Below are 72,089 nucleotides of genomic sequence, written 5' to 3'. Positions count from 1 at the left end.
AACATGGGAGCTCTTCAGAGTTCTTTTCATTGTTCTTTAACATCTTAAATTCATGCCTTGGGGGCTGGGGATATGGCCTAGTGGCAAGAGTGCTTGCCTCGTATACATGAGGCCCTGGGTTCGATTCCCCAGCACCACATATACAGAAAATGGCCAGAAGTGGCGCTGTGGCTCAAGTGGCAGAGTGCTAGCCTTGAGCAAAAGGAAGCCAGGGACAGTGCTCAGGCCCTGAGTCCAAGGCCCAGGACTGGCCAAAAAAACAAAAAAAAAAAACAAATAAATTCATGCCTTGGCTTTTTTTTTTTAATTTGAGGCTATTGTGAATAATATTGTTTCTTAAATTCTTTTTCAATGAGTTCCTTCTTGGTATATAGAAAAACTACTGATATTTGTATGGTAATTTGATATATTCCTAATTTGATAAAAATGTTTATCAGATTTGAGTCTTTTGGTAGAATGTGTTCTGTTTTTATCTTTATTCAATTTAAAACATTTTCTAGTTAATCTTATGATTAATTGACTTCTGGATTAGTGAATTGAGTTTCTTTGTGTTATTGAATGTAATTTTGTGTAAAATAGGTGATAGTCTTTTACATTAGTATACAAATTCATCATTTGTGATGCTTGCTTTCTTTCTTCCTTCTTCCCTCCCTCCCTTCTTTCTTTTTTTCCTTCCTTCCTTCCTTCCTTCCTTCCCTTCCTTCCTTCCTTTCTTTCTCTAAAGAAAGGAATTTAAATTTAAATTATAGTCTTTTCATCCTAGAAGACTCTGGCAATTATTGTAAAGTAAGTATTTTAGGAATCAATTATTTCAGTATTTGTTTATCTAGTAATGATTTTACTTTCCCATGCTTCTGAATAGTTAATTCTGTTTCTTGGCTCTAGGGAGACATGTAGCTTTCACATTTGCCTGCATTTCAGTACCATAATGATATTTTTTCTTATTGATTTATTTACTTTTCATGCTGGTACTGTAGCATGAGCTCAAGTTCTCTAGTCTCACTTGGTTTCCTTGTTCACTACTGGCATTTTACCACTTGAGCCATACTACCAGTCCTTCATCACAACAGTAAAACAATAGAGATATATAAAGGAGAAATGTATTTATCTTATAGTTCTGGAAGCTCATAGGCAGGCAGCTTGCATCAAATTAGTTATGGTAAGGACCTTAGAACAGAGCAGATGGCCAGGAGAGACCACATCAACAACAGGAAGCTAAACAGCTGAGGGAAGCCAGGTTTGTTGTTTTTGTAATAACCCTCTATCAAGAACTAAGTCGGAGGTCACACATAAACTACCTTAATTCCTTCTGAGGTAAACGCCTCAATGACCTAAAGACCTACCATTGGACCCCACCTCTTTGAGGTCAACAACACTAACATCACCACTCTGAGTATCAAGCTCCCAACAAAAGAGCCCTAGCAACCACAGAATCCCACCCCTGGCTTTTAAAATTTACATCTATTCTAAAGTACAATCAAACCCTCCCTTTAAGTCTCAAGGTGTTTTTGTCCCAGAATCATTCAAAAGTACAAAACCAAAGTTTCTTCCAAAACTCAAATCAAATATTTTCAACTGTGAGTTGAAAACAAGGAAGTTCCACACGTCTAAAATGCAGTGAGATAGGGCAAGCATGCAGTAAACATTCTTTCAAAAACAGGACAAGGGGAAAGAGTAATTTTCCCAACACCAGACTGAAATACAGCAAGGTGAACATTAAGCACAAAAATTCCGAGGCCACTTTCTCAGGCACAGTGCAGTAGAGCAAATGGATCTCCAAACACTTAAATAATTACTCTCTTTCAACTTTCCTGGTTGTAGGCCATAGTGTTATTCTGTCAGAAATACTTGTTAGGTTGCCTGCAGTTTTCCCTGCAGCTGAGGTGGACTTTGCTCATTGTGTTTTCCCTACCTTCCTCAGATCCCTGCACAACTCCATTCTCTGAGCCCCCACTAGGCATCACCTCATTGAGGCTTCTTGCTGGCATAGGGAAATTAATCCTAAACCATGGGGGAATTTTTGAACTAGGTACACAAAGAAATACTGCCTTGTAAGGTCTCTGAGTTAGTGATGGGAGAGGTGACCTCAAAGATTCCTGAGATGCTTACAAGAGCTTTTTACCCTATTATCACTCTACAAAACAACTGGCTCACTTATCGATGCTAATTTCTTTGGCAAATAATTTCTCCACACATTCGTTTCATTGCTCCTTCCCTGGCCAGTCTGGGAATTTTTGAAAATCTTGCTACTCTGCTTGCTTTGGCCTCTGTATTTCACTGTAAATCTAGAAGTGATTAATCATAACCATGTTGCAACTTAAGTGCTTTGTTGTATTGAAAATGCTTTGTAGTCAAATAAACTAAGCTCATCATGTTTAAGTTTGGCCATCCAGAGAGTATGCAGCTATGTTCTCTGGAGCAGTGTAGCAAGGATGAGCTTTCTCCAATTTCCAATAGGATCCTCATTTCCATCTGGGATTACATCCCTAGTCTTCTTGTCTTCTGAGCTCTCAACAAAATCACCCATTATGCTCTGTTCTCCCTGGCCTACTTCTCTAAATTCTTCCAACCTCTGCCCATCACCAAACTGCAGCCATATTTTCAAGCATATTTATAATAAGTAAAAATCCCATTCCTTGGTTCCAGTTTTCTGTTATTAATCCACTTGCCTGTTGCCAATAACATAAGCCACAGACTGCCTAACTTTAACAAAATGTTTATTTTGTCTCATGGATTTAAAAGTTCAAGGTTGTGGGGATACATCTGGAAATGATGGTCTTTTTGCTGGCAGAGTCCTAAGGAGGTTTAGAGTATTGTGTGGAAAGGAGTCAGGGAGTGTATACATGTTTCTTTTGAATCTTCCTTCATTTAGAGCCACCAATTCCAGTCACAGGGCCTCTACTCTTCTCTCTACTTGAAAGCCCTATTTTAGATATCCTAGTCATATTAACTTTTCACTTTCAGTTCCTCACAATTGAGATTAAGTTTCAATATGTGAATCTTGTGGAGAACATACTCAGACCATACATAGCAGGTCGCAGTCTAGATTTGAAGTCAGTATAAACTTACCTTTCAACCTTTTAGATTTGAAGTGAAGTGGGGATGCTGGGTCTAACAGGTGTCATCATGACCACATTGTGGATAGGGAATTGGGTTTAACTGGAGCCATCTTGTGTTCATGGTGGAAGAAGGTGAAGTCCCACCTCCCTGGAGAGGGGCGTGCTTGAATTTCTAGAGGCAAGGGTAGGGACTTGGAAGATAGTTAACTGAACCTGCCAGTCTTGTGCCTTGAACTTGGGAGACTCTCGTTTCCTGTAACCCTGTCCCCTGCCCCTGAAACTAGTCTGAGACCAGATCAGGTACCATCATGCCATGCCTTGTGTTCCTGTGGCTCCTGTTTCTCTTCTAGTCATCATGGTGTCCCCCTTCAGCCTTCCATTGGAATTGATCTGGTTTTGCTGTTTTTTCCCCCTGCTTTTTCTGTCCTCTCTTGCTCTTATGGCTCAGTTTTATGGCAACATTAAGTGTTTTCAAGGGGCTGCAAGTCTTTGTGACAGAAGTCTGCCTGCAGCCACTGGCTTTCCGATAAAGACTCCCAATCTGATCTCTCAGAATGTGGCTTCTCTGTTTCTCATGAATGAATTACCTTAATTATCAGAAGAAATTAGAGAAATTATAGTCTCTCGTAGACCTCCTTTTATGATGGAGGAATTCTTGATTCCTTATCTTTCAGGGCCATGCATGGATTTTTTTGGCAAAAATTTAATTTTATTTTTGGATATTTGAAATGAGATGGACTCTTCGAGTCTCTGAAATTAATACAGTTAAAGTCAGTTTAGAGATCACAACAGAAATTGTTCCCGACTCACATAGACCATAAGAAGAAATTAATGGGAGCTCTGGGCGTAACATGAATCCAATCCATATAAGAGTGAAAGATAAAGAGAGACACAAAGGGAGTTGGGAATATAGGGATTTATTCAAAGAATCAAAGAAAGAGTTGAGCAGCTAGAATTCAAAAAGTAAAGGAACCAAGGTACCTTTGGAAATATTAGAAATAAGATATCTTGGTCGGTGTCTTTTGATATCCCCTGAATATTAACCACCATGGCATTTGATGATTCAGTTGCAGCCATATATTGTCCTTTTACATCAGTCCTAGTTACTACATTTTCCAGGAAACATCGACTAACCTGAGTAATGAGCCCAACTGTTATTGGCAGATCCACCAGACCACATGAGGTAAGTTAATGTTGCTGTAGCAGGAAGAGAAGAGATGCCCAACAGACAACCCAGGCCAGCTGTCCTCTGAACTCATGTCAACTCATTTTCAGACCACAGGTGAACTGACTGCAAGTTTATTTTTGTCTGCCTAGAATTCATTTCCTCATTATTCTTTGGGGAACACCCCTGAATTTGTATTTGTTGTGAGTGGAGTTCAGGAGTGCATATGTGACCTTGACCAGGCCAATTTGAAATAAGGAGTTTCAATTCTGTAACTTTTATTGGAACTACTAGAAATAGGCATTTTCTTCATTTATGGAAGATAGTTCATTGGAAGAAGTTTTGGCTGACAGCTTTTCTTACAGCACTTAAGTCACTCACCTACTTTCTCATGTCCATTGTGTTTCATGCTAAGTTAGATATACATTTTATTACTTTGTACATGATAAATTGTTTTCTTCTTGTTGCTTTTAAGGTCTTAGTAAACATTAACTATGTACTAATATGTACTTTTGCATTTGACTTTCTGGGATTTTGTTAAGCTTATTGGATATATACATATTTGACCTTATTTTCTTTTCAAATTTAGGAAGCTTTCGGCCAGTTTCTTAAGTATTTTCTTCTCTTTTCATCTGTCCTTTTTTGTGGAACTTCCATTACATGTATATTAACATAGCAGATATTGTTCTACAGGTCTCTCAGGTGATACCCATTTTTCTCCAATCCTGATTAATGTTCTTCAGACTGTATAATTTCCGTTGGTCTGTCATTGAGTGTTCTAAGTCTTTTGCCAGTTTGAATATTCTGGTGAGCTCCTATAGTGAATTTTATTTTAGCTATTGTACAATAACTCTTACATTCCGGATTTTCTGTTTGTTTCCATGTAAAAACAAATTTCTGTGTCTTTATTGAGAATTTCAACTTGTTGATTCTCAAGTTTTTCGAACATATCTATAAGTAGGTATTTTAAAATATTTGTTAAATATGCCATCTGGAAACTATGTTTTTTAGATAATATATGTGTCTTTGAGGATTCTGATTACCCATCTACCTAGAGGTGGATGTTTTTAGGGTTTTGTTTCTTCTTTTGTTTAATAATGTGCCTGGATTTTCTGTAAAGTTTCTCTCCCTATGGAGTGTTAGCACTGTTGTCTTTTTCTTTAAACCTAACTTTCTGGACACTGCCCTCATTTGCATACCTTGGTAGTGGGCCATCATTAAACAGATCATGTTCCAACTCTTTGAGCCAGTAAGACTTGTGTCATCTGTGTGTAGGCAGAGGAACACATGCAATAGATCTTCACATCTGGCCTAGATTTTACTTTCCACAGAGACTTTCCCATCTCCTACAGTGTACCCATAAATGTTTTCTCAGGAGAAGTGAGTAACTTGGAACTGCTGCTCCTCCACTATACATGTAAACAACCTTAGTCAAGAATATTCATTTATGAAAGATAGTTCATTGAATATTTATAGAATATTGCCCCCAACCTTTGGTAGGACTGCAACTTTAAGAAAGTAGTCAAGCCATTGGCCCTTTTCCTCTGGCTAGCCTTTGGGAAGTTACTTCCACCAGCAATGCCACCTTCCATGAGCAGCAACCACTCCCCAAATCAAATGAGTCTATTTGGAGATAGTTCAAAAGCTGCAGTCCCCACCCAGCAGAACCTCTGTATATAATAAGGTCAAATCGTATAGTGGGAACCACTTCAGGCCAGATACCACACATTCCCCATATTCTTACTTGAAGTCCATCAATATTTCAAACATGAATACTTCTCAGACTGTCATATGTTCTGAGTATTTGCCTTTATCAAATTGCCTCTGCCTTTCTCCTTGGATACCTGTTGTTAACTTTGGATCTTAAGTCCAGCAAATGGTCTATTTTTTCCTCTGTACATTTTCAGATGCCAAATTTTTACAATTTTATCATCATTAATGGCTTGTCATCATTTGTTTCATTTTGGAGTTTTCTGGCATAACTTGTCATCTTGGCTTCTTATAAAGTTGTTTATGGGGTCTTAATTCTTTCAATTTAATTGTTCCTCCTAACTTTGTCTAAAAATTCAGAAATATTTAGAACTATTTCGTTATGGCTCCATTACCATCATCTCGAATGCTGTATTTTATGTTCTTAACTGAAGTCTCTTACTTTTTTCCCTAAAAGTATTCATTGTTTCTTTATTAATTTTATACCTTGGCATTTGGTACTTTGTATTGGAATTAAAAGAGCAAAATAATTTTCTTAATATACAAAAGCACGGTTGACTTTTGTATGTTGCCTTCACACCTGGAATTCTTACTATTTCTTTGTAGTTTAATGTTTTAAAATTTATTTTGTGTTTTCTAGGAAGATCTCTATACTATATAAGTTGATGCTGTCATTCTTTATGCTTTTCTAATTTGACTTTCATGAATATTCTTCCATATGTGAAAATAGAACTAATTCTTAATTATTAATATTTATGAGTTACTGGTTTATATCCTAACATACTGGTTTATGTCCTAACATACAAATAGTTATTTTTTGACATTCAGAATTTATGATGTTTTGTTGTTACAACTAGTATGACATTTTTTTTACATTTTTTGAGTCTTTTTATAGATTGATTTAACAAAAATAAAATTATGATGGCTAGTGATACATCTATTTAAAACACTGTAATTATCACCACTATTGTTAATAGAATATAATTGACTTTCACATCAAACATCTGTGTGTCACTCCATCTTATTAACTCTAATTCTACAATATTTCCAAATCTAGTCACTTCTCATGACTGTCATTGATTTGATTTGCCATCGTCTGAGGTGGAGCTTAGATTACTGCTATGATGATATAACTAATCACTTCCATGTGAAGTCTATTCTTAGCATATTGTACTTAGGCTCTTGATAAATTCAACCCAACACTAAATAGGGCTATAAGAATTTCAAGGCAGATAATATCAGTATTCTGCTCAAAGTCCTCCCCTGATGTTAGTACACAGTAAAAGTTTAAAAAAAAATTAGTACTGTGGCTTGAACTTAGGTATTCATGAATCTTAGGCCTTAGCCCTCAACATTCTTATAGTGACCCACAAAGCTTCCCATGGTCTGTTGTCTTACTTTTGGTATTATTATCTATTACTTTCTACATTCTCTGGCAGGTTATTTTTTAAGTCTACCTTCTCTTATATACTGTTCTCTTTATGTTGTGTGACAAAATATTTTCTTGTAAATTGTACTGTTTTAGTTCTTATTCATCTTTCAAAATATGAAAACCTGTTTTTAGACTTGTGCATAAATTATTATCTCATTTCTATTTCTATGATTATAATTATTTTAGTTGAGCTTCATGGAAAGGGACCAGAGCCTTACCCTTTCCCCCATATGAAAGAATAAGAAGCAAAAGACACGAGAGGAAGAAGAGAAGTACAGTGTAATGCAAACTTTTGAGTATGAATATGGGAAAAAGTGTCAGGGAAAACATACTAAGATTTTTATTGGTGTGTCAGAGGACTCAAGTTATGGGATACTGCTTCAGATTCATTTGCTGATTCTACTAAGATTGCAGGTGTATCACTCTGGCATCGACCTCAGTACTCGCTGCTCAGCCACTTTCACTTCTCTCTCATTGCTGCCAAGGACTTCTATCTAAATAGATGCTCATATCTAAAGAGCCCTGTCATGATCTTTATATATTGCTGCGCTAGAACAAGCAGGATTACTGATGTCATGTTACCTATTAGCCTCATATTCTTTTCTTCTCTATATCCCTAAAGTAGAAGACATGGAACATACTGTATTCTTCTTGCAGTCATTTATCCATAGAGCCAATGCAGACTCCATCGACACAAGGGTTTATTACGGGAAGTGACCATCCTCTTTGCAGGATTGTTAAAAGTCATCATTGCCAAAAACCTAATGTTCTTCTTTCTTTATGTAACAAACAGTACATTTGTTGATACCATAATGGTGGCCTACAGCAACATAGCTTTTGCTTTCCTTAACATGCTGATAATTTCAACCATTTCTTTGAAGGTACGCATCTTCCTCTGTTGCTTGGTTTTACTGCCAGAAGGCACAAATGTTTGGATGGCATCATAGAACTTGAAATAAATACAAACTTTTACAAAAATTTCACAAAAACACAACACCACAGAGCAACACTATGTACATCAGATGTTAGTTGATGTGAAGTGGATAAGGAGAGATGCTGAAAGTATGGGCAAAGGGTGGGACAGCAAACAGACTGATGCTACAGTCACCGAACCAATCAGTGCCCAGGATACAGAACACAGTGCTATGGTTGGTCACCTTCCATTCCATCAGGGAACTTTTTTCTAGATTGATTTGAGGACAGTATATTATGTCATGTCAGAATCAAATATAATTTTTTAAATTGAATTTTTCTAGATTGATTTGAAGACAGTATATTATGCCATGTCAAAATCACTTATTCACACTCTATTGGCCATGATTGTCATCTTAAATTCAGCTGTCAACAATTCATGTTGTCTACATATTTTCACTGGCAAGCAATGTAAAGTCTGGGCTCCACCTCAGGCATGTAGCAGACACCTCAATGTTTTCTCAATCACATTTCCTCACCACAAGCCTATTTGTCATCCATGGGCTACATGCATTTAGTATGGCTGAGGCTACAGCATGCATTCTGGATCTTGAATGTGAAAGAACTGTCATTCACATCCTCTAGGGACACTCTTTATATAGCATTTAATCATTCACTAGCATAACATGGATTTTACATATCTTGATGGCTGGATCCAAGAGAGCTAAAAGAGAAGCTGCTATTCATCTTAATTCCTAGGGCCTGAAGTCCTAGAATACCACTTCTGTCCCATTTCATTATGTTATGTGACATTCAAGCTAACTCTAGTCTAAGTTTAAAAGTTAGTGCAGATTCAAGGAAGGAGAAATGAACTCTACTTCATGTGAAGGGGAGTGTGTGTGTGTGTGTGTGTGTGTGTGTGTGTGTGTGTGTGTGTGTGTGTGAAATAATGGAAGGTATGTCTACTTTTCCCTTAAAATTCTGGGTGGTTTTGTCCTAGTGGTTTTTAAGAACTTTTGCTATGTCATAGTTATCTGTTCATCTCTATCAGTTACCTTAATTTGTCATGACTCTTAATTTGCATATAAACTATAACAAATAGTAGCTTATCTTAACTTAGTGAAATATATTAAATATGCAGTTTTTAAAGTTGCATTAATATTTATTTTGTTGTTAAGCTTTCTGTTACTGTTATAAAAAATGCCTGAGATAAATTTCTTAAAAGGAGGAGAGAACTATTTTGGCTCAGGGTGTCAGAGATTTTGGTAGTAAGCAGTTGGCTGCGTTGCTTTTGGGTTTGTGGTGAGGCAGTACCTCAGAGTGGGAGTGTAAGGTAGAGAAAAATGAAGAAGGAAGGGAGAGAGAGAAAAGGAGGGATGGAAGAAGAGAAGGAGTGAGAAGAGATTACAAAAAGGAAGAGAGCAACACAGTCTCCATACTTCTTTTAAGAATATACCCCCAATATCCTAATTTACTGCAACTATACTCTCTTGAACATTCTGCTGTTTCCCACCATGATATCAAGACTTTAATGCAAGGATATATGGTGTACATTGTTGACCCAATCCATAGTATTTATTGTATATTTTTAAATTTGAAATATACATAATCTGTATTTAGGTTTTTCTGTGATGTAACATCAGGGGCCAGATTTTTGTAGCTGATTTACCCATTGACTCAATATGCATGTATCAAATATACCATCTTTTCCCCTACTGAATTATGGACCATATTTGTTACATAATATGCAGAATTGCTTCTGGGTTATTTTCCTTTTAACTGAACTATTTTCCTTTTGACTTTTTAAAAGTGTGCAACTCGGGTCATTACATCTATTCACACTATTGTTCTTCTATTACTACCATCAATCTCTAGAAATTTTCACCTTTCCACACTGAAACTCTTTGCCCATTAAATATTAACTTTTTTGCTGGCTTTCAAGCCCTGGAAACTGTATCTGCTTTCTATAAATTGTATTACACTAGGTACTTCATATGTATGAAATCATATAATATTTGTTCTTTTGTGGCTGGCTTATCTCATTTGATATAATGCCTCCATTATGCTTTAAGGCTCATCCTTATAACACATGTCAGAATATATTTAATTTTTAAGGCTAATACTCTGGTGTATATGGATGCTGCTTTTTGTTTATTCATTCATCCATCAGTAGACCTTCAAGTTATTCCAGTTTTTGGCTATTGTGGCAAATCCTGATATGAATATTGATATACAGATATCTTCTTGAGATTCTGCTTTCATTTCTTTTGTGTAGTTACACAATGTTGAGCTGTTTCATCTGTTTCTAGGTCAATACTATAGGGATTTCTGAGTGTTTTTTGTTTTATTATCAACTTAAAATAATAGCTTTATTCTGTAAGCTTACTGATATTACAAAAGTTCTTATGTATATGTGTTGTTGCATATATATGTTTTATTGCAATTAATCACCTCACTAGATTCTTAAATTATTTCCAACATATTTCGTTATAGTTTTTTGGGCTTGCTACATTGTACTTTACATAGAGTATTTGGTTTCCGACCAAATTATGTAATTGAGGGAATTTTACACTGTTGCAACATAGACAGCTACTGTTTGACCACCTTTGAAAAAGGAACTTGCCATTTCATTTCAGCTATGTGAGTTGCTGATAACCTCCATCTGTAAATGCCTTCACAATTTGTCCCAACCAATGGCTGGACATGGTGCATGCTAGGGCATCCATTTACACCAACACTAGACTTCCCTAATAGACAATATTTGCTCTGGAGTTTCCCATTGGGTAGAAAGTGTCCAATCTGGATGAGATTTGAGGCAATCCTTACCCAACCCTGCTTCTTCCTCTTTTTTCAGATATCACCCCTCAGTAAACTTCTTGCATTTTCAACTGAAACTTCTGTACACTGTTCAAAATTATAACTGTTGGGCTGGGGATATAGCCTAGTGGCAAGAGTGCCTGCCTCGGATATACGAGGCCCTAGGTTCGATTCCCCAGCACCACATACACAGAAAACGGCCAGAAGCGGCGCTGTGGCTCAAGTGGCAGAGTGCTAGCCTTGAGCGGGAAGAAGCCAGGGACAGTGCTCAGGCCGAGTCCAAGGCCCAGGACTGGCCAAAAAAAAAAAAAAAAAATTATAACTGTTGTGCAAAAGGTTGCATATTGTGTTTTAAAATTAAAATTCACAAGAGTTGGAAGGGAAGTTATAAATTACTTTCTCACTAAAAATATCATGCTTTAATTTTATTTTTCCCTTGAAAGGTGAGGGATTAAAAATATATTTCCCAGGGATTGAGGCATATCCTGTTATAAATATTTTAGCTTTAGCATCTGGCACTGAAAGGACCCACCAACACATTTTAAAATGGGAATGGGGTCTATTCTCTCTTATTGGTATGAAAATCATGCTTCATACACATTCTAGGAGCAAGTGAGCTAGTGTACAAATTCATACCTTAACTGGTTCTTATTAGTCTTCCAAGTCCCTAAATAAATGGAAATGCATTTTTCTTACATTGAATAATGCACTGTAGTGTTTACTGAATTTGTTTTTATGGAGACAGAGCAGGAAAAAGTCATAAAAAACTAGATCCTGCCACCTGTTAGCTAGGTGACTTTGAACAAGTAATTTTGAACAACTTTGAACAACTATTCTGATGTTTATGCATTGCATAGAGAATGTTTATCTCACCAGTTTGTTTTCAAATTCAGAAGTTCCAGGACAATGGCTACCAAATGTTAAGACTCAAATATCCTTTATAGTTATTAGTTTTACCGTAAATGGAGATGCTCAGAGTCTTACACTAAAAAGAACAACCACACTTACACTTGTTTATTTGTGTCTAGTCTGGAGATTTTCATTTTCTTATGCTTCTTCATGACACTAAGTAAAAAATCACTTCACAGTGCTTGGATGAGAGGGCCCCTCACAGAAGAGAACTTACAGAAGGAAGAGAGGATACTGCATCTTAGACTTCAGGCCAACACCTGTGGTTCACTTTGGCTAAAGGCTCAAAAAAATAGATGCTTCCAAGATGCAATTTTATCTATATTTATATTTGAGCAGAAAATGTTTCCAAGCTTTTCATTTATATTTACATATAACTTATATTAGTATCTATTTATATAATATGATAATCCTATCTACTACTTTATGTCATATAATCTATGAGGTAAATGATAATGTGCTTTGAAGTTTTTATTTTTTTAACCCAGTTCATCCCAAGACAAAGAGTATTGAGGAGAACTGTTGGCTCGTTAGGAGAGCCAGTCAGTACCTCTTCCATTGAGTGCTGAATTCACTCAACAATAGTGTAGTGACTTGGAGTAATTTTTATGTAGAAGCATGCAAAGGCACATTATAGAAATAATCAAAGTTTGCATGATATTTTAAGATAAAATGGGCATTGACAACTTTTATCCATATCTAATGATCTTTGTAGTAATGGTTACTTTAAGAAAGGATGTGCTGAACATTCTTGTTGAATATCATGGAGATAGTTATCTAAAGAAAAATCTATATTTATTCCAATATTCTCCTTATATTTTAAGAAGTTAGACTTTATAACTTATGGAATTTTTTTTCTTGTACTAGAACAATATTTTTTGTTGTTGTTTTAAGAGGCTTATTTAGGGCTGAGAATGTGGCTTAGCAGTTGAGTGCTTGCCTACCATCCATGAAGCCCTGGGTTGGGTTCCTCAGTACCACATACACAGAAAAAACCTGGAAGTGGCATTGTGCCTCAAGTGATAGAGTGCTAGCCTTGAGGAAAAAAAAAAAAAAGAAGCCACGGACAGGTCCTGAGTTCAAGATCCAGGACTGGCAAAAAAAGAGGCTTATATAGCTAGAAACTTAAGTAAAAAGAAAAGTTACTTAAAAACTTGAAGCCTTATTGCAAATATTTGCTCTCTGATACATGTATATTATTTTCCAAATTGTATTTAAGTAGTTTGAATTAAAGATTTATTTTTTAGGTTATAACATTTTTCTACTTGAATTACATTTATGTCTTTTAGATGTTTTTTAAGAGGCTGACAAAAACTTCATCAAAGTAAGAGAAAAATACTCATTTTTCTTGTACTTATTTTCCTATATTAACAAAAAAGTGAATCTATTGTTGATTAATGAAGTTCCCCATGTCCTCCAGGGGGCACTAGATACAATAGTGACCATATTTGATGCTATAGTAGTATAAATGGCATGTGCTGAGACGTAGTGAGTTGATAGGACCAAATCCCGAGTGCCATGGTAGTGGTACTGGAATTGTCACTTATAGAGGCTAGCAAATATGGGTTTCCTAAGGATATAAGCTAAAGTCAACCAGTTTGCCTATAGAATCTTAAAATTTCTTTTTAAAAATACAATTTGTATTATCTCTAAGAGATATACACACAAGTTGCCATGAAAGGCTTTTTTGAGTTTAAAATCATCAAAATAAGATTTTCAGAGCTGGTGTATTTTCATTTTTCGAGAAGCTTGGCTCATTTCACTGCATACAAGGAAGAAACAAAGTCAGACTCACATATGCAGCTGTGGAATGAGCACAAATTCTGTGCAATGAAAAAACTATGCTGAGACTATTTAAGACAGTATAAAAGGCATATCCAGTTATGTCTGAGGATGGGAAGGGTTGGGAGAGAAGTAGGAGAATGAAGTAAAGAGCGACATTGATTAAAATGCATTGTACTTATAAAACTGACACGTTGAATTGAAACTCTTTTGTAATACAACTTAATAAAAGTTAACATAATGTCAAAAAAAGAAATTAAGAAAACAACAGGAAAAATATGTCATTGAAGCCTAGCACACATTTATTTTGTACCTAGACAAGAGTCAGGGCCTACCACAAGGGTATTTTAATTCACTGAGGCGAATTCTACAGTCAGCTATAAACCTCCAAGAGCAGCTGGAGGCACCTTTACACAGTTGTAAATATCTGGTTCTGATTCAAATTCCACCTCATAATTCAGTCCTTTATTGATTTTCCTTAGACCATTGATAAATGATACTTGTAAATATCAAAATACATTTGTAATTGCTTTAAATAAATACTGCCTAATCTCAGGTTTTCCCCACTTAATGTTTATTCATCTCACAAATGGAATTTATTATCTTAGCTATAAAAACCACTTTCTTGGTATATTTTTAACCTCAACTTTTGGCATCACTATTGATCTAGTTCCATAAGGTGAGTTATGATCTTTATAAACACCTCTTTCGATTTTAGCTCTCACATGTTATCAGTTGGTAATATCTAATTGTATTATTGACCATATATCCTTGTAGGATTACAATTCTTTACTTAATGTTCACGCTTCTAATCTAGTAACACTCCATGTTAATAATAATAGGATAATTTGCAAATTGAATTTGAGTCATACACTATTTAGTATAAGATACTGTTGCTTCAGGATCTGGCTCTTTATCTTCAACAGGTCATATGGAGTCAACATAGTATGCAGCCTTTGAAACTCTTTTGCTTAATATAATGGATTTAAGATTATTTTTCCCATTGCCTATAACACTAGGTCTGAAACATTTATATTTATCCTATTTCACTCTCCTTTATCCCCTCACATTTTCATGACTTTGAGCATTCTCTTCCTCTGGAATGCCTTGTTAGCCTAAATGCACTTATTCCTTTAAAAATCCTCTTCAATTTCTTTGTCAAATAACATGCCTATACAAGGTAGACTTTAAGTGTTAATTTTTTATATTATTGACTACAGTCAGTGGCTGTGATTCATATTCTTGTCCGTTTTCTCTCCCTTGTGGATTAGCAGATTATGTTAGCTGGGCTATGTCCACAAGCCATATCTCTTCCTTTTTCCACCATCTCTTCCCATCTCCTACTTCATGAACAATGAAACTATGGAGTTATAGGAGTTAGGGTTAAGTCAGGAAAACAGAAACCAAATTAGGTACTTCAATATAGGTTTAATATAGGAAAATGGTTCTAAAAATATTAGAAGGATGGGAGAAGAATGTGGAGAAGTTTGTGTTAACCACAGCCCTGGCACCCACTTCCCATTCAATTTATGAGAACTGGGAGGCCACACTGGTGCTTTGCAGCTTCAGAATAAAAGAGAAAGAACATTTCACATCTTCTTCCTCGCAACAAATGGAAGAATCTTGCAGAAATCCATTTGACAGTGGAGTCTGAATAATGTCTTTCTTAAGTGATGGAACCTATGACTCTAAGGAAAATATAGAAATCATGTAGGAGCCCAGTGTCTGTGGATAGTACTTTTCACTTCGTAGATGCTTGGTAAATGTCCTGGAATTAAATTACATTAACATTCCTGAGCATCCGAAGTGCTAGGAGTTTTACAGAATACACAGATTAATAGAATCATTTCTTGCCTCCCATTACTAAGAGTGGCTGAATGGTAAGCAATTGACCGTGCCTTGTGACATGATGAAACCACTGTTGAACTTACAGAGACAGTGCTGAAAGAGAACAGAGGAGGAGATGCACTCATTTTGGAGGACATAAAGGACATGGATGGAAATGGTGGCTTTTTAAGGCATTTTAAAAGGAGTTTTGAAACTGAGACAAGACTGGAGATTTTACCTGAAAGGAAAAAGCAAGAGCCATGGCATCAAGATGTGAGCACAAGTAGCATTTTCAGAGCTAGTGCAGTATAGTTGCTACTTTTGATGTTAAGGTATGTGAATTTTTAAGACTAGAGTAGAACAGGCTCAGTTGTTTATACTGTATTCCAAGCTACTAGGAAGGTGGAGATCAAGATGTAGTTTGAGGCTATCTAGTGCAAACACTTAGAGAAGAACTAAACAAGATAGACATATGGCAGCTGCCTGAGATCCCAATTTCAGTAGAAGGATGGCAGTCTGAGGCTAGGCTCGGGCGTGAAATGAGGCCCTACCCCCCAAAAAAATAACTAGAGCAAAAAAGTGCTGGGAGCATGGCTCAAATGGTAGAGCACTTGCCTGGTTCAAGGCTCTGAGCTCAAGCCCCAGAAATTCTCCCAAAAGGATAATTTTGTTACCTATAAACATATTAATTTATCCAACTAATCCTTTCTTTATGAGTACTTTAGATATACACTTCAGTCTAACCCAGGTTCCAAATTCCATGATTAGAATTTAAGTCTAGCTTTATCACATGCACTAAAACACGAGTACTAAAAATTGACACTGGAAAAGATTATGTACTTTAGCACTAACTTTATACTCAATACCATTTGTTAAAAGAGTGATATTTCATGCTCACTAACCCTTGCCCTCACCCCACATGCCACGTTATGTTCGAAATCCAAGCCTGGCCATGCATGCACAGTGCTCTAGGCTTAATGGAGTTATAGCTCTCTACTCATCACACTCAACTAGAGGTTTCAGCTAACTACTTTCTTATCAAGTTTCACATGCTGTATATACTAGACGCATTTTACATAGATATCGGTGTCTCTTTGTAGACGTTTAATTTTCATTTAAGCAGGAAGAATTATTAGAATGGTTTAAAATTATATCCTTATTTTTAAATTAAGTGATGTACATAGGGCTGCCACAATTAGCACCCAGAATTCAGTGTGACCTTTATAGCAGCTGGTGACACTCTTAATACTTGTGAGCAGTATCTAAAAGGTGAAAGGGCATATCTTCTTTCAATGTGCATATGTAATTGCAATCAGTACTAATAGGAGTACATACTTGCGGATAATCCTGGAATGTATATTTATAATTAGGAACAGTTATGTGAATTTGATATAAATATCTGTCATCAGTGGTGTATGGTTATCAATTTACCTTGTTCGTTTTACAAGAACTATAAGTTCAGGGTAGCCTACTATTCTTGGTTGTATTCTTGGGTATAGATAGTGAAAAAGTATTTTACAAAATCAAGTCAGGCTTTGTAGGATTTCAAAATTCAGTTTTCATATATGAAAGTCAGTTCTTAACAAGGACAACTTGTATGTCCTTAGTTGTTGTTGTTGTTGTTGTTGTTGTTGTTGTTGTTGTTTTGTCTGAGGCAAAATTTGAGTCATGGTCTCTCATGTAACCTAGGCTGGCCTTGAACCCATGGTCCTCTTGTTTCTGCTTTCTAGAATATAGGAGTGTGCCCCATGCCTTAAAACTGTCTTTTTAAACCTCAAGAGAGAGACCTCAAAAGGAGAGGGTAGTTTTATTAGTCTCTGCTACTCTCTGCATAGATATTTTTTTGGCTTCTCCAATTTTTCAATTCTTTGTTTTGCTTTTATTGTCTTCATTCCATGACATATGCTTCAAATATGAGAGATGGACAAAATTAGTGGAAAGACATAAAAATGAACATAAAGGAACATTTGTGTGGAAGACTTCAGATGACTTTTCATTTATACTTTTCTGTATTGTTCATGAATTATATGCATTAGAACAAAATTAAGGAATAGTAATTTTTAATTACAAAGGAATACTAATTTTTAATTACAAAGAAATACACATACATATTTGTGGTGCTGGAGATGGAATCCAAGGCCTTGTCTATGCTAGACAGTTTCCAGAGCTACATCCCTGGTCCATGGAGGAAAATATTACTAATGATTTAATTAATAGGGTTCTTAATGTACAAGCTTTGTTTTCTCAAGATAAAAATTCAAATTAATTATTTTCATTTGTGCATGATATTGATCTTCCTAAGGCATGTTTCTGTGACAATGCATTGAATCTTGGAAAGGTTTTTGTAATTTGTATGGCAGACAAATAGCTTCTTTTTTCTCTAGATAATCACTGTGAAGGAAGGAAACTGTATCTGTTTTTTTCTCAGCCATATATTCCCTATGCTTTTGCCTTTGGTAAATGTTTGTTGAGTTATTTAATATATAAAGTACACTTATAAATCAGTATAAGGAATGCATCAACAGGAAACACAGTAAAGTATGTGAAACATATTATTGCCTAACTATAAAGAAATACAATCTATTATTCCACAAAGAAAAAGTACAAATGGCTAGTAATCATAAAAATAATTTAACTGTTTAAGGACAAAATGAATGTCTATTGTTAAATAATGGCATGTTAAATGCTTATTAAATAAAGACATCTCATGCATCTATTTAAATAATCTAGATGTATATTTATTGACCTGTAGAAATACTAATGATATTTCTTTGGGTCTGGTTCACATCACTTAGTATGGTTTATTCCAGCCCTTCCATTTCCTTATGAATAGGGCAATGTCATTCTTTCTGACAGAGGCATAGAATTTCATTGTGTATATGTACCACATTTTCACTCATCTACTGAGGGGCATCTGGGTTGGTTCCATATTTTAGTGATGACAAATTCTGCTGCAATGAACATAGTTGTGCTGGTAGCATTAGTGTGGTCTTGCTTGTAACTTATGGGTAGATGCCCCAAAGTGGGGCTTCAGGGTCATAGAGGAGCTCTATGTTGAGCCTTTTGAGGAGCCTCTATACTGCTTTCCAGAGAAGTTGAACAGGTTTACACTCCCACCAACAGTGTAGTAGGGTTCCTCTTTGGCCATATCTCCTCCAGCATCTGTTATTATTAGTTTTCTTGATAATGAGCATTCTTACTGGAGTGAGGTGGAATCTCAATGTTGTTTTGATTTGCATTTCTTTTATGGCCAGTGATGTTAAACACTTCTTCATGTGTCTCTTGGCCATTCTCATGTCCTCTTCAGCGAAGTCTCTTGGAGAAAAATCATATTAAATGAACTGAGCCAGATCCAAACACAGACTTTATGGTTTCTCTTATTGGGAATAATTAGTACATGTTTAATCCTAGCAGAATACCACAATAGCTCAGTAGTTGTGTACATATGAACACACAAGATAATGCTAAGCAAAATTAACTCCAAGTTATAGAAACAAGTGGTTTATCATTGTTGTTATTTTCAACATACAATATGAAATTATGCCTTTTTCTTTTATCTTTCTTCCCGATGGTTTTACCCCTGATATCACTGTAACTGATTTTGGTACCCTGGATATTGTATATATGTGTATTGGAATTAGGGAAGGGAAGGGGAAAAGAAACAGAGGATAAAAGTCAAACCAATGCAACAACAATACTTACAAAACTATATCCTGTAAACCAACTGTACAGCTCATGGGGGGAACGCGGGGGAAAATGAGGGAGGAGGTAATAAGTTGAATAAGAAATGTACACATTGCCTTATGTATAAAACTGTAACCCCTCTGTACATCACTTTGACAATGAATAAATTAATTGATTAAAAAAGAAATACTAATGATAGATAACTGAGTAAAAACAAGTTACAATACAGAATGTATAAAACATTTCTATATATAAGAGATTGGCAAAATTTTTCTATAAAAGATCAGAGACACATTTTTAAGTTATAAAGTTTCTTACTGTGAAACTCTTTTGTTATATATGAAAGTACCCAGGAAAAATGTACACTTAAGAGAACATGGATATGCTCTAATGAAACTATTTACATAAACAGGCAGTCACCTAGGTTTCCTGACTTTTATTATATGCACAAAAATTATGTGCATCTGTGTTTCTGTTACGTGTGAATATATAGAAGAAGAGAATGAATATATATTTCTAGTTGAATGTTCAGTCAAAAGAACCATACATAGTTCTATGTAGGAGAATCTATCTGGTTTTTATATTGTTCTGTATTGTTTGATTTTTACAGACATCAGAAAACATAAAATTGTAAATATTTAAATGCTTATTTCATAAAAATATACTTATTTCATAAAGGGTTACCCTTCAGAAAGACAGATTCATATTTGCTGATGGTTCAGAGATCTTCCATGTTATATAGATATATATATCTATATAACATGTTATATATATATCTATATATATATCTGATAAAGTAATATCTTTAAAAGTTTGTCATCAAATGTATTTCTGTGTTTGTCAGTTTTCATTTTTATAGAATATTCTCTGAACATAACATGCTGTCAGGAATTTCTTTAGATTGTTGGAAGGAATGTGGCTAAGCATGAAATGTTCATTATTTGCTTTATTTGGTTCTGGTGGACTTGATTTGGTTGACTACACCAAAAATGACTTCAGTGGTTACAGTTTTTATACTTAATTAATCACTGGTGATGAATCACTCATCTCATCCTGTTCTTCTTAGTTAGATACAATAAAACACCAGTGTGGATGACCCCAGAAAAGTTTGCCATTGTATTCACTGTATAACCATGCCATGCCTGCATTGTTGTACAAACTTGTTTCTTCACCAATATTCGTGTATCTGTTTTATACCTGTTTCATCTTGTTATATATAAGATGGCTAGGATCACTAGGTATGTATATATATATTACATATATATACACACATATATGTATTTTTTATCTAAAATTGTATTGTCTTGGAAAGGAATAGGTCTCTTGGAATCTATCAAAAGTAATTAAATCTTATAACACTATATATATGTATGATGACTGCTTACTTGGCCCTCTTATTTCTGGTATTTCTAGCTATCTGATTTTTTCATACCCCTATAATACAGGTTGTCTCAAGGAAACTCTTATTCTTTTCTTTTCTCTACACTGTCTTTCTGGGCTCATTGGTTTGTACACCACCATATGTAGGGATTCATCTGGATATTTTTGAACATAGATTACAAGTAGCCAATTCTCTTCAGAGAGTTCATTCTCACAACTATTTACAATATGCCGTTATAGATACTTTTATCTCTTTATGTAGGCTTTGCCTTCATTAGTATGGGTCTATAGATGGGCCAAAGTAGTGTTTATTAATTTAGCTGTAACACCTGGTTTACCCCACATTATGTGATTCTGTGAACCTACCTTTCCGGTGTTAGCATTTTGGTTCCTTTTGGAAATATATATCTGGAAATAGAGAAGAAAGAAAGCAGAGTAAGTCTCATGTCATTATTTAGGCAAGTTTTCATAGCATCTCTTAAGTAACATAAAGGGTAGTGGAAATAAAATAAATAGACATACCTTTAAGAAGGCAAAATTAGCAGTATTTTAAAAGTGTCTACATTTGGAGAGTAGCAGTAAAGGTCCATCAAAGTTTACTCAGTTTACAGGATTGCAAAAATAGGCTGGAATGGCTCCCCCTTTTCACCATGAAGCAGAGGCTTTCATCATCCACTGAGATACAAAATTGAGAATTTGAAAGTTGACAATTTTAGCTTGCCATGGTGGATTATGCCTGTAATCCTAGTTACTCAGGAGGCTGTGATAGGGTGGAGTGCAGTTGGTGCCAGCCTGGGCAATAAAATTTATAAGACCTCCATATCTCAATCAATAATCGAGGGGATGTGCTGGGTACTTGTCATCCCAGCTATGTGGAATGTATAAATAGGAAGGTTATGGTTCAGGCAAAAAATAAGAAAAGCAAATAGAGCAGGAGTCTGACTCAGTGGTAGAATCCTGCCTAGCAGTCATGAATCCCTGATTTCAAACCCCAGTCACCTCCCTCCACTCACCCCAAATAAAAGACAGAGGACTTCCAGTCAGAGCAAAAGATGAGTATTTGAGGCAGAAGAGAAAAGACTTCAAGATGTGAGAATCAAATTTTCTGGAAATTGCAAATACTATAGTGGGACTAGAACACATGGACTGTAGAGAGGAGAATTTGGAAAAGCAAGCTAACCTCTGAAAGTTAAGGATTGCCAATGACAAGCTAAAGAGTTTACTTTATCTTTATCATTCATCTATTCTCAGACATTTACCTTCATAGACTTGAAATTTTACATGCACTTGATGACCCAACATAGAATTTCAAGCTTTTATGTTGTTAAATGAAGTATTAAAGCAATAATAAAACCCTCTATTTTGCTTAAAATTCCAGTGCTCTCTTAAAATACTTTATTTTTCATTTAATCATGGTTCAAAATAAAGCCTAGACTCAATGTAGAAATTATTACCATAGAACTTTATTTTAAATTAATGAATTGCTGGAAATTAATAATCGCTAAACTTCTATTTAAAAAGAGGAACTCAGAAGCTAGTTGCTTAACTTCAACACCTTAGACAAACAGCCACAAATCACCAGTCAAGTGGAGTGCTTGGGCAACGAAGAATAGTAGTAACAGCATTGCTGAGCCTTACCATATGATAACATGCTTAAAAGGGCTTGGCAAATGACTGGGCTTCGACTGTCCTGGAGAGAATAATGATTTATGTTTAGTAAACAGGACAAATGCTGTCCTAGGATCTGCTCCTTTGAATGTTTATTTTCTAAAGATGTGCTAGGAAAGCACTGGAGTTTGTGTGCTGGTTTCAGAATTATGAAATTGATAATTTCAAGAGATTTCTAAAGATTTATCTGCGGTGTATATTGAAGTTTTAGAATATTTTGTTTATGCATGTTTTAAAATATGCATCAGTTATAAGCCTCAGGGGAAGTTATATGTAACTAAATACAATGCTCTGAATTACTCAAATATTCACTTGCTCTTTGGCAACTTTAACTCCATTTTTCATCTGTGTCCCATAGTTCGTGATTTTTGCTAAGGAAACCTTACAAAATGAACAGTAGGTATTTTCTCATTTACAGGAATTATAAATTCACAGGAATTTCAGGAATTGTACTAGAGCTGACATAAATCTAAATTGTTTTATAAAGGAAGCTAAAGACCACATAAATCATGCCAAAAATACTTAGGATTGGGAGGACTAGATGCCTCAGGGAATTGGTAATTTGATCCAAAGCCTGTCACCTGTTAAAATTTATCCTGGGTCAGTAGTGGCTGAAAAATCCTCACAACCCAACAGGTGTTCAGGATCCTGTGTAAACTGAAGGGGCAGACTCGGTATAGTTCCTATTTGACACGTGCGTGTATTACTGAAACCACTGCATCATTAATTGATAACTATGCTAGTAATCTTGATGGAAGTGCCAAGGACTAACTGGCCTGAACTCGTTTCACCCTACCAGTGTGCCTTTTAATATAAATTCATGTGTGCTGTGTAGTAGAAAACTTGGTTTGGGCCTGATCCATGGACTAGATTATTCTTAAAATTGATCATCAATGTTTTTTCCCACAGCATATTCCTTCATTATAAAACTTGATGGTATTTTCCCAGTGTAGAGATTTTTCTGGGTTTCTTTTCTTTTTTTTTCTTTCTTTTTGTCTTTTCTTTTTTGGTACTGGGGATCAAACCCAGCACTGGCTAGGCAAGCACTTTATCACTTAGCTACATCCCAGCCCTTTTCTGTCTTTTTGAATCATCACAAAATATAAAGTATTAAGTTGCTGCTATTTAACTACAGGCATAATTAAGTCCATTCTCTTAAACTATTCTCTACTTGAAATTTAGTTTAGAATTACCAGTATGCTCTTGAATGTATGTTACATAATTCATAATTTAAATGCCACTAGAAAAATATTTTTCAATATTGTTAAAATTTATTAGGGTTGGGAATATGGCCTAGTGGCAAGAGTGCTTGCCTCCTACACATGAAGCTCTTGGTTCGATTCCCCAGCACCACATATATGGAAAACGGCCAGAAGGGGCGCTGTGGCTCAGGTGGCAGAGTGTTAGCCTTGAGTGGGAAGAAGCCAAGGACGGTGCTCAGGCCCTGAGTCCAAGGCCCAGGACTGGCCAAAAAAAAAAAAAAAAGTATTGCTCTATATATTAGAGAAAAATGAAAGAAGTTCAAGCTACTGTCTCTTGTTCATAGTGGAGGAAAAAAGAAAGAAAAGAATTGATCTCATATCCTGCTTATCATCTGGGAAGAAAACAATGGCTTCTTTCTCACTAAAGGATCATGGATGTATTGTTATGGGGTTAGAAATGTTATGGGGTTCAAGGGAGGGGATTCCCTGTCCCTCAAAGAGTCCACCACTCAGAGACAGTCTCAAGCAAAAAGATGGACTTATTGGGGAAGCATAAAGCGAACTGACTGGCCAGGGACGCAGCAGACTCTGGAGCTGAAACTGTGACAGTGAAAAGCGGGCTGACTGCCAGGGACACAGTGCAGACTCGGGAGCTAACACTGTGACCCCGAGCAGTCCTCAAATTGGGGTTTATAAAGGTAAAAGCATAGCACAGATGTAGGAGGTTGACACAGGGGGGTAGAGCAAATAACAAGTTAAGCAAGCCATTTACAGAAGCAGAATTTTGGGGTCAGGTTGACCTAATAATCAAGATGGAGTCAGCTCTATTCCCCACCAACATTTCCTACCATGTTTCCCAAAATCAAGATGGAGTCAGCTCTACAACAGTATGCAGATCTATAAACATGAATGTATCCACAGCAAGTACAACCAAATAGAACAAAACAGATTTTTAATAACATCCTATTACTTTTATGAATTACATGTGTGGTAGCTTTTACTCTTTAGCAAGGATGTGATTACCCTGATTTAAAAGGCTGTGCTCCTTACTTGTAGTTGTGATTATATTTTCTTTCTATAAATCGTTCCAGAATGCTATGGAAATACCAATGAGTATCTTAAATATATCTGCAGCAAAATATCGATGGAGTTTAAATTGTTTTTGCAGTAGATAGAATAAATATATATATTTCCACTTTATCTTCATGCTTAACAACATGCCTTTGCTGTGTAGATGGTGAGAGTTAGACATAACTTGCAACTTGGGGACGGGACCTATTTGTGGATTATATTCATGAATTAAGATGTATTTATAAACTAAGTGGTTCAAAGACTTGACAATAACAGATCAGGTTGGTTAAAAATGAATTATTTGTTTTGCTTTGCTGCTTTTTAAAGCAAATATTCAAAACAGTTTCCAAACTTAATTGTTTTTATTTTTGTAGGCACCTCTGGTTTCTCTCTCCTCCTTCTTCTTCCTCTCTTTCTGTCCCCCTAAACCTCCCAACAGGCAGTATATATACACCCCACCACTGACGCCCCGCCCCCTTCACACTGCCTGGCCCACTTAGAAGTGCCACCATGGCAGTGAAGTCGGCATGGGGCGGGACTTCCTGGGCTGCCCCTCCCACACTCCTGACGCAACATAATGCCACGCCCCCTCCTAGGGGTCTGTGGCAGGGACACCAGAACTGGTATTTGGTTATTACAGTGGTAGCACACAGTGAGGCCCTGAGCCACAAGGCTCGAGCCTGTCATCTTAGCTGCTCAGGAGGCTGAGTTCTGAAGATCACAGTTGAAAGCCAACCCGGGCAGGAATGTCCAGGAGACTCCAAAACCAGAAAACCACCAGAAAACCGGAAGTGGAGCTGTGGCTCCACAGGGTGAGCGCCTTGAGTGAAAGAGCTCAAGGACAGCGCGCAGGCCCTGAGTTCAAGCCCCACAACCATCAAACCACAAATGAAACAACAAAACTGAGTTAAAAACCCATTTACACTAAGAAATTCTAGATGTACATTTTAACTTTACGTTTACCTAGGTCCTGGGATGTTGTGTAGCCGCCACACTCCCTGCGGCCATCCCCAATGAGGTCACTCCGGCTGTGGTTAGTATGCCATTTTAAAAGATTAAAAGTCCAGCTCCCAAATTCTCTGTAGAATGTGCCCTCGTGCTCCCCTTGTGTCCACTCGGGTGCGTGGTACAGGGTGGGAAGACCCTGTACTCAGAGCATCCCCGCGAGACTTGGAGTCAAGCGAAAGCCATGCGGAAGACCTGCGGGCGCAGGGCATCCAACCCTCCTGGCTTTCTACGGAGGACGCCTTGGGCAGGCGCAGATCGCCCCACGAGACGATAGTCCCATGGAATTCTAAGGTAACACTCAGCGCAGGCGCAGAGTGTCCCACAAGGCGCTCACCCTGTGGATGTGCGCAGGATACCTCAAATATATTTAATACACTGCCTTAATCTCTTTTTTCATGCTTTCCTGTGTCTCTTCTTTCACTATCTTTCTTATCCTTCATTCTAAATCTTCTTCTGGCCAGGTTTAGACTCTGTACATTCTTCTCCTACCCTCTTAGGATCTCTTCTCACTCATATCCATTTTTGCTAGACAGTGTTGGTTTGTTTGGGTTTGTTTGTGTTATGGGGTTTGAAGTTTGGTCCTCATACTCACCTATTGAAGTGCCAGACGTTGAAGTCAGGCCCCACTTTGCCACGTGAACCCCACTTTACCATACGAACCTGAGATAGGCAGGCCCTGTGAGCAAACCCAGGACAAGCCCATTAGGGCCCAGCCGGTCAAGAACTCTAACCGCCTGGGAATGCTTAACTCTGACCACCCCCAGAGTGCCTCAAGCCCTGAGCCAATCAGATTTGTACCTGTGTCCTAATCTTGCTTGCTTGAACACCTGATTGTTGTTACTTTGTTCTTTGCCTTTATAAGCCCTGTGTAATCACAGCTCGAGGCTTCCTCCTAACCTCCGCTGTGTCAGTGGGTAGGACGAGGCCCGAGTCGCAGCTCGCTTAAATAAAGCCTTGCCTTGCTTTTGCATTTCGGAATGTCTGAGTCTCGGTGGTCTTCTTGGTGGTGGTTTCGCGACTTGGCACAACATTTGGGGGCTCGTCCGGGATGGCCCCAGAGACCCCCGAGACCCCAGACTCCGAAGGTAAGAAAATAGGGCAGTTCATTCTGTGTGTCTGTGTCTATGTGATTTGTAGTTTTGTTTTCTGTTTAGGCCAGTCGCTTGAATCTGAACCTGTAGGTAGTGAAGGACCAGCCGGAGTGGACACGCTCGTATGGGCAGTCCTGGGGGACTTGGGGGACACCTCAAGCCCTCCACAGGGGGCTCAGGCTTCCCACTACCACCCTGGACCTGAAGGACTGGACCTGGAGGCCCTTCTAATGGGCGCCTGTCTAGTCCACTCTATATTCGGGGTTGTCTGGTCCGCTCCTACACAGGAATGGGAGAGAGAGAGCCTCAAGACTGTGTGGTCTGCCCCCTCACAGGGGCAGGAGAGACTCAGTGAGACTGTGTGGTCTGCCTCCTCACAGGGGCAGGAGAGACACAATCGAACTTGTAAGCCACAGCTCCCTAAGTCTGTCTGTAAGTGTTGTCTGGTCTTTGTGCCTGTGATTATTTTTGTGTGTTTCTTTCTTGCACTGTGCCTGACTGACAAACAGATGATGGGGAACGTTCCTTCCACTCCCCTGGACTTGACTTTAGCTCACTGGAAAGATGTACAGGTGACAGCCCACAATCAGTCAATCAGTGAGAGTGTCCACAAAAAAGAACTCTAGGGGGACCCCCACTCAGCCTACTTAACCAGAAAATTATTTGGTGCACTAAAATGTTTTACTAAGACTAAAAATGTTTTACTAAAACTATCAAGCCCTGGAAAATGAGGCTGGAGAATGCTAAAATCATTTGTTAAAGGTTTTTGTCTTAAAATGTACGGCCAATGCTTATTCAGCATGCTTTAAGATCTTTTGAAAATGTATGTGTGTGTGCATGTGTGAGTGTGAACATGTTCAAGACTGCAGTATGATGCAAAACTAAGTTTAAATTCAAAGGGTCATCAAGTTTGGGCATTACCAAATGCTTTAAATGATTTCTCAGGGTTCTTTAATTAAAATTTAAAAAAAATCAGAGCTAAGTGTCAGAAATTTGGATTTAAAAGGATATATATATATATATATATATATATATATATATATACTAAACTAATGGGGATAGAGGTAAACTCTCATTAACTCTATGTATGTATGTATGTAGTATTTCTAATTGCAATTCTTGCATTAAGGAAAAATTGTCATTTGAGTTCAAAGGTCTTCATGCCATGCAGTAACTGGGACTGAAGAAAAAAAAAAAGAGGCTTTTTTGAAACAAGCAGCCCATAGGCAAAGGGCAGCACCTGGTTTCAGAATGCCTGTGAGCTTCAGTTTTCTGATTCAGATAAAAGCTAAAATGTTGTGTTAGTGTTAAAAAGGCTTTGGAAATCAAGAATACATTTCTAGATAAGAAATTTGGAAGTAAAATTGTCCTAAATAACTATTGCAAAGTGAGAAAAGGAGAATTATGGCTACCAAAATGTTTAATTGCCATTCCAGCTTCTTTGTAGGTTTTTTGTAACAGTTTCCAGCAGGCCCACAGAGAAGCACAGGTGATTCCTACAAGTTTGTCAAAATCTAATACTGACCCTTAATAAGTTCCAGGTAAGAGAGCATGCTTAAAAACTACTTCTGTGTGGACCACCTTGTTGCTTCTAATTGGAGTAAAGTGGCCCCTTATAAGACTCACTGATCTGAATCTGCAGTTCAAAGCCAGCCCCAGCAAAGAAAGGTCCCTGTGAGAGACTTGTCTCTAAGCAGCCAGCAGAGTGCTGGGAACAGAGTTGTGTGGAGCTCAAAGTGGTAGGGTTCTAGCCTTGAGCTGGAGAGCTGGGGGACAGTGCTCAGTCCCTGAGTCCAAGTCCAGTGGAAAGTCACTCCTCCTGGGACAAAAGTGATGGAGCATCCAGAGGCAGTAAGCCACTGCTTGGATGGCAGAGATGGTGTCAGATCCTAGAGTCACTCCTTGGCCTTTCAAAAGTTAATCAAAGCCGGGAAGTCCTAGAAGAATAGTTCATAAGCATGCCTTTCCAATGCCCATGTCTGTCTACTGGGCAGGAACTTGCCAGTCATCTGTGATAGTGGTTAGTAAGGGTAAGTTTGTCAAATGAGAGGATAGATTAAAATCTCAACCCCCCGCATTTACTCAAAGCTCTGACTGGCAGTGAGAATTTTAAGCTGATACATCTGTTCAGAAAAGAAAGCTTGTAGACCTGAGATTATGTCCTTATTGAGATCTGTTAAAGGCCTGCAAAGGTATATTGTTAAAAATTGCAAGACCTGTCAGCTTGCCAATGCCCCCAATCAACAGATTACTAAAGGAGCTCGCCTCTGTCGGAATAGGCCAGGCGTGTATTGGGAAGTAGATTTCACAGAAATTACAAATATTTGCTAGTTTTTGTAGACACCTTTTCAGAATGGGTTGAAGCATATCCAACAAAGCATGAGACTGCAAATGTAGTGGCTAAGAAGATCCTGGAAGAAATCCTACCCAGGTATGGCTTCCCATCCACCATTGGGTCAGACAATGGACAGGCTTTGGTCTCAAAAGTAAGTCAGGGAATAGCCGCAGCTTTTGTAAATTGCATTGTGCTTATAGACCCCAGAGTTCAGGACAGGTAGAGAAAATGAATCAGACTCTAAAAGAAACCTTAACTAAATTGGCCTTAGAGACTGGTGCAGACTGGGTGTCACTCCTTCCTTTTGCTCTGCTTAGAGTAAGAAATTCTCCCTATCAGCTTGGCTTTACTTATTTTGAAATAATGTACGGGTACGCCCCGCCCATTATCCCTAGCCTTCAGACTAAATTGCTTGCTGATTTGGATCATGCTGAATTTTTGTGTAAACTCGATTATTTGCAGCTCGTGCACAAGAATGTGACTCCAACTTAAGGCATTATATGATTCTGCTTCTGTCCCTACCCCCCCCCCCCATTTATTCAGACCAGGGGACTGAAATCCATAGAACCACGGTAGAAGGAACCCTAGATGGCATCAAAACTTGGGTTCATTGCTTCCACGCCAGGCCAGCTGACCCCTTTGCCCTGGATGACAACTACCGTGGTGGAACATGGGAGGTCTCCAAGCACCCAACTCAGCCACTTCGCCTTCGCCTCAAGAAAAGAAAGTTAGACTGAATATTGTTATAATTTTCTTTTTGGCTTCTTTCCTTACTACCCTGGCTAGTGTTAATGTTATTTTGGCAGCTCACTCCAAAGTGAGGTGACCCCCTTATTTTAGGTAGTTTTGGGCTTGCTCAGGAATACGGGTATAGCCACCCAACCCTTAGAGCACAACTGAGAAGCTTATGTATTATTTTGTTGCTTACATTTGGATACTAAACACTATACAGCTAATGGTAAGTCTGTATAGCTGAAAGTTAATTTTCAGTTTGCAGTAATCCTGCAGTCCCTTGGTAAAGTAGACTAAGGTTATAGGTTCCTGGCTAGGTAAGGTCAATGCCCCTGAGTCAGCCTGAAGAAGTTACAGAAGATGGATGATCTTCACCCATCAGCCCCCCACTTTAAAACCAAGGGACCAGAGTTGTTTTTGGGAAGATGAGGCAGGATAAACTAGAGGCATGCAAAACAGAGGTACAGAGACTATTCTTGTAAGAAATGGTGACAGGCCCTTTGGTTACTACATTGGGCCCTACTGGCCCATGCCTTACGCAAGCCATTGAAATGGACAGAATGGAGCCATGATTGGCTCCCAAGGTACCAAAAGGAAAAAGGGGGAAGTGAAGTGCCAGACTTTGAAGTCAGGCCCCACTTTGCCACGTGAACCCCACTTTACCATACGAACCTGAGATAGGCAGGCCCTGTGAGCAAACCCAGGACAAGCCCATTAGGGCCCAGCCAGTCAAGAACTCTAACCGCTGGGAATGCTTAACTCTGACCGCCCCCAGATGCCTCGAGCCCTGAGCCAATCAGATTTGTACCTGTGTCCTAATCTTGCTTGCTTGAACACCTGATTGTTGTTACTTTGTTCTTTGCCTTTATAAGCCCTGTGTAATCACAGCTCGAGGCTTCCTCCTAACCTCCGCTGTGTCAGTGGGTAGGACGAGGCCCGAGTCGCAGCTCGCTTAAATAAAGCCTTGCCTTGCTTTTGCATTTCAGAATGTCTGAGTCTCGGTGGTCTTCTTGGTGGTGGTTTCGCGACTTGGCACAACACTATGACCAGTCTTCTTCCATCTATTCTCAAATCTATTGTTCTTGTTAATTTTTCCATTATTATTACTACTATTGAATAGTTGTACAAGTGGATTAAAATTCCATAAAGCAGGTTATAAATATAATGCTTCTTGGTCAGTGTCACCCCTTCTTTTGTTCTTTCCCATCCCCCCCCCGCTTGTCCCCACCTAAAGACAGATATATTGAAGTCTTATTTATATAAAACACAATATATTTTCCCTACATATAAAGATGGAAAGAGTGGGATGAATAACTTGCTGGAATAGTTCGTTTGTTATAAACATTATCTTTATACCACTCTGTAATCTCTTTATGTCCCACCACCACTGACAACTACTGGTTTGTATTCAAATAGCATGTAGTCATTTCTATATGGCTTTTAACAAAAGCACTTGAGAGTCATTCATGTGTTATAGATATCAATAATTAAGTCACTTATTGTTCAGTTGTATTCCATTTTGTAGATATGCCACAATTTGCTTATCCATTTAACAGAAGCTAAACATTTAGACAACACTTGGGTGGTGTCCTATTTAGGGTTGCTATGAGAAAATTCTAAGCATTCATAAACAGAGTTTGTTGTAAATGTATGTATTTCTCTTAGATGAATACTTAAACATGAAATCACTAGCTCACGTGATATGTGTTGTTTGTTTTGTTTTGTTTTTAAAAAGGAGACAGGAGACAAACTGTTTTCTAAAGTAGAATAATATTTCAGTTAAAAAATTCAATACATTTTAATGGGAGATTTTATAATTTATCCAAATGTTTTAGTTGTACATTTGTATTACTAATAAATCTTTGATTTAAAGGGCTTGGTTATTTTTATTACTCAAAGCAGTGAAATGCACTGAGGCAAACTATCAAGACATCTTACTGCTTACTGCTGGCAAGATCCTGGCTAGAGTTCTCTTGGAAAGACTACTGAGTGGTCTTGCCAACTATGTGCTCCCAGAATCACAATGTGGCCGTGGGCCATGGCGCAGTACAGCTGACTCAATCTTTGCAGCATGTTTGGATTTAGGAAAGTCAAGGCTTAAGTCAGGCTGGATGTTACAAGATTAAAGATTTCAGAAGATTTGTATTTTTCTGGTTAAATGTACTACCACTGAACAAGTAGGCCTTATAGGATAGTCAAAATGTTTTTTTTTTTTATTTCAAAAATATTCTTGACATAAAATATTTTGGAAGCAAAGTATGAACAACAGTATCTTAATAGATTTACCTTTACCTGGTGAAATAACTTGATTATTTATTTATTTATATTGGATTTAAGTTACTACATATATTTCACAGTACACTTTTAACTTTTACAATGATGAAAATTTTTATTCTTCTCTTACTGAGTCTATAAACTTTAACAATAAACTCATTTCCTCCATTTCAGATGATATGTACATTACTTTCCTTTTGTTTAGTAACATCTGTTCCCTCTTTCACTCATTCCTTCCTTCCCACTCCCACCCATGAGTTGCTTAGTATCACTTTCATCAGTGTCCAATGTAGCTGATTGTCCCCTCTGCTATTATTATTATTATTATTATTATTATTATTATTATTATTTTCACACACTTTCCACTCGTTCTGTGTCCTCTTTTCTTTTGAAATCTTGAGACCTGTTTACTTTGTTCTACCTCTTTGCATTTTAATTCTAACACATCAGGGAGGCCATACACCGTTTACCTCTCTGTTCTTGGCTTGTCTCACTCAGCATGATTTGTTCTAGTTCCATCCATTTTCCATCAAATGGTATTATTTTATCCTTTCTAATAGCATTGTAAAATTCCATTTTATGTAGGTACCACAATTTTTTGAATCTATTTATCTGTAATGGGGCATCTGGGTTGTTTTCTGTATGTTGGCTATTGTGAATAGTGCAGCAATGAACGTAGAGGTTCAGGTGTCCTTGTGCTATGTTGGATCCTGTTGCTCAGGGTATATGCCTAGGAGAAATATGGCTGTGTTGTGGGGTATGTCTATGTTTAGTTTTTTTGAGGAACTTCCAGACTGCTTTCCAGAGTGGTTGTATTTGTGTACTTTCCCGCCAGCAGTACAGTAGGGTTCCTCTATCTCCACATCCCCTCCAGCATTATTTGTTGTCTGAATTCAGACTATAGGCCATTCTGACTGGGATAGGGAGTATTGCAGTGTTGTTTTTATTTGCATTTCCTTTACAGCCAGGGATGGGGAGCATTTCCTCATTTGTTTCTTTGCCATTTATATTTCTTCTTCTGAGAAGTGTCTATTTAGTTATTTAGTTCCTCCTTTGCCCATTTAGTGATTGGTTTATTAGGATTGGAAGGGGTTAGTTTCTTGAGCTCCCTCTAAATGATAGATATTAGGCCTTTGTCTGTTACATTGCTGGTAAATATCCCAATTGGTTGGCTGTCTTTCTACTTTAGTAAAGTCATTGTTTTACATTATTCACAATATTTCTAATTGTCAATTTTGAAAGCTTCTGGGTTAATCTCTGTGACATATTTTCAATTGTATTAAAATTAAAAGATCTGTTTAATTCTTATTTTGATATGATATATGACCAGCATTTTATCAGTGTTTCATTTTCAACTGCCATTTATTGATATCACTATGCTAATGCCAACTATGCTACAAATCAAATATACCACTTAGTCCTAATAGTTTGGATGAAAACCTCTGGAACAATTTTCTAGTAAACAAAATAACCTACCTGAAGCAAAGTGCAAGCAATGTCTACTCTGTGCAGTAAATACACAGAAAGTACTCTACTTAAAAGCAAACTTCGGCAACTGCTTTTGAAATTTATAGAAAAATTCAATTAAAATATAAACCAATAAATTCTGAGATTATTTTTAAAGACAAACAGACAATCTCTTAATAGTTAATCTATTAATGATTACTCCTTGACATAAAGAAGAATTCTATGGCTCTACCTACTCCGGAAGACATTCTTGAAGTTTATTTCCTGAGCAAACAGACTTGGTTACTTATAGCTTTCTAAGACTCAGCATGACTTTTGCCATAGCTACCAAGACTAGAAGATGATGTAGTCCCAAAGTGATATTTATTTGTACCAAATGTGATGGTAAGTCAGAATTGAACTAGGATGATAAAAGATTTAAATGCAGCTTACATATGCATCATAGGGTTGTCATAAACCATAGATCTATTCATATCCAAGGTCAGTTAGGCACACTCCTGTAATTTAGACACAGGAAGTGTAAGTAGGAGAATCACAGTCCTAGGTCTACATAGGCAAAAAAATATAACATCCTCTTCTGAACAAAACAAAAAGGGCTTGGGGATATGGCTCTACCACATGTCCCTGCCTAGCAAGTACAAATGCTAGAGTTCAAAAATCATAGACCTCCAAACTAACCTAATGCCAGGGCCAAGAGCTTGTAAAAAATGTGCTATGCTGTCAATATCAACTCAAAATGGACCAAAGACCTCTATGTCATGACTGAAACTTTGAAACTACTTGCAAGATGGAGTAGGAGAAACATTAGAATGTATAGGCATAGGCAGAAACTTTTTGAAAATAATCTCAGAAGAACAGAAAATAGGAGTCTTGACAAGTGGAATTGCATCAAAATGTTTCTACACAGCAAAAGACATGATTAATGACTATGACATAATTTTTTTTTTTTAATTTGGCCAGTCCTGGGGCTTAGACTCAGGGCCTGAGCACTGTCCCTGGCTTCTTCTTGCTCAAGGCTAGCACTCTGCCACTTGAGCCACAGCGCCACTTCTGGCCATTTTCTGTATATGTGGTGCTGGGGAACTGAACCCAGGGCCTCATGTATACGAGGCAAGCACTCTTGCCACTAGGCCATATCCCCAGCCCTATGACATAATCTTTACCAGCTGTAAAGATCTTTAACAGCTATACATCCAAGAAGGCCCTCCTATCCAAAATAGAAAATGAACTAAAAAATAGCATCCCTCAAAACTAATAACGCAATCAATAAATGAAAAAATATATTTAAGAGTGACTTCTCAGAACAAGAAGAATGACAAATAAACACACAAGGAAATGCTCAACATTCCTGGCCATAAAGGAAATGCAAATCAAAACAATTTTGAGATTCCATCTCATCTCAATTAGATGGGCCACCATCAGGAATTTAAACAACAAATGCTGGTGGAGATGTCAGAGAATAGGAACCCTATTGCTCTGTTGGTGGAAATGTAAACTAGTACAGCCACTAAGGATAGGTGGTCTGGAGGTTCCTCAAAAAACTAAATAAACATGGATCTTTCCTATGACCTAGCCATACCATTCCTGGGCCTCCACTCAGAACATCATAAATCAGGCTACAGTAAAAACACTTGCACATCCATGTTCAATGATGCATTATTCTCAGTAGCCAAGTTATAGAAACAACCTTGATGCCCTATAATGGATGAATGGATCAAGTAAAATGTGGTACATATACACAATGGAATTTTACTCATCCATTAGAAAAAATAATATGTCATATGCAGGTAAATAAATGAGCTTAGAACAAATCATGCTAAGTGAGATAGGTCAAATTCAAACAGTGCCTGGTTTTTTCCTATGTGGAAACTAGGTCTAAAATACAGCTAGACATGAGAACTTATACAGAGCTCTATGCAATTACACATAGTCAGACTAAAGGAGGATACCCTTAAGGAGGAACCCAAAGATACAACTCCTATAAATATTGAAAATACTGTTTATCATAAAGTAAATTCCAAGAATGGAAATTTTTTGGGCAGGGCAAAGAGGAGACAAAGGAATGGAGGGAGGGAGAATGAGCAAATGCAGTCATTGTATTCAATATACAGCATGTGAAAAGTGAACTATGCAATCTGTGGGTGGATATAGGAGGGAGAAAATGGGGACAAGTGAAAGAAGGGGTAACATTGCCCAAGAAGCATTTTACTCATTACCTGGCTTATGGATGGTAACCACTTTGTACCACTTATTAACGATAACAATAAACAATGCTATATAGAAGCCAGACATGGTGGCACAGACCTGGAATTTAATTTCTTGGAAGGTGGAAGAAGGAGGATTACAAGGTCAAGACCAATTCAAAGGTAGTGAGACCTTGTCCCCAAAATGAGATTAAAAATGGTAGGCTTGGGCATTGTTCAAATGGTAGAGCACTTACCTAGCATGAGGCCCTGCCTGGGCTCAACCTTTAGTACCTTAATAGGGGTGCGCGACAAGGGAGAAGAAGAAATGCCATGCAGAGTTTGGGAGGAGAAATCTTTTTACTTGGCTCTGAATTTTCCAAGAAGGGAGACTTCAGAGGGGGAAGACAAAGATAACTCTGGTCCCCAAGATAAAAAGGTTATCAGTAGCAAGAAATGTGAAAGTTAAAAATAGATAGAAAGGACTACAAAAACCATAATGAATTTGGCTTTTAAAAGACAGAACTCATATATTATTTTAAGGAAAAAGTATCAGAGACCCACTGAATTATTTTTGCAACCACATCTCTGGTATAGAGGAGGAAAGTGTTACTTCATTGAAAAACAGAATGACATACTGAGCAGAACTAATCAACTAAAGGAGTGTGGGGAGACACTTTGTGACTTTGGGTGATAAAATGAATGCATTATTTTCCTCTGGAGTAAAGAGAGGAAGGCTTGGGTAGAGGTGAGGAATGATGTCCTAAAAATTTTCTAGAAAATTCTTTATTATAAAAATGAGGTGGAATATGCAGCTGAGTGCCAATTGCCTAAAATGCATGAGATTCTTGGTCCCCTCACTACCATTGAAATAAAAGAAAACAAAAACAATATAAAATTAAGTTAAAAGTTACAAAATAAAGTAAGAAAACTCATCACAGACAAAAGTCTAACTTGTTTCCTCTACTTTTAATATATTTATTAGTGTAAGATAATTTCACAAAATGGTTTTGTTGTGACATTTTTATACATCAATACAATGAACTTGGATCAAATTCAGGCGTTCATTTACCACCACCCCCCCCCGCTCTCCTTTTAACAGTATTTAATAGGTTTCATTGTGCTATTTTCTTTTCTTTAATTATTAAATATTTTAGCACTTTACTGCTGTTGCCTCAAGTAGTTTTCATAATTAATATTGATTTTTATTGTCAAACTGAAGGATAAAAAGACAAACCAATAAAACAGCAATACTTACAAAACTATATGGTGTAAACCAACTGTACAACTAACAGGGGGAGAGAGGAATAGAGGGAAAATGAAGGAGGAGGTAACAAGTTAGATAACTATTTAAATATACAGATTTTCAAATTTCCAACAACTAACTAGAAGAAAATAGAGGACAACAGCAGACAATGAAGGGAAAAGGAATTACTTTTTTTTTTTTTTTTTTTTGCCAGTCCTGGAGCTTGAACTCAGGGCCTGGGCACTGTCCCTGAGCTTCTGTTGCTCAAAGCTAGCATAGCATTCTACCACTTGAGCCACAGTGCCAATTCTAGCTTTTTCAGTTTATATGGTACTAAGGCAAGCACTGTACCACCAAGCCACATTCCAAAACCAAGGAATTATAATTCTTAAGCTTGGAAAGGTTAAGCACTTCACTGAAAATAGAGAAATGCAATATAAACTTATGGATATAACCATTTCTTCATTTGCTAGACCAGAATTGTGAGTAATGAATGTGTTTTAAAATAGGTAACTTCAAAAATCATTAACGAAAAATATGAAAGAAATGCTACAGGGCATAAATTGTGTTATATATGTAAGCTAAAGAGAGAATTAGTAGAGTGGATCAAGTGGTAGACTATTTTCTTAATGAGGTTAAGGCCCTGAGTTCAAAACCCAGTACCACCAAAAACAAAGGTAAGAATTTCAGATTGTCAATAAAAACCACGAAAATGGTTTGATGAGATATCATTAAAGACCGAGTATTGCCAGAGATCGGGCCAGGCAGCAGAGTGCCTGCCTAGGAAGCATAAGTTTGAGGCTCTGAATTCAAACTCCAGTAAAGAGAGGAAAAAAAACATAAAATTTAATATAATCATCTCTGCCTCTGCAAAAAAAGTATCTCTTTCCTCTCTTCCCTTACCCCTTGCCTCCCTACCCCCATCCTCCCAGATACACTAACTTTTTTCTTCACCATACATAGATAGTATAACTACAACAACCATATTTAACCACAGAGTCAACTCAAGGATTAAATAAACACAATGAGAATGGCAGAAAGATGGGTAAAAGGAATATAGGTCTTCATTGATATTATTGATCTTGTGGTGGTATTCTACCTAGAGCTGTCTTACATCTGGACCTATGTGAGATAATACATTTGTCTGTTCTTTAAGCCACATTGGAATTGTGACTTCTGTTATTGTAGAGGAAAATAATCGAAATAAATACATGTGTATAATCCATGTCTATATATTATATGTGTTTCTGTACACACATGCTATATGTATGTATATATGTAATATATAATGAATATGCTATTACTAGCTCTATTACAAACACCTATATTTGAAATGCATTATTTTAATCTTAAAAATAATTTATAATTGTGGTTTTACATAAATTTAGATGTCTGAATTTTTTTCTTTGGATAAAATTTTAGAAATAAAGTCAACATAAAGAACTTCTTTTTTCATTTCTTTATTGTTTAAGTGATGTATAGAGGGGTTACAGTTTCATACGTAAGGCAGTGAGTACATTCCTCATCCAATTTGTTACATAATGAACTTCTAAGGATCTTGTTACTGATTTTAAAAAAATCTTGAACAAATTAAGCTGAGTTTACTTGAACAAAGAACAGTTTGTCAACCAGGCCACCCTCAAAACCAGAAGAGATTTGAGAGCTCCACAAGGGGGCAGGCAGCATTTATAGAAAGAAAACAAACAGCTTGATTGTCAATAGCTTTAACTTTACATTATTTGTACAAGGTCTGCTCAGTTGACAGGATATGATTGACTGAAGCTCAGCTGCTGTGATTAGCTGACATTCAACTGTTACAAAATATACTCTTAATAGATTTTTAGTTTGTTAATGTACTAAGCTGCAGTTTAATTACATAGGAATCAAGGTATAAGATCAGCCTCACATCAAATTCAGTTTAACATTACAAATTTGAAGGGACTGGTCAGGACCATATATATATATATATATATATATATATATATATATATATATATATATATATAGTATTTATTTCTGATCACCCTTACAAACTCTAGATACTAGCATAAAATGTTAGGTGAATGGGTGATAGGTCATTTAAGCATATATTTTTATTATTAGTTATAATTAGCAATGTGGATTATTAACAAGTTACATTTTCTCAGGGAGTTCTTAAATATGACAAGTATTTAGCATAGGTTCATATACAATTTAAAAACAAAGAGTAAGTAGATTAAGCCTATTCCTATGTTATCACATAAAGATATCTTGAACCCATGTTGAGTGAGAATTTTTTGTAAAAAGAGAAGCTCCACACATTGATTCACTGATGTGAATCAGACTGAGCTGGTTGCGAGGCAGTAGAGTCACAATATATCTCACCTTTAAATTTACACTTTTAAGAATAGGAGAATATTAAGCATTATTTTCTGAATAGGTTCAGGAAGAAGATAGGCATCATGAGCAATTTCCAATGATGTTGAGCCTATAAAGCAAAAATGGTAATTAAGTAAGAGGAGGCTTGAGGAAAAAGCTGAAATCAGTTTTTCAACAATTGAAAGGTTATATTTGTTCACATCTCAGATGTTTGTGAAAAACTACACATATGTATTTGGACTTTTCCTTGCATGCATGCACCTAACTTAGTCACTTTTCTTTTTAGTCATGAATCTGAGCCTCAACTTCCTTTTTTAGAAATGAAGATAATTATTGGGTCCAAGTGGCTAATGACAGTAATTCTGGCTGCCTAGGAGGCTGAGAGCTGAAGGACTGCAGCTCACGGCTAGGCCAGGAATTCTGACTCTATCTCTAAAACCCAGAGGTGATACATGATTCAAATGGAAGCACACTGGCTCAGAAAGCTGAACAAATGCAAGGCCCTAAGCACAACTAACAAAAACTACACAAACAAAAAGAAAATGAAATGGAGATGACTACATAATTTGAATGTATTTATATCTTGTATTGTGAGTAGCTTAGCTCTTGACAAATTAGGTAAGAGATACGGAGGCCCAACACACTAACCAGGTAATGTTACTGCCAGGTAAGGTATATAAGTTATATCTATGTATGTGTTCAAATTCCAGTTCTTTTCACAATGTTTCTTCAAATATAGTTCTTGGCCAGGATCAGAAATCCTTGGTCAATCTGGACAGGGCTTATTATACATACACTATACATCTCTATCTGCAAAGGAAAGAGCTCTGCTAGTCCTGCAGTGGCAGAGCTGCTCTTCCCATGAGAGGCCTACTTCATACAATTTGCTTCAGACTTAAAGATGTACCTTAATCTATATCAGAAGATGGAAATTAAATCATGCTCCCTATTCAACTTCATGGGAATTCTGTCTGACTCTGTAACCATAGGAAGTTTGTGTAATGTAAGATACAGGTCCTATAGTTTTAGACTTTGGAGTACATTTACTGTCTGCCAAGGTAAATCTAAAACTGGGGGAACTATTCATAACTGCTTTTCTTTGCTGTGATTTTTACGTGGCCTGATTAAGAGCTGAAGCTGACCTAAGATTTCTCTGTAGAACCCTTAACCTAGGGTTCAGGGAGCCACCTAATTCTTCTTAAGAAGTAAGAATTAGGACTGGGAATATGGCCTAGTGGCAAGAGTGCTTGCCTCATATACATGAAGCCCTGGGTTCGATTCCCTAGCACCACATATATAGAAAATGGCCAGAAGTGACACAATGGCTCAAGTGGTAGAGTGTTATCCTTGAGCAAAAAGAAGCTAGGGACAGTGCTTAGGCCCTTAGTCCAAGGCCCAGGACTGGCAAAAAACAAAAAACAAAACACACACATACACACACAAAACAAACAAACAAACAAAAGTAAGAGTTAAGTCACCTTCTTCTTCTTAAATTGCCTAAGAAGTATGAAGCTTTTTAGGAAGATATTCTTGGAGCTAAAGGCCAAATACTTGACTCAGTGATTTCCTAATTATTTCCATTTAAGAATTTTTATTTTCTCCAACAGCCACTTTAATGTGTTGAGTAAACTGGTGGTTTATTAATCTACATTCAGAATTGTATCTTGGCCTTATCAGGATTTGATGACATCATGTAGGCTAACTTTCTTGTGTTGCTGTATTTTGGTGTGGGCTGTTTGGAGGTAACAGCAAAATTCCAAGTTTCCTAGGAACAAAGCCAAGAGACATTTAGCTCCTTTGTCAGAGTTAGTGTCCATGAGGCAGATCTGGGAAGCTGTTGTGGAGGATCTATGGCCAAAACCACATAATCAAATTTGGTACTGAATAAGACTCTTCATAACACACTAGGAAAAACACATGATCCTTGGAAAGAAAAGTTGTAACTGAATAATCTTGAATGGTTAAGAAAACAAATTAAAAGGGGTAAATAAATTAATTTTTAAAAAGTCTGCCTTAAAGTTACCCTTAAGATTAATTGAATCTAACAGTTCTGGGAGTATATTTCTAATGAATAGTGTTTTGCCTATAGGACATATACAGAGGTGATAAAATTTTTGATTAAAATTTATTTAAAAGACAGGTTGTATGTGTACATAGGTTTAATAGAAGCAGATTACATTATTGAAACTTTCATATAGTAATCCAAAGCTGGAGTCAATGAAAATTAAATATGTGTCTGCTTCATTGTCATGCTGCATGCTTCTACATTAGAAATATTTAGTATAATGCTAAACTGGATATGGATTATTACATCTTTATGAGTGAAACTAATAGGGGGTTTATCTGTCATTGTTATACATATATTTTATGCCCGTCAAAAAAGTTAGGTAGCCGACATAAAACCTTACACTCAAGAACTTCCTGTATTCCTGATAGAATATGCTGTTCAGTGAGGTATTTTGTCATGTATGTAGATTATATTTAAATATCCTCTCTAGCTAGTATCTTAAATGGGAACAAAGATGATTTAGTTATAAACCACTCTTGCTATCTAATGCAAAAATACTAATTTTCCAAAGATTCCCATTGTAAAATATCTTCTAGACATGAACTAAATTAAGCACCATTTTGCATTGCCTGACATCGTACTCAGGGATGACCAAAATGACTATAGTTTTCTTTGATACGTTTTTCAGTCTGTACACTGTAACTGAATGACTAAGTAGTATATAACACAGACCAGTCATGCTAGAATTTGCATATCAATGCCCAAAGTTAAGTTTGTTAGTGATAATATTAGTAGTATTCATGTTTGTTTTATAAACTGATCATTTGCTCTTTAAAACAAAAATTTTTATCACTTCTTCCATTAAACTTATTGAATGCTTTATGGCTAAGTTTTTAAACTGTAGAGGTTGAGAGGAAGGATTTATTAAAAAATGCTCCTGTACATTGTATTTCACTTAAGGATTTCTATGTACTTTTGCAATTGTTTTGCTATCCAGTTTGGAAATTGGTGTTCTTAATCTTCAGATAAATGTGCTAGTACCATCGAGTGCTAGGTAAAAGACATAGCTTCTCTCTGTCCCTCTGGCTTCAGTAGAACTTGTAACTCGAGGACCATATACCCTTGCCAACTGCAATGCATTTGGAAATTGAACCTATGAAAACATATAAATAGTTTTCAGGTCAAGATAGGGAGAAATAAAAGAGATACAGCTAGTCAGTCTTTGCTTTTGTGTATGTAAAGCAACTTGAACAGAACAACTTTAACAGGAATTTCACTCATAAAGACTGTAGTTGCAGACCCAATGAAACTAAATCAAACTTTTCTGCTAAATCAGTAGGCTTTTATCATAAAGCAAAAATGAGAAACCCACAACTAATGATTAGGACATAAAACTGTTATGTCTTTCAAGAATGTGAAAACACTTTAATATAATTTATATTGTTTCTACACAATAGATGTAGGAAATAATTTCACTTAGTATAAGTACAATGAATTTGATTAACAAAATCCCAATTTACAAAATAAAAGTAAATAAATGCAGAAATATATTCATTATCAAATTATAACATAAAATAACAATTCTTATTGAGATATGTTTATTATTTGCTATTTCTGACAATGGAGTTATTCATTTTGGTATGCTTAGTAATATTCATAACTAGTAAAATAATGGAACGTTGAGGTTTGAATACAATGACAGTAAACCATTGAAATTTCACATTCACATTGTATAGCCACCGTGAATCCAGAAGTGAATGTTAATAATGTAAAAAAATATAAAATGATTGTAATATAACCATCTAACCATTAACATGTGGAGTTTTAAGACCACTATTTAATTGCTAATTTTATCTGAAATATAAGCAGTTGCTTTTCTGTGATACAAGACATGTCCTTGTGCCTTCATACTTAATTTGAAATATCTTTAGTGTAAAAATATACCAAAGTAAATAAAAAAGGAGACACTTATTTACAAAACAATATTGTATACATATTATATAAATGCAATTATTTCAAAGTTTTTATACAATATTGATAGAATTAGTCATTTTCATTATTTTATCACAAGACTGCAATGTTGCAAAGGCAGGCTGTAATTCTGAAATTCTGGTAAAAATGAATACTGTTTGGCTGCCTTTTAAGATACTACAGTTTCTCCCAATATGCTACAGAATTGAAAGCTGACTTGTGGAAACATAATGCCTCTTTCATTAAAGAAAATCCATTCTCCATTGGAGGTGATGAAAATGCACCTGAAGAAGGGAGAAACTTATTATTTAGCTGATTGTGTTTTGTTTGATAAACCTGATAACATCAGTGTATTGTAATAGCACCATTGGCATGAATTGTTAATATACTGTCGAATCACAATAGGAATGGAAGCTTGCACATGGTGTACCATCCCTTCTTTTGTGGAATTTTTATCTTACCAAGTATGCTATCATACAATATAAATTCAAGTGTATAAGAATGTTTCAAAAGATGGTAAATAACAACCTTCATTTTACCAATATTATATATGTAAGTTTTTCTGTAAATACTAATAAAATTGTAAAGAATTAGAGTTTAAAGCATACTCCTTTAATTCATCAGAACACAAGGAGAGTTGCTTTTATTTCCTTGCCTATGTTGTAGTTGTAATACATGTGAACATACATATAATTTGATCTCCTCCTAGTTAAAAAAACTCTGGAAATCATAAAACTTCCCATTATATGATTTGTTTTGATGGTTAAATGCCAACCATTGCATATATTCTCTCTTTAGTTCATATACTGTAACTTGTGCTTAAGTGACTATAGCATACTCAAGGCCTATAGCCTGTGGTACATAATTTCACAGTTTCAAAATTGTTGAGGGGAAAACCTTCCATGTTTAAGGAAGCTATGAACTAATGTAAATCTCATGAGCACCCACAGCGGTCTACCACCATGGCTGGAATTTTCCCATATATTATTTGTTCTTTGCCATTAAAATACAGCATATTAATGGGTGACATTTTTGTGGGAGTACAGCAAGGGCCCGCTGAACCTCTGGGATTCGCTTGGTGTACAAGATGAGTATGAGGATATTTTTGTAAAAATACAAATTCACACTCTCCAGAGCAGTAATTAGCCTTGTATCTTTTGGGTGCAATAATCCAATCCCATCCAAATGCTTCGAAATCCACTGTTAGAGGGTAACGACAGCATCGCGATTCTGTTGAGTGCTCATCACAGTCAAGGCCAAAATCTCTTCTGGATCTTTTTGGCGTATCTGTTACTTTGACCTCTAAAAAGGGATTCTGCATGAAAAGAACAATTAGTAATAGTAAGAGAGCCTGAAACACTTTCCTATCCAAAGAAGTATTAGAAGAAACCAAACATTTGTATACCAAGTGTATTTTTCAGAAGTACAGTCTTAAGGAATCTTAATTTACATTGGGCTTGATTTTCCTCTTACACAGCATAAATATACACAGCAATACATATGTCCCTAAAGTCAAATTGTTCTATGTATCTTTGTTTATGTTATTTTTATCTTGACAGTACTGGCATTTGAAGTCAGGGCCTTACACTTGCTCACCAGGTGCTCTAGTACTTGATACATGTTTTCAGCCCAGTCTGCTTCAGTTATGTTTCAGGTAAGACCTTGCATTTTGTACCTCAATCTTCCTACCTATTCCTCCTACATAACTGGGATCATGAGTGTGTGCCCCCATATCTGACTACTTGGTTATGTAGAATCTTCCTAATTTTACCCAGGCTGGCAGTGAACCTCAATCATATGGATCTTTATCTCCAAAGTAATTTAGGTGATATGTGTGCACCACTGCACCTAGGTTCTATATATTTTCCATTTTTGTTTTGTTTGATTCTAAGACATTCTGGAACTTGAAAATATGTGTGGGAAGAGAGAGGAGAAAGAGAGAGTGAAAAGGGGAGGGGAGAGGTGAGCATCCTGTCTAAATCACCGTTGATCACATCCACTCTCCCTTTCTGTGCATACATCTGGCAAGTATAGGAGGAATAGGAAGGCTCATCCATCCTCTTCCCCAGGTCTTTCCTCAAGGAAATTTGGGTAATAAAAACAAGAGCAAAACAGCTATCTCTGTACAGCATGTGGATTGTACAGCAAAAGGGAGGCATAATGATAAAGGAAACTCTAGCTGTATACATACGAAGTTAAAAAAATAAAACCCTATGAGAGAGAAGGACAGATTCACAAGAAGAGATGGTGATATGTCTTTTTCTTCTTTCACTGAAAATTATTTCTGTTCAGATATTCAAGAAGAGTTTCTTAACCCTGTTCTTGCCTCAGTCTTTCAATACATTTGAGCCATTCCTTTTGGAGGGCAAAATCTATTGAATATGTCTTGTTAACTACCTGCTTAATAATTAAAACTTGCCATATTAGCAACTTTGTTAATTAAAATACCTACAAGAAGAATTTTTCTCAAATAATTGATAGTCATTTTTCAATCTTGTATCAAAATAAAAATAGACCTGGTTTTCCCAAGATGGCAAAAAATGACTCTCATTTAGAAAGTCAACAACTTCAATAGATCATTTAGAACATTATACAGTCTTTTAAAGTATATATTTTCACTTATAGCAGATCGGATTTACCAATTAGGTATTTGTCATAACCTTGTCTTGATGTTGTTTAAATCAATCAATATTCATTAAATAAACCAATACACAAGCAATCCAACCAGATCAGAAGCAAGCTAAATGAAACTATAATTTTATTAGGGGTATTCAACAAACTAAACTACATGAATCAGTTCATCATTATCTTGTAAGTAGTATATTGAATAAGAGGAGCTTCCATGTAGCATTTTCAATAAAATATGTCTATACACATGCATAGTTAATTTCTATAAGTAAAACATTTGAATTTAATATTTTTCCTAATTCACGCAAAGCCAAAATTTTTAGAACACTGTGGGAACAAAGTGGAAGAGAAAAGTTTTGTTTTGTCAGGTATATATCTACTACATGGTTTATATTTTTATTCATATAACTATCATATCAATGAACGTGCTTTATATTTCATTTTCAGTTCAGAAGAACTCCTTATGAAATTAAGAACCATGATATAATTGTTTTAAATCTTCATGCAAAGTAAGAGTAACAAGGAACTATTTCATGGGATATGAAATTAGACACCCACTTTTATTGGGTACAGGGCTACCATCAGGTTAAAAGACTTTTGTCTGGTTTATGAGCATGGGAAATTGGTATTTATGTCCCACTAGTATTCATTCATTTTATGAATAAAATCCTAACTGGATTGTTAGTATGTTATTTTCAGTTGTCACTTACCAGCCCATCCTCTCCTGGTCCTGGGAAGGTTACAGCAAGATCATGACCATTCTCATCTAAAGCTTTTATTTCAATGCCTAAGTTGGATTCAGGTTGTTTGAGCCAATTTTGCAATACTGTCTTCACATCAATGCTCTGCCAAATACCAGTGCCTGGGTTCATGTCAAGTTTCAGAGATCGGATTCCAGTATACCTTGTACCATCTTTCATGGGTTTGATGAGTCTCAGGATTTGTACAAACACTGTTGTAGGAGTCTTCACAGGCCTCAGATATATCCAGAGTTGGGCCTTTACTACTTTATTATATTGTATTTTAGAGCTAAATTTAAAGAAGCAACATTTGGGCTTTCCATCCGCTTGCAATAGAAAATCAGCTACAAGTGAATAAGAAAAAAGTTATTGAAATTATTTCTCATGAAAATAGGAAAAAAAAACATAATAATAATTGAGCATTTTTTCACTTGGGAAAATGTATGCCTATGTAGTATTTTTAAATGAAATGTAATGTAGAGCTTCATTTATTACTCAGAAAAAAATGCCAAAATAATTATTCCAGCTTTTTAGAATTTCTTGGATTTATGTGTTTTCAGCTGTTTTGAAGGAGTTCTTCTTTTAGACAATTGTGAATTAAGGGCTGTTTTGTGAAGGAATGAACAGTAGATGAAATTTTAAAATGATGATGATTATAGAGAACAAGAGACACTGTGAAGGAACATCCACTTAGAATTCTTTGGGAATCTGAGTAGTTACACTTACGGAACAGCTGTACCAATCAGTCTGGATGAAGGAACCCTTCCCCCAGGCCTGAATTACCTGGGGACAAGACACACTGAGCAACTTACTGAGCCTCAGGAATTAGCAGAAAATATAGTTCATCTGTTATATTTTGGCTCAAGATTAGCCTTTCAAAGGAACAAAACTAGACAGGTAGTTAACACAAAAACTGATTTTATTCAAGTCATTTTCTAAGCTAGAAAGTATTGCTTCGAGTCAGCCTGTTATGGTTAGCACAAACATTAAGAATTTTCTTTTGCTTAAAAAAAATAAGATACGACTATTTAATAGCAGAATCTTAAGTAAAACAAATACTTTTGAATGGTAACATGATTATTTTATGAAGGAAACTATTTTGAAACACTTTCAAGTCTAATTTAAGGTAAATAAAGCACTGTATAAAAGCAAGATTCCTGACACAAGAAACAAAAATCTTCCTTGTCATGCTTGCTCTGATAAGATGCCTCTTTCCCTTTCCTCAGAAAGTATTCTTTCTAAGCTGATCAAGAAGATAGATGAAATATATTATCTTTCAGATGCAATATTGTTATAGGATATGTATTAGTCCTATCTTGCATGAAGAATAAAATATTTTGAGAGGTTACTAAGCAATGTAACTGCTTGAAAATACGCAGACAGCCTGCTCTCAATAAGAGGCTCATGACCGAGGTCCAAGTAGGACTTTATAAGCCATATGCTACCTGATTAAAATGTCTGTTTCCTAAAGATTTTCTGATATTTAGCTCATGATTATCATTATGCTATCTTTGCTTCATCATTGCCTTGACTAATATGTTAAATATCTAACTTTTTCTTACTGTTCAGTGGACTCATTTTCACAGTTAAATATTTTGATTCATGAGCAACACAAAACAAAACTATGGGAGATAGATTTAAACATCAAAACCACTGTAGGTAAGCAGCAGTACTCAAAGAAGCTTAAAGAAATGTCTTCCTTTTTTATTTGTAAAAAGAACTTTTTATAAATGCATATTTTAAAAAATCAAAAGCAATTACAAAATCTCATGTAAGCTTTTAACATTGCTGTAGTGTCTCCCAGTCCTTGCCTTGGAAAAAGTAGGCAGTGAAAATACAAGCATTCTATATTTTCCATGCTAAACTGAATATCAATGCTGGGCAAGTAGTTAAGTTTCAGCCCTTTAGTTCTATAAGGAGACAAGTTCATACAGCACCTTTCAATGGCAATGTATTTCTTAGAGAAATCTAAAATTTTAAAAAAACAACCAAACAACCCTCTTTCCTCTCCCACTTACATACAAGCCAACAGCTTGTTAAAAGAGCCTGAAAATAGATCTGTTTCTCATAAACACTAGAACAGTCAGCAGAACTGTTGCTATACACTAACAGAACTACTTACACTCTGTAGGCATAGTGATGATTGTTTCCGTGGTCGCGTGATAATCATCATCTTCTAAAGAGCCATCACTGCTGTCATCCCTCTGGACGTCGTACTGATCAATCAGTTCCCGGAGTGGAGGAGCTTTGGGTAGAAGTTGTCTTATGGCATCTTTGCTGATGTTAGGAGCTGTTTCCAGGCGAAGTTTACTGAGGATTTGAATCTTTATGGCTTCTATCCGTGAATATTTAGTGTTTTGTCTCCAAGTACATGCATGACACAGAGCCTCTTTTTCCACATGTTCTTTTTGTTCACTGTTCTCATTTAGATCCACTGGACCAGCAACAATCAGCATGAACAGGTAAATAGAAACATAGATTTGCAGCTTTTGCATGATTTAATTCAGTACAATCTTTTTTACCCTGGTTCTTAATTCTTCCTTTTGCTTTTGAGTAATGCCAAGCAAAATTTTAATGCATGTACAGTCAGAGAGACAACTTGCCACACCAGTGAATCTTGTATACTGTATTCCAAGTGGCTTTTTATATTCCAACTCAGATGAGACAAGTGTCGTCAGGATCTATGATTGGCTCTTGCTCCACAATGAATCTCGCTGTCAGAGGTTAAAACCCTGTGTGTCACAAGTCACCAAGCAGTATTTTGTTACAGTCGAGGGTGAGCTGATTCATTTGACTACTTCATAGATGAAATAAGTCCACAAATAATGAAAGATATGTGACATTTGGAAAAGTAAAGTCTATGTAATAACATAAACTGTACTTGCCTTACTAATCTCTATAAACCCTTAAGTTATAATTCAAATTAGAAAGATTCTCTTTATACCTAAAATATAAACTGTTACTTCTCAAAAGTTAAAATAAATTTTTATTGTTTAAGTAAGTATTTAAAGTAAAAATATTTTAGGTCACTTTTAGAGCTGTCTAATCAAGGAAACAAAATTTAAGAAGGCCTTAATTTTAAAAACAACCAAGTTAAGAATGTAATACTAATAAGAGGATTTCATCTGCAATTTGAGCAACTTGTTTTCCTGTCTAAATTTTTAGCACTTAATAAACATCATTCATACTATTTTACATTGTGCTTGAAATTAGCTTTAAATCATTTAATGTTTTAGTAACATGAAAATTTTTCTCAATGGTGAGAATTATTATATTATTCCTACCCTAAACAATTAGATTAGTATGTTATTCTTAGTCTAAAGAATTAGATTAATGTCACTCAAAAATATTTCTTCATTATTACCCCGAGTGTAATATCAGCTCTTAGGAAAATCTTTGCACTAAGATTAAGAAGATAATATATTAGTAATTGGCCTTGCAGGTTTAGTACAGTTTGCCTCAGTTTTCTAATAGTAAAAGTAAAAAGTGATCTATCTATTCTGTATGAATTGTATCAGAAGATTGTGAACACATAAAAGAGAAAGAGTGCCATAGCAGAGGGATAGCCTTTTGTTCTTTCCCCATATTGCGATAGGTTAGCATCCCTTTTTGCCAGTCTCTCATTTTGACCAGAGGGCAGACACCTGGCAGGGATTTGGGGTAAGATCTGGGAGCAGAGAATGGAGCTTTTTGTTCTCTAAACTTGAGTGGCCTCTACAGGGATCAAACTCTCACCCTTGGCTTTGGGAGCCACAAGGTCTAATCAAATGAACTATTAAAGAGCAGAATAAACATGGCCAGTGAGAAACAGAAGATGTTTCCAGGCCACAGGAGATTTTCTCTTAGTACTTCTTTTGGGGACATTGATTCCTAAGAGATTTAATCCATCACTTTTCTTTCCAAGAGAGTGTAGTGCTCATATCAAATATTTATTTTTAAGTCACTACCATTTTTGCACACTGTATACCAATTTACTGCCTCAGTGCACTAAAATGAAACTCAGTAGCCTGAAAAGTTAATGCATTTTCATCAAATTCTTAAAAGGCATCTACACCTCTTGAGAAAAACGGCCTTACATAATGCATTGGATTTGCCCATCATTAAAGATTAAGGAAAAGCAGACACAGACCAGATGCCTGAGGCTTTCAGGCCCTCTTTGTTACGGGACAATATTAGCTCAGGCTTATAAAGTTTTATTTATTTGTTTGGAAATTTTATTTTTCAACATACAAATTTTTATACTACAACCATTTCAAGAGGCTACTAGACAGTTCTAGTCTTTTTTAGTGTGCTTAGAATGAATTGTATAGCAATTGAGTGCTCAGTCAGTAAAGCCAGATAGACCTGAGTTCAAATCTCAAGTAAAGTCACTTCTAACAATATGACAATGGGTGAGATAAGACTTACCTTCTCATACATTGAGTTTTCTCATACAGAATTGGGGATAGAATTTAATAATGCATGTATATTACTAAATATACCACTGTCATGTGGCATTGTTAAATTGTGCAATGTCATAGTTATTATCATACTGATGACAACTAGTACTTAGGGGTTTGTTCTTGACTTCATGCAAATGGGTTTTATGTTATACTTGAAATTATCTTTCACATAAGCTAAACTGCTTCACATAGTAGCTGCCAGTTACCAGTGTACAAAGTAGGCCTCCAAAGAAAGTTTTCTAAGATGGCTTGTTAAAAGACAGATTTCAGCTCTTATTATTTATTCTTATTACCTGGAATAAAGCAAACAAAGATTGTCCTTTGTGTAGTCAGTTCTCATTATTACTGGACTTCATATTGCCTTCATTTCCTCTTTCATTTATATTTTTTACAGAGACTGGTACCAGAGATAATGATGCCCTTTAAATCCATTGGTTAGCTTCACATTGATTAGTCCTTTTAAACTGTTTTTAAACACTGTCCCCAAACAATGCAGAATGTGGTGGGAAAATGGTGGCTGCCTGTGACAGTTACTGATGGACACAGAGCTTTGGTTTGAGAAAGTGAGAAGTTCTGGAGAAAGAATAGGGATGGTTGTACAGTAGTGTGAAAATGCTTAATGACCCCAAACTATACACTTAAATTGGTTAAAATCACTTCTATGTTAATTATATTGTACCATGATTTTTAGAAAGCTGTTCCATGTCATAAAAAAGTTTGTACTGTAAAACAACACATGTACTAGAGAAACGTGGCTTAGGCATTAGTGCTGTTGGCAGTGAATTCAATGTTAATAAATGAATGCTCTATATGAAGTAAGGTGTCTTTACACAGAGACACAAAATAAGGAGACATATTAAGTGATTTATGAAAACAAATCATGACTAGTGAGTGGCTCGCCTGCATTTCTCTGGCTTATTATTTGCTAATTCTTTGCTCACAAGGAACTTAGAGAAACTAACTACCATGAATAATAATTGATAGTAATTGATTATATCTAATAAACTTCTCTGGAGGACAGTATTAAATAGATTGTGGAGTACTCCAACAATTTATAGTCTTTTTTTTCTTTAATAAGATGACAAACTTTCCTCATCTTATTACAAATACTCTTGATGCTTTCAGAATACCTTTGATGTTATAAAATGTATTGACCGAAACATGCTTACAATTTTACGCTTTCTAAATTCAGGAACAACTGAGTATACTAATGTACAAATATGCAAGAAGTTTAGTAATATGCCCTTTCCCAAAAAATGAGGTGATTAGGAATTTGAATGAGCAGAGTTCATAATGAATTCAATTATTTGGAGAAAATGCCCAGAAAGCTACTTTATATCTGAATATTCTTTCCATTTTCTTTTAACAATTCTTTACTATTGCTCCTTGGGGATAATTCTTATAGCCATAAAAAGGTTGTAGGGTGCTCAAATCTCCTAACAATATGAGAAAGAAACCAGCCCACATTGAGCCACACTGTTACATGACAAAAAAACAAACAAACTATATTGTTGAAATAGGGAGAAAGAGTATAGACATAAAGCTAGGAGACATGAATATAGTTTTGGTTTGAGTACTGATATTTTCATATAAACTTGAATAAATCAATCAGGAAGGCCTCCCTTTTCATAAATATGTGTGTCATGTATGAATTCACTTATTTTAGCAAGTATTTTAATGCCTATTCTGTATCAGGCATTTTGCTATATTCTGAAAATAAAACAATGAGCAAAGCAGATACAATTTCTGTCTTTATGAAACATATCTAATGTATTTAAAATATGAAGAAACTTAATTAGGTATGTGTCCCTTTCAATTAAGGGTTACCTCCTAAAGCAGTCATCTTCACAATGCCTTTATCCTCTAAAAATTTATTTGACTTTCCCATAGCCTTTTGTTTGTATAGGTCAAATCTATGAATCATTAATATATTTCCAAGGAAACCTGAGAAATTATAGTGAATAGGCCTATGCAAACATACATTCAGTTTGCTGACAGAGATGATATATGCATCCATCATAAACCCTCCAGGAAACTCTATTGGACACATAAGCGTGAGAAAGAAAAACAAAAATAATCTTAGAATTATTAAGAAAATACATTTTTACTACATACAATGTCTGGGGCATCTCTCTCAGGGATCTAAGCAACATTCAGGGAACCCTAGCACTAAATTAGTAATTTTTATACTACAATTGAATATTGTAGTTTGTTGTTTGAATTCTCCTCTTCTAAATAACTATTGTTTTGGTTTTTTTGTAGTTGTTGTTGTTTTGTTTTGTTTTTTGCCAGTCCTGGGCCTCGGACTCAGAGCTTGAGCACTGTCCCTGGCTTCTTTTTGCTCAAGGCTAGCACTCTGCCACTTGAGCCATAGAGCCACTTCTGACCTTTCCCATATATGTGGTGCTGAGGAATTAAACCCAGGGCTTCATGTATATGAAGCAAACACTCTTGCCACTAGGTCATATTCCCAGCCCTGGTTCTGCTTCTAATGAGATGAAATTTTGCTTTTAATGAGATGAAACAAGTATGGTAATTTTAAAGCAATGCATATTTATGTAATGGAATATAATCAATTTTTGTCAAGAGCAGAAGCACAGATATTGTTGTGTTATAATCACCAAATACAAACTCATAGCTAATATAGAAGACATTTCCAGAATAGTCATCTGAGGGGGATGCAGTCTGAGATCTTTAGGCTATCTTGAGGGATTTCCTGTGGTTGGTCTTCAGGTCAGTTTTGAGTTGACAACATTTGTACTGTGAAAAGGGGATGATTAAAGATATGGGAAAGGGTTAAAGGAGAAAAGAAAGGGAAAATAAGAGGATCTTAAAAGGAATAAATAAATTCAAAGATTGTAAATGCGTGTATAACAATGTCAGAGTGAAACTCAGTACTTTTTACAATTAAAACATGCTACAATAAAAGACATTGCTATTGTGAAAATGTCTCATAATAGTGTCTTAGTGAACAAAATGCTGCAGTCCATTGTCCTTCCAAATGCAATGTCCAAGCCAACGTCTCCTTAAAACTCAGAAACATCAGCTTCCTTATGTTTTGGTGAGCATAATATATTTGTAGACTTTACAAATAGTTTTGTTTGTATTCTTAGTTTTCTCTGATTGCGGTTCACATTTTTCTACTGTGCTCCCTCAAAGTTGGTATTATAGATGCTAGTGTTTTTGCCACCTGTTCTTTGGAAGGGCACTGAGAACACATTTCACATTTGATGATCTGTGGTACTAGAACTTTGTGGCTCTTATAGGAGATAATGTCAGGAGCTGCCATGCTGGCTATGTTGCTGCTATTTAACATGACCAGATCCCTTACTCAACATAGGTTCACATTTAGGGCAAACTACATTTAATGTGCATTAAACATAACCCTAGAGGAGAAAACACATCTCAAAGCTCTAAGGAGCTCTGTGCATACGTGTGTGTGTGTGTGTGTGTGTGTGTGTGTGTGTATTTGTGAACAAGGCAAGGACAATATGCTTTTACCAAAAGATGAGTTAGAAATCAATCTGTTCTACAGACTTCATCTTTCTCTGTATCACTGTCTCTCTCTGTATTCTCCTCCCTCCCTCCCCCCCCCGCCTTCCCCCCGAACCCCCCACCTCAGTGTCCCTCAGCCCCCAGGGAGCCAGTGAGTTCCACCAGTAATTTTGTAAATCATAGATATTTATGTATATTCTAGGTAATATAAATAACCACCTAGTATTCGAGTATTACTGCAGCATCTTTGGTTTCCCAGTGCCTACAAATTCAATGCTTGTAATTAAGTTTTTTTACTTTAACTATGTTGGTTTCAAATGCTGTTTAACATGATATAGGTTGCCTTTTATACAGTATTCAGAGGAGATTTTAATTTTTTCTTCTTTAAAATGAATTATTGAACTATTCGGATTTGAATAGCTAATTCAAATAATGTTCTTTTTCTAGCAATTGCATTTAATTCCATTTAAGTCCTTTGCCCTAGGCTACAGTTTGTAGATAGCAAAAAACCTATGAGTCATTTGTCCCTTTTTTACTGGATTTATAATTAATTTCTGTTCATGTTGACTGTATAAAGAGTACAATAACATGCAAGAATATTTCAGATTTCCACCCATAAATTACACCAGTCTTTGTTTCATTTCTCATATTTGTTATGTCATCACTGTTGGTCTATTAACTGGTATACCAGTGTCTTCTTCCCTGGATTAGGAACATGTATACTCCTGCCTGAAGCTATAAATTTTCTTTACCAAGTTTAAAGCAGTTAAATTTCCTTAAAAAATCTCCCAGTGAGAAACTTTAAATTTATTTTCATTATATTCAATGACCAATTTTCCTCCTACTGGTTAAATTTTTCTTTAGAACATCATGTAGTTTCCAGGGCAGATGACATTATGGATTCAATTGGCAAAGACATTGTTTTAATATCTGGACCCTTACTGTTGGTAAGAGTTAAGTTTGAGATTTTCAAAGCTTTGGGTCCTTTTTAAAAGGAACTTTAACACAAACCATGTTTCTGCGAAGAAAATATTTTTAATTATGTTAAGTTTAAATGTTTAAAGTATTGAAAACAATTAAAGCATTTTTTTTTACTACCTTAGAAGAATTTCCAAGAGAGCTCAGAAATGTTTTCTTGTTTCCTTGGAGTTGCCTAAAACGTCACTTTCATAATTCATAGGGGACTGGCTTTCAGAGGTGTTCTGTTTTCCAAATTTTTTTATAAACTCCTAGAAAGAACCTTTTAAAATATATTTATTTTTAATTTATCCATTAACCGCTCATTAAATTAGGTTTTGATAGATACTATGCCAGATATTTGGAGCAGGAAAAAATACTTTTTGCCTAAGGAAAAGAAATTAATATTAAAAAATAAGGAAATTAGGATTGTTATATCTAATCTACTCACAAGTAGATAGAGAAACTGGGGCCTAGAAAGTGATTAGATGATGGTGGTAGCAGTTAAATTTAAAATAATTGATTTTATTTGAGAGAGCAATTTTTACTGAAATACATTTGAAAGATAAAGAATTCCTCTATGTTATTAATGACTTCATGTTCTAAAATTTGTAAAGCCAGGGCTCAATCTTGTAGGTCAATGCTATAGCGATAAACTTTGTTCCTAGACCCAATTTGTGGTTCTGGTTTGATAACTTAACATTCCAATATGACTGCTTTGGGCAATGACTTAAAATCCACTGACTAAATGTTTTTTAGATCTTTATTTGCTCAGATACTAGGGGTCAGCTTTTGTTATACAATAGCACCAATAGTTCATGAATTATATTTTAAAGTTTGTGAAATTTGAAATTAATCAGTCTGTACTTTCTAGTACTTTTAATGATAAAGACTTGTGATTTGAATTTCTACTTTGTATAAAAATAGTTACAACAATAAAATTAAATTAAAAAAAAATACAGCCCTGGATTATAGTAAAAAGAAAAAAGTAAGAAAAAAAAATCATTGAACATGAACATTCTGGCCTCTGCTGGGAACTCTAAGAACTGCATCACTTGCACTATAAATTTTTCCAAGGTCATAAGAACTTCACCATAACCCTAGATTCAGTTTTATATGGCATTTCCCTTTTGTTCTTTCACAGGCAGATTAATAATACAGACACTAAAATTATTAAGACTTGGGCCTGAATTCAATCTAGGACATTTTTACATGACAGGTTAAATTTTTTTTTTTTTTTTTTTTTTTTTTTTTTTTTTGGCCAGTCCTGGGCCTTGGACTCAGGGCCCGAGCACCGTCCCTGGCTTCTTCCCGCTCAAGGCTAGCACTCTGCCACTTGAGCCACAGCGCCGCTTCTGGCCGTTTTCTGTATATGTGGTGCTGGGGAATCGAACCTAGGGCCTCGTGTATATGAGGCAGGCACTCTTGCCACTAGGCTATATCCCCAGCCCCACAGGTTAAATTTTAATGCCTAGAAATTGAATACAGAAAGTTTCTAGCTTTGTTTCAAATAAATAGAAACCTAGTATTTTTAAAAAACCCACAAAAACTCCACAATCTAAATGTTTGATAAAATATGTGTGCTGGTTCAAACACTTAAGTCACTTCCCACTATCTGTGGGCAAGCACTGACTATATTTATATGAAAGCATTGCCCTAGCTCCCGAGGGCAGACAACAGTACTAACCAACACTTCAGCAAGCACAAAACAACAGAGCATAGTTGAGGTTGAAGAATAAGCCAGTAGCGTTTGGATGATATTTATAGGAGACTGGGAAATAAGTAAAGATAGATGGATGGGATATTGGAAACAAGACTATAAATTCTCCCCATTTCAATCCATGGTGTTCTGGTCCTAAGGCTTGAATCCAGGGCTGGTACACTATCCCTAAGCTTTTTACAAGATAGCAACTTTACCACTTGAGCCACAGCTCCACTTTCTGCTTTGGGGGGTAATTGGAGATGAGAGTCTCATCGACTTTCCTATGTGGGCTGACTTTGAACTGAGATCCTTCAGTCTTTTGAGTAGCTAGGATTATAGGTAAGAGCCACTAGTGCCTGGCAGATTATTAACCTTTATTTATTTATGTATTTTGTTTATTTATTTATATTGTAAAGGTGATGTACAGAGGGGTTACAGTTACATAAGTCAGGTAATAAGTACGTTTCTTTTTGAACAATGTCACCTCTTTTTTACTCTCCAGAGCCCCCTTCCCTACAAGCTGTTTAGTTCATTTGCAACAGAGTGTCTAATGAGTGTCACTGCTGCATTTGCTTTCTCATCTGCACAACGAAAATATCAGCCAATATTAAATGAGATCATGTACCACACCAATTTCCAGTGTTACTGAGCATTTGACACAGCTAATCAGCCTTGATCCTTGCATCCTTCATAAGTAGAACTCAGGCAAGACAAGGATGTAGTAAAAAGAAATAGGTAAGTTTAATAGCAAAGAACTATAGCCCGGAAAGGAAATGATGCCGCATTGGTTAGTTCAACTTCAGCCATCCTCAGGATTCAGCCCTGAATATTAAGTTTAAATAGAGGAAAGTATATAAGAAGAGGACAAAGGTAAATAGAATTTAAAAGCTATGGTTGTAATAGGCTCCATGTTTCCCCTCATTTGTAATAATTAGTATATATCTAGGACAGTCCTACTAGAGAATCACAATAACTCAATAGCTATGTACCTATGTCTATACAAGATGCTTCTAACCTAAATGAATTCCAAGATATTAAAGTAAGAGGTCTTTCTTTGTTGTTGTTTTCAATGCATGTGTGAAGTTTCTTTTTTCTCTCATGTTCCTCACTTTGTTGTCACTGTATTTGATTTTAGTACCCTGTGCCTTGTACATATGTTCATCTGATTTTGGAAAGGGGAAGTGAAAAACAAAATGGTGATACAAAGGACAAAGGATTAACCAATGCAACAGCAATACTCACAAGACAATATGTTGGAAATGAACTTTACAACTTTGGCAGGGGAATTGAAGGGAAGGGGGAGTGGTAGAAAAACAGGGAGAAGGGAGGGGGCAATAATGTCAGACAAAAAATGTACTCATTACCTTATGCATGCAACTGTAACCCCTCTGTATATCACCCTGACAATAAAATTAATTTTTTAAAAAGTTCTGGTTGTAGGTGTGGCCTCTCTGGTTATTATCTCAGGTCTGGTTCTTCCTGGGTCTGGAGAAATTCTCATTGTCCTCAGTTGAGGGGGTCAATCTGGTTCCCCTGAGATGATTTCTCTGGTTTTGAGGTGCAGCCTGATTATTATTAGTTACTGTGTTTGTTTGGGGGTGATCAATCCTGAAAGGCTTTGCTGTCCCTTAGAGTTAGTTTTAGGCCTTTTTCATAGAAATAATATCAACCTTTCCTGGAGCCCAAGTTGATACTGCAAAGTAACTATGGAGAGAATGGCTTAGACAGTGGGAAAAGCAAAGTGAAATCACAGATGCCAGGCTTTTCTCTAACCTCTAGTTAATTTGTGGCATCAAAAAGAGTTTAAGTCCCTATTACAAATATAGATTGGAATCAAGTTGTCTTCATCACAGGAAAAACAGTTTCAGTCTTTTGAGTTGAGTACATACTGAGATTCCCTGTGAGAAATTCCTATCTTTAGGTCCAGTCTACAGGGAGGAGGTCACGTCACCAGTGGGTTGGAAAGTCTTAACTATAGTATTTTCTCTTATAGACTTTGTGAGCTCCCTCTCCATTTCATTATTATTATTATTATTATTATTATTATTATTATTATTATTCCAGTCCTGGAGCTTGAACTCAGGGCCTGAGCACTGTCCCTGGCTTCTTTTTGCTCAAGGCTAGCACTCTGCCAACTTGACAGCGCCACTTCTGGCCTTTTCTATATACGTGGTGCTGAGGAATGCGAACCTTCATGTATATGAGGCAAGAACTCTTGCCACTAGGCCATATTCCCAGCCCCCTCCTTTTCCATTTCAGATTCCTTTTGCATTCTCTGTCACTCATGGCTAGTTGCTACCTGGCACCTGGAATTGAATAAGTTCTTTATAAATATTAAAGTAAGTATCAAAAATCTAATGATACCAGTAGTTCTTGAGGATAGTTTGATCATTAATATTAATTTATATTACAAATCTTTACAACATTGAAAATTATACAGTGATTTTTGTAACTGGGAGATGGGTATAAATGACAAATGACACGAGGGAGATAAAAATCAACTGTCTAGAAAGTCAGAAAGAAACCATGGGTTAAGGTATCTAGATCTATATCTACCTATATCTTACATATTCTTTACAGAAATTAGCTACCATAATAATAAAATAATAAAAATCTAGCAATGAAAAAATGACCTAAAGTGATATAATTTATAATTTAGCAAATAGGAATTTGCAGCACACTTAAAGAACTATACAGTTAGCAAGCCTAGTCATTCCAGCAGTGCAAATCTGTCTGACATCTATTTATATCATTCAGTATATACATAGAGAAAAGAAGAAGGAAAACATGATCAACTCTGTGTGTGTGTGTGTGTGTGTGTGTGTGTGTGTGTGTGTGTGTGCATGTGCCAGTCCTGGGGCTTGAACTTGAGGCTTGGGTGCTCTCCCTAAGCTTTGTTTGCTTAAACTAGTGCTCCAACACTTGAGCCACAGCTCCACTTCTGACCTTTAGCTGGTAAACTGGAGATAGGAGTCTCATGGACTTTCCTGCCCAGGCTGGCTTCAAGCAATGATTCTCAGGTCTCAGCCTCCTGAGTAGTTAGGCTTGCAGGTGTGAGCCACGGCACCTGGCCAAACATTACCATCTTAGGATTTCTTAAAGCTTTTGACATAATTTAAATAAGACTCCTCTACTTACTCCTCTAATTAAAACTTTTCAAAACATACACGTTGATTTATTTATTTCTATGGAAGTATTCTCTAACATGTAAGAGACAAGTAATAGAATAGAAAGGATAAATTTGAAACTAATAAGGCAAAATTGTCATTATTTTTGCTTCTGGTATATCTTAATTTGTATAAAAAAATATAAAGAAGCCTCCCAACCTCCCCCTGCTAAGTAGCTGGATGTAGGATTGTAGGTAAGCACTGCCATGTCCAGCATAAATGGCCATCTTGACCTTGATAAAGTCAGGGACCAAGTTTATATTTATCAAAATCTTAAATCTCAAAAATGAAATGATATGAGAAAATAAGAGTGTTCACCATGAACAGCGGTGTAAATTTTGGAGTGTCAGACTTTCTATGTGTGTGCATTCATGTGGGGTTTTCTTTGCCATTAGGAAATTTACAATTACCTGGGGATATGTGGCAATGTTTTCAATTATGACTAGATAATTTAAATTTTAGTATGACAGAGAAAAATCTGAAACAAAATTATACACAATGTGAAATATGTTCCATTAAAAATTATTTGACCTCTGAACTATATCTTTGGAAACAATTTAGAATTTAATATTTCCATGTGGTTATATTCTACAGATCTATTTTCATTGATTTCTAATTTAATTATATTGGAAAATATGTAAGTGTCTTGTATTTCCACTCCTTTATATATGCTTTTTTACATTATGCCTGTGGTGCTTCTTGATGAATGCTCCAGGAGCACTTGAAAGAATTTACATTTTATTCTTCTTGCTTGTATGAGTCCCTAGATGTCAGTTAAGTCAAGTAGACTGTCTAAATCCTATCCATTTTTGCTTTTCATCTAATTTACTCTACTAGCTAATAAAATAGTACTGTTTAAGTTTCCAACTATGATAATGGATTTGACTATTTTTCTTTTTAGTTCTCTTAGTTTTCACCTTAATCATTTTAATGCTCTGTGTTTTGGAACTTTCTAATTAGATAACTGTATCTCTAATTGCTATGCTTTCATGACAAATTAAATGGTGTTTTACCATTGTAAAATCTTTATTTCTGGTAATATTCCTCTGTCCTGAAATAGGCTTTGCTTGATATTAATATAATCACTCCAGCTTTCTAGGATTAGTGTTTATATGGCATGTTTTTTTTCACTCATGACTTTCAATCCTATCAAATGGTTTTATTTTTTAAAGTGTGTTTCTTATGGTCCACATAAATTTGGGTCTTACTTTCCTATTCTGTCTTCATCTACTTCATATGATTTGGCTTCAACAATATCATTTGTCTTATATTTGTCCCATCTATTCTTTGTTCATTTTTCTTCTTTTTGGGTCTTTTTTTTCATTTAATCTCTATGTTGATTTATGAATTGTGCTTTATTGTTTTACTTATGTAGTGGTTATTATAAAGTTTAAATGAATGTATCTTTAACTTATCAACGTATCATAGTCTACTGGCAAATTGTATTTGACTGCTTCACAAGTGATGTAAAACATGAACATATTTCATTTTTCCTCTCCCACATTTTATGTGATTGTCATAAGTACGCTTTTATAAATTCCCTAGTGCATTGTGATGAGGTTTGTCTTGGTTTTTTTATTGAAAATCTTATTGCTATGCATATATTTGTGCTTTCCAGTGCCCTTCCCAGTCTCATGTAGATCACTATCTGTCATCCTCAACACCAGATGCCTGGACTGGATAAATCTAGTTGAGCAAAGCCTTCTTATGCACTGAAGGATACTTTTTTGCCTCATTATCTTTTTTTTTTTTTTTTTTTTGGCCAGTCCTGGGGCTTGGATTCAGGGCCTGAGCACTGTCCCTGGCTTCTTCCCGCTCAAGGCTAGCACTCTGCCACTTGAGCCACAGCGCCACTTCTGGCCATTTTCTGTATATGTGGTGCTGGGGAATCGAACCCAGGGCCTCATGTATACGAGGCAAGCACTCTTGCCACTAGGCCATATCCCCAGCATGCCTCATTATCTTAACTTATTAGATATCAGTAGCAACTTTCCCCCAAGTAAACACCAAAAATATCTCCAGGTATTTCCAAATGTTCCATGGAGGTAAATTGGTTCCAGTTGAGAACCACAGACTCTTTAGCATAAAAATATCCTTTAGCATTTCTTTTACTTTAAGACTTTTGTGGGGGAGGGTAGGAGAGTAGACAATAGAATTGAAGGCAAGTGTTCTACCACTGCCTTCCAGAGAGCAAAGGCTCCAGCCCCACTGTAGGACTACTGGAGAGAAATTCTCTCAACTGTTTGTCTGAAAAATACAGTATTTTAATCTTATGTTGAGAAATACTTTCACTAGACATATTATTGTATTTTACAGTATTTTTCTCCAAGCACTTTAAATGTTGTTTCAATGCAACCCTTGAGTTGCATTGTTTCTAACAAGAAATCTGTATAAGCCCTCATGTTGTTTGTATTCAGTATGCCTCTTTCTATAGCTACATTTAAGAATTTCTGTTTGTCAGTGGTCCTCAAAATTTCTGTTATGATATGCCCTGCTATGTATGGGTTAATGTGTTAATATGACTGTATTTGAGTGTTTTTAGATTTCATCAAATAAGAAAGCCCATAGTTTAGGTATATATTTTGTTTGCCAATAGCTTCCTGGTATAAGCTGTAATGATGAATATATTAACTAGATGGTTTAATGTTATCCTACAAGTCACAGTCTCCATACCATTTTGCAGTCCTCTCTCACTGTGCTTCAGTGTTCAGAACTACTATTGCATTTTCTTTTGGTTTTACTGCAGTGTCTTTTAGCTTCATCAAGTGAATTTTTTATTTCAAATTATTTTATTCCTCTAAAGTCCATATTTCATTGTCGATTTTCCTTATTATGATGATATTTTTCTTGAAAGTCCTAAGCATATTTATAATGGTAGTTTTAAAGCTGTTGGCTGCTGTAGGCTGGGGATATGGCCTAGTAGCAAGAGTGCTTGCCTCCTATACATGAGGCCCTGGGTTCAATTCCCAAGCACCACATATACAGAAAATGGCCAGAAGTGGCGCTGTGGCTCAAGTGGCAGATTGCTAGCCTTGAGCAAAAAGAAGCCAGGGACAGTGCTCAGGCCCTGAGTCCAAGCCCCAGGACTGGCCAAAAAAAAGCTGTTGGCTGCAAATGCCATCATCTGTCTTAGTTGTATTTATTGGTCTATTTCATCTCGTGTGGTGGTGCTAGGGTTTGAACTCAGGGCATTTTGCTCGCTGAGCAGGTGCTCTATCACTTGAGCCCTTCCCCTAATTTTGGTTTTGTGTTTGTTTTGCCTGGGGCAGCACTAAATGCAATCCTATTACCTATCAGTCCCAATCTCACATAGCTGGGATCACAAATGCACATCACCATGCCAGGCTTATTGATTAAAGCAAGGCTTTGGCTCACTTTTTGCCTGGACTATCCTGGAGTCTTTGATTCCTACCTTCTGAGTAACTAGGATTACAGGCACAAACCAATGTGCCTAACTTCTTTTCCTTCCTCTATCTCTGCCTCTCTCTCTTCCTCTCTTTTGAGAAAGCGCCTTGCTATGTAGCCCAGAATGGCTATGAACTCACAATCCGTAAGCATCAGCTTCCAGAGTGCTGGAATTCTAGGTATTCACCACTATACCTACTTTGTCTGTTTCTATTGACTGTTTTCCCTTCATTATGAATCATATTTATTTTTCTTTATTATGTCAAGCAATTTTCACTGGATAAAGGGAACTGAAACTGTAATACTATAAGATATCTGAATTTTCTTTTCTTTCTTTGATGAGTATTGAAGCAGTTAAGCTACTTGTAGATCAGCTTAGTCTTCTTGAAGCTGATGTTTAAGCTTGCTAGAACATGTCTACAGTAGCCTTTATTCCGGGACTGCTTAAGTCTAGTTACTTCCATACATAACTTTTCTTGGGTCTCCACCAAGTTTTCTACTCAAGTTTCTCAGAACTTAATAGTCCATTTCAGACTCAAAGAAGTATTCAGTTTACAGTGCCCAGGAGTTCTTTGCCCAGTTCTTAAAGTTTCATTCTATTCATTTTATAGCTTATTTCAAACACAAAAGGACTCCTGTGTAGAATTCTAGAATCTTCTTTTGCATAGCTCCCTCTTTCTTTCTCTCTGGTTCTGTGCTCCACAGCATCCACTATTCTCTGCTTCTACAGTTATTAATCGGTGTCATCAAGGCACAGCATGATTACTGCGCAATGCTAGATTTTCTCCAATCAGCATGATGGCCCTAGGACACTTTCTGGTTTCCTTTCTCATAAGGTTCAGCGCCTAAAAACAGCAGTTTTTAAAACATTTTATCCTATGTTCTAATTACTAAGACAAGTGTAGAACTAGATAGCAAAATGTGTCCTGAAGTAGATCCCATGAGAATATAAACCTAACAAAGCATGAGAAAAAAGACAAAAAGACTGTCCCTTACCTTTATTCCAGAATGCTTAAGAATAAGATTAACAGCTGTACACCTGTAATTCTAGCAACTCAGGAGGATAAAATCTGAGGGCTGTGCTTTGAAACTATCCCAGGCAGGCAAGTAGTTCATGAGACTCTTAACTCCAACTAATCACCAGAAAAGGTAGGAATCAAGCTGTAGCTCAAGTAGTAGTGTTGTATTCCGAGAGTGAGAATAATCGGCGGAGGCACAACTTAAGGTGGGAAGGAGTTTTATTTACAAAGGAACTTTATTTATAACCTAAAACCCAGAACCAGAGCAGCCCCCCACTTCCAAATGGTAGCCTGCAACTACCTTGTCCTGGACTAGTTACCTAGAACCCAGAACTGAGACCTGACCTGACCCGAACCTCCACTCCTTAACCTCCAACTGTTATGACAAGTCGAGAAATCACCACCAAGAAGACGACCGAGACTCAGACATTCCGAAATGCAATAGCAAGGCAAGACTTTATTCAAGCAGGGCCGCGGCCCGGGCTTTGTCCTACCCACCGACACAGCAGAGGTTATGAGGAAGCCTCGAGCTGCGATTACACAGAGCTTATAAAGGCAAAAGACAAAGTTACAGCAATCAGGTATTCAAGCAAGCAAGATTACGGGTACAAATCTGATTGGCTCAGGGCTCGAGGCATTCTAGGGGCGGTTAGAATTAAGCATTCCCAGGCGGTTAGAGTTCTTGACCGGCTGGGCCCTAATAAGCTTGCCCTGGGTTTGCTCAGACAACAAAATGGGGGCTGCCTGAAAATGGAGTTTACTTTTAACTCTTCATTCCCCCTTCTCAATCACCTCAGCCTCCAAACCTCCAAACCTCCAGAGGAGCAAGATTCCTTCTTGCAGGCCTCAACTCTCCTCAGGCCCCAAGCCTCCCCATAGGCCTTAGGCTTCTCTGCAGGCCTGAGGCCTCTCCTCAGACCTCAGGCTCCAGGCTTCCCTGCAGACCTCATGCTTCAGGCTCCTCCAAAGGCCTCAGGCTCCCCTCAGCTCAGCTCCACTCTCAGTCTGCTTTTTTCCAGCTCTGCACCACCAGCAGGCACCACCGGCTCCTCCTCCTCCTCCTCCTCCTCCTCCTCCTCCTCCTCCTCCTCCTCCTCCTCCTCCTCCTCCTCCTCCTCCTCCTCCTCCTCCTCCTCCTCCTCCCACTGTGCTCAAAAACTTGAACTTTTGTCTTAGATTTTTAAATATCTCCTGTCCTTTGGCCCAGAAATTCCATTTTTTGTACATTTTACCTCTCATTATTTTTCATAAACTCCCAAAGGCATCTCTAGTGCTTATTATGTTGAAGGTTGAGTCAATTTACATTGCTAACTTTTTAGAAATTAATTAAATAACTATGGTATCTCTTCAGTAAATTTATATGAAAAAATATAGAAAGCTGACTATAATAAATAACTAGAAAGACTACTTTAAAATATAATCAACTTAATGACTATAAAAAAGAAACATTACAGTCCTTATATATGTCTTTCCTTTAATATTAAGTATTTGTTTCAGACTCACATTTTGCACTTTATATCAATTTTGATAGTCACTAGGAATTTCCAGTCTATGTTCAAGGCATAATTCTTGATTTGACAGCCATCTCTATAAGCCATCTCCACCTCATAAAAGGTACCACGATTGAATGAGCTACTTAATCAAATATCTAAGTCAAGGCATCTTGTTCCCTACCACTCAATAAGAATAATCAGAATGGAATCAGAAAGGTAGAGGGCTGATAAGATGTGGTCTGGTGCAGGCAATCAGTATTACTAGTTTTTAATCTGGTAATGAATTAGTCACTGTGTCAGGCACTTCATATACAGTACCTCCTTTTATCCTCACAAAACTCCATTATGACAAGTTCCATATTACACAAGTGGCTGCAGACTTACCATAGTCCACCTTACAAGTTTCGGCTTTATAATAGTGCAAAAGTGGTACGCTTTTAGTAGGAACTTCTCTGGCTCTTTCCCAGTCTATATGGTAAGCTTTCTGCCACTGTGACAAAATACATGAGAAAACCCTATTGAAAGAAAGAAAGGATTGTTTTGGGCCAAGGTTTTAGTCTTCAGTCTATGGTAGGTGGTTTCCATTCATTTGGGGCCTGTGATGAGGCAGAACATCATGGTGGGGACCACATGGTAGAACAAAGCTGCTTACATCCTGGTATCAGGGAAGCCAAAAGAAAGAGAGAGGAAGGGGCTGGGTCTCCATACATGCTCAGGGCATACCCTCAGTGATCTAACATCCCTGCCAGACCCTGCTTACTAAGGGTTCCACCACTGCCAGATAGCACCACAGAAACCTTAGGCGTATAAATGTGTGGGGACTAAAGATAAAACCATAGCACAGGACTGATGTATGAGCTCTTTCCCGAGGGTATCCATTCACATGCTCTATCCCGAGTGTATCCATTCATTCTCTCACAGTGCTGCAGCAGCAGTGAGCCCCAGCTCCCAGTCAGTTACACAATCAAAAACTAACCAGCACTCTACATGTAGTGTATCATGGGGCCATGGTGTCAGGTAGGTAGTACATATTCAATGCATTTTTTTGGACTTCAGTATTTCAGATTTATTTGGGGTTTATTAGGATATAACCTATTGTAAGTCAACAAACATCTGTATTTCAGTTTGATATTTTCCAGGGTGATACTTTAGTGAAAAATGAGCACTGTGTATGTGTGTATATATGTATGTATGTATGTGTGTATGTATCTGTGCTTTTCTTTGTTGAAGCCGTTTGGATACGCTAGTAACTGCTCAGTACAATAGAGGCTATGAGGACATCAGTTTGGTCTCAAAGTAGTGCTAGTGTAGCATGCATATTGGGCACTTTGCATGAGATGTTGGATATAAACTGACATGTGCATATATAGAGAATTCATTCCTCCTCTGTTATATAAAAATAGCCCTTCCTTAAATAAAAGTGGTAGCTGACTTTATGTCTAGAAGGATGGAATTTGCTGAGTAAATGTATTCACTGAGACTTATTGTTTTGTAAGCTGTTTCAAAATAAATTTCCTCAGATTCCATATTAAGTACAATTCACATACACACACACACACACACACACACACACACACACACAATCAATAAAGACATGATGCCCCTGATGACCTCTCATTCCAGTGGGAGAGACAGATGTGTAACTAGATATGTTAAAGTAGAACGTGGTAAGTGCTCCTCTGAAGGTTGAGCAAAGAGCTGTCAGTGCAAAAGCACAGAGGACAAGGCCGGAGGGAGTCAGGAAGGTTTAACAGAACAGGTGACATTTGAGCTAGATCTTGAAGGATGGACAGGAGTTTGCCAAGTGGATGAGGTGATCTCTATATACAGTGCCTAGTACAGGGCCAGGCACTTGGTGAGAACCAATAAATGTTACCATCTAGTTCCAGTCAAGGAAGCATTCCAAGCAGAGGACACCAGTTTGCTCAAGGAACACTTATTGAGTACCTTGTGTATGTCAGGCAAGCTTCCAGATTCTTCAGCCCTCTGCCAGGCACATCCTGTGAAGACAGATAATTATACAAGGTATAAGCTGTGGTGTGAGCCATGTTCAGATCTCCTATTTATAGAGCTTGTTCTCAAGATGGAGCAGGGATGTTTGTTTAATACTGCTGACACATTCCACCCTGATTGCAGACCTCAACTACTCCAGTACTGACAGCATGAAGATGAAGGCAGCTAACAACTGTTCTAGACTCTGTTTCAGGAAGGCAGTGGTGATGGTCTAACCTTCCCACCCCCTCCCACACTGCCTCTCCTAGGTTCAGGCCAGTGGATGAGGCCCAGCAATAACCTTTCCTCATGTCATGGATAGAACAGTCCTGAGCTGCATTTCTTTTCATCTCTCACACACATACCAGTATCTTTACTCTAGGAGCATAAGGGGGACTGGAACAGAGTAAGATAGTATACTATTATGTAAATGAATTGTACTGAACACAGAGCCTATATATTTCTGTATCTACCACAGAACATTTATAAATGTGAAGAGTGGTCCTTGACTTTTCACAGCAGTTTTATTACTATAGCTAGGTTACAAACCATAGAAGGAATATACTAGGTATTTAGCAACCATTATTTTCTTTAATTCTCAGAGGAAGTCACTAAGATAGGAATAGTCTTACCCTATTCATATTGGCAATTAAGGTACAAAACATTTATCAAAGACTGAGAAATTAGGACCAAAATGTAAAGCCAGATCTGTTCAACTCCAAATCCTCTCTCTCTCTACAGTAACATTCTCCCAGTGTTATAGCTACCATTATTGGGTGTCCACTTTATTCCAAACACTATGTAAGGTGCTCTTAGAAAGAGCCTGACTCTTAGAGTCTTCATGAATTCCATGTAATACATTTCTTAAGTTATTTTAATCAACAAATAAAAATTACATATATTTGTGGTATATAACACATTTTATTAGTATAATTTGTAAAAGCCAAATCATGCTAATTAACACATATATGACTTCATATAGTTATTTTTTATGTAGTAAGGTTGATACTCTATTTTATCTTGTTTTTGGTGTGTGTGTGCGCGCGCGCATGCGTTTACATACATATGTTTTGGTACTAAGTGCTTGGATGCTATCCTTCTGTGTTTTTTGCTCAAGGCTGGCATTCTTCATTGGAGCCACAGCTCAACATCTGTCTTTTTCCTCATTACCCAGAGAGTATTATAGACTTTTCTGCCTGGGATGGCTTCAAATTTCAGCCTCCTGAGCAGCTATAATTATAGATAGATATGAACCACCAGCACCTGGGAATAATCTACTTTCTTAAGGCAAGCAAATACCTTGCTCAGAGTCACACAGCCAGCAAGTTGCAGCACTGTCATCCAACCTAGTTCTGAAATTCTAAAGCCTGTTTGCTTTATAGTATACTGTAAGAATGGTTCTCAACCCTGGCTGTACATTAGAACAAAATGTGAATTTGTTGTTGAAGTCCTCCCCTCAATCTAATGTAATTGTTCTTAATGGAGTGATTTTAAAGTTTCTAAGTAACTTTAATATTCTGTGTGGTTTAAGAATACTGCCCTCAAAAGTTAGCATGGGTAGGAAGTGTAGCCTCATTTGTTATGATAAATAGGTGGAACGTGTCACTTATGGACTCTTTTTAGTGTATTTTCCTAGAAAGTACCGAAGAACCTGAAATTAAGAGACACTTACCATTGTATCTTGGCTTTGATGCTTTCCTTAATGAGTCGTTTAGCATTTTGTAAGATATTGGTCATGAAAGAAATAGAGGCCCTTGACAAGGGATTGTATCTTTGAACAAACAGAATGAATGTTGCTTCTGGTGTTCTTGTAAGGGGGTGAGGACAAGGTGCATATATTGCCTTGAAAAAGCTGTTGGAAAATAAGGCGTTTTCCAAGTCAACGTGGCTGTGAACGCATCTTCTGTTTCCCACTGCCAAATATTTTCCAAGCTTCCAGCCTTTCTCATTACAGAAACTCACAGGCAATTCCTTTATCCCATCACATGATGTTACTGGGAAGGGAACAGGAGAGGAACATTTCCCTTTCATCCTTGGATGTCACGTGGTACCTGTGTCTGTGGGTGGAAGAAAAGGAAAAAGGACATTTTTAATGTCTAGACTTTAAAATATATTTTACTATGTAAACACCAAACACATCAGTGGCAATTAAGCTTTCTACTTATTCAATTGAATCCTATAAATAGCTTTGCTAGAAATTTGCTGTTACTAGTAGCAGTATATTTCAATATCCTTTTGGGTTAAATATATTTTGAGGAAATAATGAAGAACTCTAATGATCAGTTATAATATTGTCTCTATAAGGAGTTCAAGGTCAATACTTGGGGCTGCAAGAAATAATTTGTTTAATTCGGTTTAACACATGCAGTGGCTACTACTCATCTAGTGAAAAGAGAAGGAGGCACATCAGAGAATCCTGTTTACTCTCCAAAGTTTAGCAGGACTCTTAGCAACTGATTAGAAGATTTTAACATACATTTTTAAATGGAAATATTTGGATAGACTCTAATGATCCTAATTAGCTTGAATTACTGAATCCACTGAATCATTGTTCTTTCTATGAGCAGTCCTCATTGTCTGTTTGATAATCATACTATTTCATTGATAATCTGTAATGACTTCACCTGTGGCAGCTGACCTTGAGGTTAATCCCCATGATTCATTGCTTACAAATCCTGACCTTCTGTAACTCATTGCTTACAAATCCTGACCTTCTGTAATTAGATTCACATACTAAGAGACCTCAAGGAAGAAGAAAAATGCTTAATTTTGAAGAATATACATGATGATTACAATTCTTCTGTTTATACCCCTTATGAGACCACACTGTACATTTGTAACTCACTCTTCCACTCTTCTTCCCATACTTCCTTCCTCCCATTTTGGTTATTAATGATTATCATTCCTGAAATATCTTAACTGTTGATAGTTCATCTTTGGCTTGGCATATTCTACTTTTCCAGTAACTTTTTACAAAGGACATGGGAGTTTTATGACTTGCCTGGAGACCCTCTTAGCTTCCACACATAGTCTCACCTGCTCACTACTACATAATTGATTTCCTAGACTTACTTTGCTCTCAACTTACCTTTCTTCCTTCTTTTCATTCTTCCTTTATCTTTCTTTTCTTTTTTCTTTTTTTGCTTTCCTTCTGTGGTGTTAGAGTCTGAACTCAAGGTTTATTTTTGGTTGACAAGTGCTCTACCACTTGATCCATGTGTACATCGCCTCTCTTTCTTTCCTCATTCATTGGTTCAATAGCATAAAGATCCCAAATTGGAAGATATGGCAGCCTTAGTTTCCATTCAGTAGACACCTTTGAATTACTTTCTAGGTTTCCTAGAGGAATTAGTCTTCCCTTAGAAACTAAGAGTACACCATGGCGAGATTAGGAATAAAATTTTGTGACCAAGACATTAGGAATATTAATAAAGAGTTACCATAATCCTTACATTTTGCTACTTGGTCCCAAGTATTAGTTGCTGGCTCCTGTCCCATGACTGACATATTGAATCAGCCCACTGGTATGTCATTTTATCTCCCTGTAACAATGAAATCCTTTCTTCAATTCTAGCTCCTTAGTTATAAGCAATATTTTATGAGGTCCCAAGTCAGTGACCAGGACTGTCCCTCAGACAGTGGAGAGTGGTATTAGAAGAAGCTGGAGGTACTAGAAATAGTTCCATCTTAGGAGCTCAGTGTTGGCCAGTGATATTGGTGAAGATGGATGTGAACCAGTGGCAGGATCCAGATCAGCA

At 36.6% G+C, this 72,089-nt stretch overlaps 1 protein-coding gene across 1 annotated transcript; it reads right to left on the bottom strand.

Annotated features, from left to right (window-relative positions):
- Positions 1-42,724: 42,724 nt before the first annotated feature.
- Mstn (myostatin) lies at positions 42,725-49,428 on the bottom strand. Its single transcript, XM_048345088.1, has 3 exons — positions 48,782-49,428; positions 46,630-47,003; positions 42,725-44,606 (listed from the first exon to the last, which is right to left on the bottom strand). The coding sequence occupies exons 1-3, from the start codon at positions 49,152-49,154 to the stop codon at positions 44,226-44,228; spliced, it is 1,128 nt and encodes a 375-aa protein (XP_048201045.1). The 5' UTR covers positions 49,155-49,428; the 3' UTR covers positions 42,725-44,225.
- Between the last annotated feature and the right edge of the window lie 22,661 nt (positions 49,429-72,089).

This window comes from Perognathus longimembris, chromosome 4, assembly GCF_023159225.1.
Source record: "Perognathus longimembris pacificus isolate PPM17 chromosome 4, ASM2315922v1, whole genome shotgun sequence".
Taxonomy (NCBI): Eukaryota; Metazoa; Chordata; class Mammalia; order Rodentia; family Heteromyidae; genus Perognathus; species Perognathus longimembris.
Note: the sequence above shows the minus strand (reverse complement) of the source record. Positions and strands in the feature narration are given on the sequence as shown.

Bases quoted from the DNA above. Each gene is read 5' to 3' on its own strand.
- Mstn (XM_048345088.1), bottom strand. From the start codon at position 49,154: ATGCAAAAGCTGCAAATCTATGTTTCTATTTACCTGTTCATGCTGATT. The intron at 47,004-48,781 runs GTAAGTAGTTCT...ATTCACTTGTAG, and splicing joins CATCACTATGCCTACAGAGT to CTGATTTTCTATTGCAAGCG. The intron at 44,607-46,629 runs GTAAGTGACAAC...CTTTTCATGCAG, and splicing joins GACCAGGAGAGGATGGGCTG to AATCCCTTTTTAGAGGTCAA.